Raw genomic sequence first — 72,089 nt, 5'->3', positions numbered from 1 at the left:
ACTACGAGCAGGATTCACTGCTCATCAACCAAATGTTCTAGCATCAATGACATTTGTGATGTCATCTTTGATGTTCTGGGTTTTAGTGTTACGAGTGCCCAGTGGCGCGAGTTATGGTTGCTTATCTTACCATAACTGCCGAATTTCAGGGGTTTTTCGGTTTTATTTTGAACCATAACGTCCCTTTAACAAAGTTTTTTTACTGAATTTTATAGGTTTTTAGTAGCACAACTTAACCATAATATCCCTGACTTTAAATACATGTAACATAGAACATACTGAACCCCTAGCTAGTGATTTCGATGTCCGCGGACTACCGCCATGTCCGCGGACATATCGAAAATCTGAGCGTGGTGAATGTAAATTTAAATAGTGTGCCCCATTTCCCTTTTGAGGTTGGCTCTGAAAAGAGCCGTTTTTTTGGGGTTTTTTGCAGATGCTTGACAGACACCTTATTTTGTCTTGTTTTTTTTTCTTTTTCTTACTTTACTCCTAAAATCTTCACATAACCTTCTCCAAAGCAACCCTTGCATTCCAAAACAGCATGGCATTTCCCATAAAAGATAAGGAAATGCCATCTTCTTTAAAATAAACAGCATTACTGGAATCAATATTCTCATTATTACAGAAGAACATACCAGCTCTAAGCATGAAGGCACACATGCCTCGGTTGATTACACACCTAGCATTGTTTTGCTGAGGACAAAAAACTGAACTATTGTCCCATATTGCACTAGGTAGTAATCCAGAAAAAAGTACTTTGGCATTTGGAAGGATGTTCATTACTGCTTGAACCAAGTGTTCCAAATCTGCCAACAAAGTAGGGGCACTGACATAGCCCAAATGGAAAGCACCATAGTACAAAACTACCACGTGGGGACTGTTCATCCTGTCCATATCTTCAAAAACGTGTACAATTCCCTGTACATTTCAATCAGGCACAGAGCTCCACACCACCTCCACTCCTTTAACATTAAAATTATTTGCAACCTGCCTGCATTGAGCATACTGTTGTAAACCATGCACAAATATATCTCCAAGCACCAACACCGTGACTTTCTCCACTTCTGCCATCTTCACTACACACAGTCTCTTTCAACACAAATCCACAACCTCAACCTCTGATTGGCTGATCCCTACAGTCTTCTTTCCATGGTGGATTTGCTGGAAAATCCCGGATGTAACACGCCCTGTCCATGGATAGCCGCAGTGTCTGCGGACCGCGTAACTCTTGGACAGCCCTTCAACCATTTCCACTTCACTCTCTGTGCCATTCCCTCATTGCATACAGCTAAGCAGTCACACAATACGGAGAACGTCCTCAGAACACCCCCATTTTGTTTATTTTCGAACATTTCAGGACACCGCGAGTGTTCTTATGACACATGCAACTTGCCAGCGAACAATACGGACAACGTCCTCAGAACACCTCCATTTTCTATGTGCGAACATTTCAGGACACCGCAAGTGTTCTTCTGGCTCACTCTTTTTTCTTTTGCTGACATATCTAGGCCACATGTTTTTCTTCAGTAACAGTCAGAAACTAAAAATTGTATTTTATTTGTAGACGTATCCTACAAGTAGGTTCTTATAGTAATTCCCGTAGAGTCCAGTCACATCATATGAAACATATACATAGGGGAAGACACAAGCTTTAAAGACAGCATTATTTTCATGCAAATAAATGATGATTTCTCTGTTTCAAAGCTGCTATTTACCCTATGTATATTGGTATGTGTTCTTGTCTCTTTGTGTTTTCTCTATAGTAATGCAATTATGTAATACATGGGTTTTATTAGCTACTTATTACATATTTCACAGTACACAAAAATCTATTAAGAAAACAATTATCATTTCATTATTCAACATATTAACATTACGAATATTATACCTTCATCTTGTACGCTGCACACAATGCTATGTTTCTGCATTAGTAGCTTAGTATACTAGATAGAACCCCATAATAGAATGCTATTTATATCAATGCATCGTTCAAAGCACTAATTAGGGTATGATATTTATTGCAATGATCCTTGACACTTTTTTCACAACTTTATAATAAGAATCCCTTGTACACATATTTCATGAAAAGTACATACACATGTGATGTCATCAGTGATGTCATCAATGACATTTATGATGTCATCTTTGATGTCGTGGGTGTTAGTCTTAGAAGTGCACGGTGGTGGCGCAAGTTATGGTTGCTTAGCTTACCATAACTGGCGAATTTCAGGGGTTTTTCGGTTTTACTTGGAACCATAACGTCCCTTAACAAAGTTTTTTTCACTGAATTTCATAGGTTTTTAGCAGCATAACTTAACCATAACATCCCATTAACAAAGTTTTTTCATTAGCACGCAAACAATATACAAAGATGGAGTGTAAAAAGCAATTTCTTGGAGATGGCTGTACACAGAATGTTGCAAACCAAGGGTATGCTTTCTCTCCACATATAAAATAAACTGGATCACATACGTATACTGGTTCTATTTCCCATTTTAGTACCACTGTATTCATACAACCAGTATATGTTCCGACTGAAAAAGAGCCTTTCTTTTTTAGACAAAAAGGGACAGTTCTTGGGCTATAATTCACCGTGTAAGATGGGGGAAGTGCATCTTTGTCCCCTTCTGTTCTAACACGAAACGTCATTACAGATGTTTTTTTCTGGCGGGGACAATCTATCTCGTCTATTTTGTTGTGTTATCTTCCGTGTACTTTTCCTCGTGGGCTCTGGGGCTATTACTTGTGCTTTTTGGAAAATTGAACAACCCACAGGCTTCATTATTATCTCCTCAAACTCATTCATGTTGGTTCTGTCTAATTGACCCGTATTACTCTCATTCCATTTCCCATAGATCATTGCACCTAAAGATGCACTACATGCAGAACTTAATGGTAATGGCTGCACATACCACCCTATTCCTTTTCCGGCATGCTGTGGTAAATGGGCACATACCCAGCAGTTTGTTTTCTTCAGGATTGCATGTGTCATGTTCATTATCAGCAGTAAGATGTTATTTCCAAAACCTTCCCTCTGTTTTTCTTCCATTGGGGGTAGGGTATAAGTGATCACCTGAACCGGGCTTTCAGTAGTGGATATATTAATTATTGGTAAAAACATTTCTAATGGGTGCATTGTTTCTACCCACCATAATATCAGGGCTGTCGATATTGGTGCTACCACGCTCATAAAGCACATTATTATTGTTAGTGCCAGCATACAATTTGTTTTACCATGCGTTTTTCTTAAACTTATAGTCTTTATAACTGACTCATTCTCAGCGGTGGTGGTGCAGGAGGAGGCTGGAACCAGTCCCGGCATGTTTCTCATCGTCCTTCTTCTTTTTTATCACAGCTCATTGTGGATATCTTTCTTTGTCGCGCTTGCTCTGATGTTAATAAGTTCAATGGAATTGTCACAGTTCAGTTTTGCCTGTCCTTTTTCGCCTGGATTCGATTATTCGTTTTTAGGCGAGATCGCTTGTCCCTTCTTATACTGCTCAGAGGACCTTTGATCAGTTATCGCCACAGTATCATGTGCGCCCAACTTGTCCGCTCTGGTTCCAGACACATGTACTGTTAATCAGTTATCTCACCTCCCATAGTACCATGTGCACCCAGCTTGTCTGCTCTGGTTCCGGACACATGTACTTTTTATGATCGCACCGAGGAGCCGCGAGTCTTGAATTGTCCGATTTGCACAATTCTCACGCTTCTCTCCTCTACACCCCTGGTTCCTTCTCCGTCCATGAGCTGAACCGGAGGTTGACATAAACACCAAAAAAGACTGCGGAACACTTTGTCTTCCGAGGCTGCAGGTGTTATCGCCTTGCTCCTGGTATCATATGATCCGTGAACAGTGCCGGTGCACTTTCAGATTCAGGCTTGAAGTCAGCCTGTGGCGCTACTCAGCTGCTGGTGTGTGCCGCGCAAATGATGCAGATCCGTTTTTTGGCGTGCTGGCGGGCTCCAAAGGGGTACATGATTTGGTTTTGCTGGTATCTGCAAGGCAGATTTCACATCGGTCAGCAGTGATGTCGATTCTGCTGGGCAACGTTGGGGGACTCTTTGCCCTTCCCCCTTTTTGGCACTCGTCTCAGGCTTTGTTTCGAGTTTCACTTCTTGTTTTGGCAGATTAGGTGGCTGCTCACTGGCAACAGTTTCTTTTGTTTCTGGGACCGCTGTCACTTTCCGGTCATGAGTGTCAGGCAAGACTTTCAGTGCAGTTGGAATCTTTTTGGCATGGGTGGCATGGATCCACGACTTCCTTCCATCCACCCGTATTGCCGTCTGCGTCGCCAAAAGTACTTGATGGGGCCCGCGCCACCTGGGTGCTAATAACTTTCTTTTAAAGTTTTTTAGCAGCACCCAGTCTCCTGGCTCCAGCGCGTGCCCCAGACCGGTGTACCTTACTGGTAATGCCTCCTGCACCTGCTGATGAATCAAACGAAATTTCTGCATTAAAAGGCTACAACAAGTACTAAGCACAGGATGTTCTATCTCACTAAGTCGTTTTGGCTGAGGTGCGCACCAAACATTTGCCGGCCTCCCCATTACGATTTCGTACGGGGAGAGCCCAGTTTTAGCCTGTACAGATGTATGCATGCATAATAGTGCTATTGGTAATGCATCCACCCAACTCAACTTGCTTCCCGCACAAATCTTGCTAATCTTTGATTTAAGAATCCCGTTGTGCCTCTCCACAAGACCGGCAGAACTCGGATGCCTTGAACTATGGAATCTCTTATCAATCTGGAGACCAGCACATATCTGTAATACCACTGCACCCACAAAATGCGGTCCATTATCAGACCATAGGACCCGGGGAAAGCCAAATCTGGAAAAATACTCCTTCAACATTACTTTTTCCATACTCATTGCTGTGCAATCTTTCAAAGGATATGCCTCCACCCACTTACTGAATGCACAGATTACCACCAAGACGTATTTTAAGTTTTGGCACCTCTCCATCTCTATGAAATCAAAATGAACTACCTCAAACGGCATGGAGGGCGGGCCAAAACTGCCTGTTGGAGTCACTGTTCCCTTTCCTACATTGTGTTGTAAACACATGATACAGTTCTGCACCAACCTCTCTGCATTCTTTTTTATGTTTACATTCTGCCATACTGTAGAAAGGTGCTGTATCATTTTCTTGGCACAGATGTGCGTAGGGCTGTGGGCCATTGTTACCATTGCAGTCACATACAAATTTGGCAACATCCAGTTTCTAGTTCCCTTGTCCACCCAACAACCCTCCAAATCCAACTCAGTAGATCCCTCTGCCCATCCCTGTATATCATCGGCTGTATCCTCGGCCTGCATTTCTTTGACAGTAGCAACTCCATCTTCTATCATACAGGGTACTTCCTCTGTCTGAACCGTCATCATCTTGGTATTCAAATCAGTGGCAGTTTGTTTCACAATTTTGTCTGCAAATGCGTTTCCCTCTTCTATTTTGCATGTTACTTTTTTATGTGCCTCGCATTTCACTATTGCTAGGCGCTTTGGAAACGACAGACAGCAAACGTACAATCAAAGGGCCATGTTGAATTCTGGCACCCTGTGATGTCCGAAACCCTCTCTCAGCCCAGAGTCGACTAAAGTTATGAACCACTCCAAAAGCATACTGACTATCAATATATATATTCACATTCAAATTTTCAGAAATCTCGCAGGCTCTGGTCAATGCTATTATTTCCGCGGCTTGCGCTGAATTATAGGGGATTCTTTTACTTTCTACAACACTCTCTAGGGTAGTGATAGCGTATACAGCAGTTGTCGTGCCATCTGGTAATTTAAAACATGAGGCATCACAAAATAACTCTCCATCCGGCTCTTTTTGTGGAATATCACTTAAATCAACTCTTCCCTTGGTTTCTTCCTCAGTGACCATTAAGCAATCGTGGGGGGGTGATTCATTCTTCCCAATTTCTTTTATGGTTAGTGGCATTAATTCTGCAGGATTCAAAGCGCTACACCTCATAATTTGGATATGGGGCGCGAACTAGATAATCTCATATCTTGTCAATCTAGCAGAGGTGAGGTGTTGCGTCTGTGTCCTATTTAATAGAACGTCTATAGCATGTGGCACCATCAGAATTAAAGTGTGCCCCAATACCATCCCTTCCGTTTGTTTCACTGACGCAGCAGACGCTGCCACAGATCACAAACATCGTGGTAGAGCGCGCGCTACAGGTCGAGCGCAGAAGAAAAATAGCCGCACGGCCTATTTCTTCCACCTTGTTCCTGTGTCAAATCGGCCGATGCACATCCTTCACTTTCACACACAAATAGTCTAAAAATGTTCTCATAGTTCGGCGTACCCAAAACTGGAGCCGAGCATAATGCAGTTTTCAATCCATCAAATGCTCTCTGACATTCCTCATCCCACTGCAAAGGCATAACCGCATCTTTTCTAGTTAAATTCACTAATGGTTTCACAATTAATGCAAAATTACCAATCCAATGAAGCCCTGCCTATTATGGCTCTGACTCCTTTTTGTGTCTTTGGAATAGGCATACAAGAAATACTTTCTATGCGTTCTGGCGTTAGTCTTCTCCCTCCTTTCGAAAGTAGGTAGCCCAAATAAGCCACCTCCTTTCGATTATACTGACATTTCTTCAAACTAGCTTTATGGCCATGTGCCGCTAGGTGTGACAGTAGTGATACAGTGCTTTCTTTACAAATCTCCTCTATGTCTGCAGCTAGCAATACATGTCTATGTATTGCAAAAGTACACAACCCATGGGTAATTCCAGCATGTCTAGCTGTTCTTTTAATGCTCGACTATAAATACTTGGACTTTCCGTATAACCTTGCGGAATCCGCGTAAATGTAAATGATTGTCCTCCTAATGTGAACGCGAACAAATATCTACTGTCCTTGTCGACTGGAATACTAAAGAATGCGTTTTTCAAATCTATTATACTAAAATATTCTGCTGAAACAGGTATCATTGTCAATATTGTAGTGACGTCTGGCAAATTGCGGATCTACTACCTTATTCAATGCGCGTAGATCAATTATGAAACTGTATGGTACCTCAATACCTCCTTTTTTATAAACCGGAAGAATCGGGCTGTTGCATGTACTGCCTGTGATTTCCTCTATTACCCCTAATTTCACCAAATCGGTAACAATACTCTTCAATCCTTTCTCACCTTCAACCGAAATTTTGTATTGGGGTATTCGCGGTAGGGTATCACCTTCTTTCAAAATAATCTTTACTGGCTCTATCTTTAAACATCCCACATCGTTGTCATGCATTGCCCATATACAGGTTGGTACTTTACTTAGTTCCCCTGGTATTGCTTCAGACATGAATTTTGACACCGGGGCATCGTGTGGCCATATCATTAGAAACACTCCGTCTGCCGTGCAATGTATAACAGAACCTAGTTTTTTTAACAAATTTAATACCAACAAATTTTCTCCACAATTTTCTGTTAGAAGGAAAGGACAATGTTCGGTAAATGGTCCTATGGTAACTGGGACTGGTTTGGACACTGGGTTTATGACTGGTGTACCTGCGAACCCTACAGAAATATTCTTTTGCCCTGACAGTGGTATATTCGGAACCAAGTGATGGTCTATTGAACACTTCTGTGCTCCTGTATATACAAGAAAGCGGTGCTCCTCATTCCCGACTCTCATTTTTACGTAGGGTCCTCTCTGATTCACGGGAATAGACACTGGTTCCGACCCCTGTCCTGGGCTGTCCTATTGGGGAAATAACACATCGTCCGATGTGTAATCATTACTATTACTGTAATACGTGTTTGGCTGTGTATCGAAAACATTTCCACTCTTCCCTCTATTTCCCCCACTCTGATTTCCATATTGTTGATTTTGCTGTCCCTGATTCGGGTTTGGGGCATTTTGGTTTTGGCCCTGGTTTTGATTACCTCCGTTATTATGATGCTACAGCATACTATTCCTATTTGGTCCATTCGCTCCTGGTTGTCCTCTATGCTGTCTCCTCTGACCAGACCCATTTCTATTCTGTAGATGCGGGCATTGCGCTCGCCAATATCCTTCCTCTTTACAATATACACACTGATTCGGCCCCACTGTTCCCCCATGCATATTCGAACTACTCCTTCCTTGTGCATTCCCTCGCCCTCTATTATGTCCTACTACTTGCTGCATTGATACTCGTGTCTTTAGATTTACCCTATCCCTCTCTTCTTTTTCTTTTCCTGCAGTCTCTCTGCGCTCATAATCTTGGGCCATATGCAGTACTTCGCCCAACGTTTTTGCTTGCCATGCACTCTCTGATGTCATTATTAGATCCTGAATTGGAAGTTTTAACCCCCTCACATATTTGCCAACAAATAACCTCTTTCCTGCTTCTGAACCCACATCCTGCCCGCTGAAGTCTGTGAATACTTCTTCAAATCTATTAAAATAATTTGTAGCCAACTCATCCTTGCCTTGTACACATGCAGTCAATTTGTCCCATTGGATTCTTTTCTCTGGGACAATTGTTTTTAACTTCTGTACTATATGTGCTGGTAACGTTGCCAGGTTCGCTCCTGGTGTCCCTCCAACCGCTTTATTTCTATCTTCTATTATCAAGTCAACCCATGTGGCGCCAAAGGCTGTTGTGTCATCTACCTTCCTTATTTGTTTCCATATGTCTGCTGGCAGGATCACCGGGAATATTAGGTCTATATCACCCATGGTAAGCACGGATGATTGTAGGCAGGACTCTACTTCTTTGTAAAACCCTGCAGGATTCTTTCTTATATCAGGAATCGTCTGCTTTATGTTGTTCACCTCCTGTCTGGAAAAGGGTACATGCACATATTGGGCAGTGTAATGGGCTGGTGTCACCTGCGCCGCTGCACCACCCACTGCGGGAACCTCCACTTTGGGCACAAAGGTAGGTGGGATCTCTCTCATAGGAAATGCCCCACTTATCGTCCCTCCCCCTTCTCTTAGATGTAACAATATTCCCAGATCCAATGATAGGGCTGTTTCTCCTGTTCCTCGCTCTAGTGCTCTTCTATATACTGCCATTATTTCGGGCAGGCTGGCCTTATCGTTTTTTATATCTTTAGGCATGGAATATTCATCAGATATCTCATGAATCTCCATTGTGGGAATACTAGGATCTGGCATCCATCTAAACGCTTCTCGCATACATACTTTTAACTTGTCGCCCCTTTGTACTGACGACATCGAATGTCGTCGTTGTATATATGGCTCTACAGTTTCCTTCCTATTTCTCCCGATATTTCTACTCCTGTACCCAGGTGCAGTAAACATTTTGGCATAGTCATTATCTAATTCATCTTTAAGCTCTAAAAGTCTATACACATGTTCTCTCACTTCTTCATTCCTCTCACTACAGCGTGCTAATGCATTCAAATCTAACAACCGCTGCGGTGGTAATTTCCCAATTAGCTGTTTCCATTTCTCCACCAAATATTCACCCATGCATTCCAACACTACCTGGCTTTCGTTGCTTCTACGAAAGTCATATATCGAAGCCAATGTTGCCGTCCCATCATTCCCATCTATATACATCTCTGCCTGTTGCTGTAATTCCACCTTCCTTTCTTTGCTGATTGTGCTGCGGGTTACCCTCATGCACCCCCTTTGGTCAGTCCCGCCTCTTGCCCCCGCGGTTTCAACTTCAACCCCGGGAGGAACGGATGGTACCGAGTCTGTGTCTAAGGCGGGAGGTGTGGATGGGACAATGGGAACAGGGAGTGTCTGTTGTGGGCCTGGTTGGCTACTAGGAAGTGTTACGTGCACAGTCTGTGGCTGTGGGAGGGCTTGAGTGACCAGAGGGGGAGCTTGGGCCACGGGCGGGGTCTGGGAAATAGCTACTGACGTGTCTGGTCGGTCTTCTGATCTTGGGCCTTGTTTTGTATGGGTCAATATATATTTTCTATCAATTCATCTGCTATGTGTAATTCTCGCTGTGGGTATATCTTTTCTATATTCAACTGGTCACGCCTGCCTGTCCTTCTTAGACTCAGTCCACTCCTCCTCTTCTTTTTCTTCTGCTACCTCACCTTTTGATTTATTCCTGCGCGCATGCTTTGCTCTGCTTTTAAATCGGAGCATTGCTTCCTTTCTCCAGTCTTTAATAGTCTCAAATTTTGCAGGACGCGCTTTCTTTCTTATCAACACCCTTTCCAAGTTATCTATCCTCGCCATCTCAAAACTACCATTAATCGGCCACTGATGGTCCTGTTGCTTTCTGGTTTGCCTATGCCAAGTCTCACAGAATATTATTGCACCCACTCCATACTTCACATACATCTCATACGCCGGCGTTCCCCCAGGTGGTACAATTTGGCCATCTTCCAAAGATTGTCTACCACAGCGGAAAAACCCTGCTAGGGTGGACAATACCCCAGGCATGTTTCAACCTTCCCCCTGGTTAATCAACCTTACTTAGGGTGTTTAATTTTGCAAAGTCAACTCTCAACCAATATCAGGATGCTTTGAATCGGGGAATGACTCACCTGATAAATCAAGTCATCTGTATACTGACGCACCAAAGGACGTCGTGTCTGCGTTTCTTGGCTTCCGCCTCGTTTTGGGACCCTCGCCTCCTTGTTCTCTAGCCAGGCATGTCGATCAGGGATCAGATGTGTGCAGATCTGCAAAGGAGTCTCATCACTTTTACAAGGCGCCCCGAACACCTCTTGATCCCGGCTCGATCGTCCCATCCTCGCCATTCTCTGCCTTTCTCAATTACAACATTATGCGAAGGACCAAGTGGGGGAGGGTCCTTATTCGGACGCCATCTTGAAATGGGCCCCTAGGGGACCCTGACGTCTATGGAAACAGGGCGGTTCACCACACACGATAGAGACGCCAGACACGAGGTTGTATTCTCAAAGCTTGTTTAACACCCCCTTTTATTGGGTTTCTTTGAACGTGGTGTGATGATGGACATCTACGACCACTATGACACCTTCAAACATCTATACTAGTAACAATTTGCCATTTGTGAGTGTGAAGGCATCTTTCGGTTATTGAATAGAACACGGCACTTCTGTTCTTGGAAGCGAACTACATACGGGGGGAGTTGCATTCCGGACCTTGCTATCTATCAGGTGCTATTCGCGTCCTGGGAGCCGACATGCTCTAGCGGGCTCAGCAAAGGGAGGCCGTTAGAACAGCATAATTCAAGCCTTTAGCGGTATTATTCTAACATATTCTACCATATAAAAAGACTGGCTGGCAGCTGTGAAATGATTAAATGCCCTGCAGCTCTGCTTCAAGGCTACATTCGGGAGGGAGCCGGGCATTCTTCCTGGCGCTGCCTACGTTTGTGTTTCAGCAAACTCTTATTATCCTCACGGCCCTGCGGCCTTGTCCTTTTCACATACAGACAACAATGTTCCACAGTCGAGCAGTGTAAGCGGAAAATATACTGCGAAGCAATACGAACAGAAAGCAATGAGCAATGGTTATTAAACAAAATGGCGATTCTTGCTACGTCAAAATGGCTGTTCATTGGCAAACTCGAAAACCTATATTCTGTCGTATCATGCATGAGACGGTTGGTCCACGGCCACCAAAATGCGTTTGCGGTCTCAAAGTAGAGGTATCCGTATTTCTAGACTGACAGTTGGAGCAGCCTTCCAATTATCAGTGTGACCATCTGCTTCTTTTATCATAAACCAACAGCCTGTGTACCCTAATGCCTCGTTGTTGGAGCAGCCTTCTGATTATCAGTGCAACCATTTGCTTCTTTTATCATAAACCAACAGCCTGTGTACCGCAAAGGAACAGCGCGTGGCTCAAGATGAACTTTTGCGGATCGACAACAAAGACAAATGCAAATCGCTGAATATTCTCTAAACATTTGATGTCAAATAAATGTACTTTACGAACTGTACAATCTTGCTGTTTGCTTTTAAATCACAGTTTCATATTCCGAATTGTGGCGCGCTGTGTTGTGAGATGATGTGTGTTGTTTTTCAGGTTCTGCGTAAAGTTGCGTAGGACTGGAGACGACTGAGCGCATTTGGCACCCTGTAACATCACGGAGAGAGGCGGGGAATACGAATGCTTTGATAATGTCAGGCTTAGGGACGGGACATATGATTTAGTGTCGCAAAAGCAGGTTAGCCAGGTCGATTAGACAAGTGATAGGATTATCTCATAATGTCGGCGCACAGCAGCCTGATTTATCGTTTCTTTAGTGGACAAAAAGTCGGGTAAGGCCCATAGGAAATTGTACTATCAGCAGACATTAGGAGGGTTCTTAGAACACTTTCAACCTGACAACAGACAATACAAACAGCGTTCTCAGAACACCCCCATTTTGTTTAATTGCAAACATTTCGGGACACCGCAAGTGTTCTTAGAACACATTCAACTTGCCAGAGTACAATACGGACAGCATCCTCAGGACACCCCCATTTTATTTATGTACGAACATTTAAGGACACCCCGTGTGTTTTTAGCTCAATTTAGCTTGCTTGCAAACAAAACGGACACATACTCTGTCCTCAGAACACCCCACCATTTAGTTTATTTACAAAATTTCAGAACAGCCGTGTTGTCCGCAGACAAATCGAACACAACAAAAGCGTCTAGCACATAAAAAAAAACAGAACAATCTCATACTCCCCCACCCTCCCCAAACACTCTTACACACCAACACACTCCACTAAATACAATTTTTAATCCAAGTTTCAATGCGCTGTCCGCGGTTGTCCGTGAATGCAAGATGGCGGGCGCCACAGAAAATCTGACGCGCTTCACGCACACGCCGTCCAATCAGCGAACACGTTGCATGTCCACGGACATCACGCAAGCCGCTCGGCCAATCAGGGCACTGTCTGCGGAGCGAACCGAGAAGTCCGTCCGCAGAGCGAACGAAGATATCACTAATTTATTGCCTTACCTTTTGGTCATTTAAAAAAAAACTACTGGATGGATTTACACCAAATTTGCAAAAGCACACTTTTGGGACCAAGCCCCCGCTCCTGCAGCAAATTTGGTGTAAATCCGTCAAGCGGTTTGGGCTGTAGGCGTGCGCAAAGTTTTTTCCCATTATGTCTATGGGAAAAAAACAAAGGTTTTGAATCCCCCCTATAACTTTGCCCCCCCTGGACCAAACCTCTCCAATCTTTGCAGAACAATTCAGAGTGGGCCATATACTTGTTTTCCAAAGTTTGATGAGGATTGGTCCAGGGGGAACGAAGTTATAAGCCACCCAAAAAATGTTCTTCCTATGGAAACACCAACTTAACCATAGCTACATGGATGCTTCCACGTCCATGTAATATATATATATATATATATATATATATATATAGTATGTATTTGTGTTACTGTGTTTCTTTTATAATTTAAGATTGTATTACCCACTGTCTGTAACTACGCTGTGATACCTCCGGGTCTGGGTGTATAACAAATGTAATAAATAAAAAAATAATAATAAAGCATAAGTAGTATGCTGTCTATAGCAGAGAAGAGGGTTCTGACCTACAAAGAGATGGACTCAATACACTGAGAGGGCAGATGAAATTATAGGCAGGTTGGATGCAGAATACATGGGCAAAACCCAACATATGCAGAAGCACAAGGTGAATGCAACATGACAAGACATGAATATAGGTCGCCGACATGGAGGCAAGAAGTGCAAGAGTACAGCCATTTTCCCAGCACAGACGCTGCAGCAGGCCGAGAAGTTAGCAAGGTCTCAGATGATATGCTGAATTTACAAAAATACATTTATTTTAGGTGCGTTGAAGCGATCCAGACAGCAGTTGTAGCAGATGCAAAAGTCAGGCACGGAAGGAAGTAGTGGGTGTGCAGAGCGCAGAGACGAGTTCCAGGAGACGAAGCAGTAGCCTTTCGAAGTTAATTGAATTAATAGGAGCACAAACAGCCATTGAGGTCCAGATGCACGAGAATAGTATGCCAAAAGACTCAATAGGGAATAGGTGAATTTTGTCCCAAGCATAACAAGGCATACAACATGCACATTAAAAATAGCTAAAAACTCAATAAATAGGAGGAAAATAATTTTCTAACACAGTCCCCTAACATGTGATCAAGACATGAAGAACACTAGTTATACATTATGAGACAATTAAAGATAAGACACCTGCCAAACTCCCTAGCACATACATATACACAAGATGATATACAAGGCAAACATATAAAGGAAGCAGATAGGGAACATGGCCTGGGAATGATGGGAGTACTTTTAATTGGAATTATTGTGGATACCTTACTTCTCTCCTCCAAACATATGTCTCCATTAAATCTTGATGTTTTGTCAAAATGTCGAAGGTTGGTGAGTAATTGGCCAACCAATAAAAATCCCTCTTGCCACACCACCTATAGGGCCAACAAATCAGTAATAGTTGTAATGTTGTGATAAAAGTAATATCTTTAAGGGGCTGGGCTCAAGAAGATCCATCAGATATGTTTAACCCAATCATAGAATTAACACCTATGTATTATTTATGTAGCTTGAGATATTAGCCAATCTAAGATGCTCATAAGTTTTGTAATCAAAATTGTAATGCAATGTCATTGATGATGTATTTTTGATGTTAAAGCCGCTTACACTCATTGGGCCTCATTACAACCCAGGCGTTAAGGGGTTAAGGGCGCCGTAAAAGGTGTCGGCGCCGTTAAACCCTTAACGCCTGATTATGAGGTCCCTTTGCGGGTTGCACTTTAACACCTGCTTTTAGCAGGCATTAAAAAACCAACCCGCAAAGGGACCTAGGAGCTAATTACGGCACCGTAATTTACGGTGCTGTAATTAGCACCTTCCCCATTCCCATTGAGCCCTATGGGGCAAAAATGGGAATGGGGAAGGGCCATGGTGGCATGGGGAATTACCGCCCCACCAACCTTGGAATAGGGTGGTAATTCCCCATTCCGCCATGGCGGACTCCGGCATGGACCATGGTGCTAATAGCACCATGGTTTAGCGCCAGAGTCCTAATGAGGCCCATTGTCAGAACGAAAGCTACCTTTATTGTATCCTGGCCTTTAGAATATAGTTAGGTTTTACCATGCACTTTGAGTACTCCATTATTGAGTATGGTTTTGTATTACTGTAGTGAACTGGGTCCTCTTCAACAAACGTAGGGCATTTGTTTGTAACAGCTAAAGGAGTACAGATATATATGTGAAATGGAATGTACACCTCTATGTGGGAGGCTGTAGCAGAACACAAGACCATGTCAGTTGACCCCACTGAACATGGCAACATGTTCAGTCCTCCAGCTTCAAATGCCCTCGATAAGGCAATGACCCTGGCATGAGGAAAAAATTATAATGACACAGACCACCTTGGACAATAAATAAAAATACAATATATTCCACCTTGAATGGGGTTAAAAAAAATACAGTCCACCATGGATGGGGGCAACAATCCAAATGGTGAAAACTAAAATAACCCACCTTGGTGAGGGCAGGGGACAAAAATTAAAAAAAAAGAAAAAGAACGCCCACTCCATGGGCTCATGGAGTGGGCCGGGAGGATAGCTCAGGTGCAATGTGCTCACCTTGGAAGAAAGGCGAGTCAGAGCACCATAAGTTTGATCCCCAGGTCCGTGCTTAGAAACCTCTTGGTATGAAGCGTGTTATAAATAACCAATTACAAATGGACACTAGGGCGCATGAATAAGAGTTGGTGGTGGCAAGAGGATGGGGTGTGCATGGTCATGGCCAATGGAAACACCTGCATGGCTCAACTGACACCATCCTGTGGTGGATCCTCGGATAGTGCTCTCTGACCATGCAGTGCCAAAGATGAGGATGAGGGCTATCAACTTCACTGCTTCACAAGTTGGCATCCTGGATGTCCAGCTCTTGGCCCATTACGATGCCCTCTTCAACCCACATCAGCACCTTGGTACATGTTGGATTCAGAAGATCTGGGTGGACATTATGGCTGCCATCAATGCAGGGAGGGTGACCACCTCATGTGCCGACTTAGGTGACAGGCAATTGACCCTGAATTGACAGGGAAGCTCTGCCAAGGTCGCCTTCCTCCTCTGGGCTGGTGGACATTAACCACCGAAAGAGACTCTTCAATTTGAGCCATCTCCCAACATCCTGTGACCATCCTGGCTGCAGAGTCCCAATACCTGGGGTACCTCAACCACCTTGGAGTGCATCATTTTGCCGTTGATGAAACTCGCTGGAACTTCGGTGGTATCTGTGTAGACCTTCAGAAGCAAGAATCCTCTCCTAAGAGTCCCCTCACTAGAGTGCAGGACCAATAAAAGAAGAAGATTCAAACAGGCAGTGATCGCTCACTGCTGGTGCTGAGAAAAAAGGGTCAAAAACCACAAACCGATGCAGGAGTAAGAATAATTCTTTGCTGGCAAGTCCCTCTCTCGACTACTGCTGCAGGAGCCCAACCAGGGTCCCCCCTTTCGTTACTATGACCAAGGATCAGGCGACAGGGATTGCATTTGTGCATCCAGAAGATATCCAGCTACATCATATTATTTTTCACTTTCAAGGTACTGTGGGGCTGTTTGCAATCTTGCCTTAAGCCATTTGTGTCGCATTTTTGCTCTGAAGCACTGTTTCTACTGTTTGTCTGTTCACCCATTGGCAGTCACCCAGGCCTAACAGCTTGTACCCTCCGTGATGGTTTCTCATAAGATTTCTACAAATGCCAACTAACTAGTTACATATCTGCACTAAGAGGATTTACATCAGAACTATTGATCTCCTTTTGTCTTTGGCACTGCTGGTTCCCTTACATTAAATCTTCAGACCCCTCTTGGCTTTGGCATTGCTTGTTTCCTTCCAAAACCTGAATTTAAGACCTCTTTTACTTGTTAGGGAAAAGACTACCTAAACCTTATAAGAGTTGTTAAGGTATTGCATGTCTGTGATTGTTGCTCTTTACATTCTTGAACTTACCTATGTACTTTTACTGGCCTGATCTCTACGTGGATAAGAAAAGTATCTTAACAATGTACTCAACTGCTTCATTCTTCCTGACTATTCTAAATGTACGTTTGATGTTGCTAGTTGATACAATACTTACGTTTCTAACTGCCTTTCACATATATACATTAAATCACTATTTCTGATATTACTACAAGTGTGTAAGAGTTTCTTTGGACCTATGCATGTTCTGGTTTCTTTGTACTGATTTACAGCTCACATTCCTCCTCCTAAGATATGCCTGTCTGCAATGCCACTCTACCAGCCTTGGGCAGAACAGGTTCATATTAGAAGTTGGGGCCATTAAACCAAGGGGTAACTCTTCTAAAGTCAAATACCAAATGGACTTTTGAAAAATGTACCCAACACTGGTGGCAGGTGGTGGGATCTGATTACACTAACTATTGGAAATACTTGTGTCCAGAGAATCCAGCTACAACGTTAACACTACTGAGATAAAGTCACTAACAACTGTTAAAATGGATAATATTGCAGTAGATAAACTTAAAGAGATCTATAAAGAGAAACATCATCTGTAATGATAGAAAGTATGACCTGATTAAAACTGTACTTAATCACCAAATCGATAGGAGTAGCCATGTAACCCTTACTCCTAACATTGAACTGGACGAAATTGATGAGGATGAAAGTTTAGAGTTAAGCCCTAATTTGCCTCAAGGATCAGAATATGAGAGGGGACCAAGAGAGCTTGAAACCCCCCTTCCAATCCTTCACCTGTACCCAAGTTTTCTTGTACCATGACACTGTCACGTCACAATCTAAGCCCTGAATATCTATCTCTGGAGTAAATGAGAATTAAACTGAAATTCAGGAAACTAACAATACATTCTGAAGACAAAGACAAAGAGAGGAGATTAGGGAAAGAGAAATGCAGCATGACTATGACATGAGAAAGTTGTCTCTTGACTCCCCTTCCTTTTCAGGATACTCTCAGTCTGATGTCTTCAAGAAGCGTTGCTTGCCTCAGGAAGTGATGAGTCTGCATGAATCTAAGATTGGTAAATTGGATTGCTTGAGCACTTTTGAGTGTAACTGTGTATGTTATATATAAGTGTAAATGTGTTGATTCCATGGGTTATGGCAAGGCTTCCCCAGAATGTGATGGAGTTGAATGCTATGGACAGAAATCACTATGGCCATATTTGGGAAGACCCCTTCCTAGTATCTTAAAAGGTTCAGAGACCATCAAAAGAAAGCTGGTGTGCTGTGGACTACTTGGATATGTGAGTGCTTGAAAAACCTACATGGCAGGATCAAGGGCCATAAGGTGAGCTCCTTTGAGGGTATGAGAAGTATGTTCATGCTTGAAAGTATTTTTGTTGCACGGCTGCTAGGCTGGGTGTAGGCAAGCTTAGAGGAGACAAAAGGATAGGCGATATTGATATGTAGAACACAAGGATTGCAGGACAATGAAGCAATATTAATAGAAGGGTTGGGCTGACTCAGCCGAAAACGGCTTACCAGCCAAGTTAAGGACCCAAGGAAAGCAAGGATCCCTTAACACAAGCAGTGCATCGTTAATGGTGGCGCTTAATCGCCCCCGGGGGTTGCATCACCATTGGTACCTGTGCAGATTCTATGTGGGTGCTATGAGTGTTTGATTTAAACAAAAGAGAAGCTTACCGGCCAGTGCTGCGCAGCGACAAATCTTAGTTTCCGAAGTACTTTTTCTATGTTTGGAGACTGCGGAGCAGTGCCGCCAGGGCTTTAAGTGGGCCCCGGCAGTCTCCAAAAAGTGGGACTGAGCCGGGGCCCTGCCGGGGCCCCCGTCCCACCACACACAACATTGGCGGGATGCATTATCCCGTCGCGGCAGCAGCCGCAACGGGATATGCGCCTGCCATGAAGTCAGGCGATCTGACAGAAGTGGCAGCCAGCCACAGCAATGCTGTGCCTGGCTGCCACTTCTGTAAATCATAGTAACTGCCTCTGGTGACCCCTCGCGCGAGAGGTCACCAGAGGCAGTTACTGTCCCTTTGTTTCCCCAGGTCGCCGAGGCGTCTTTAACCCTCGGCGAACCTGGGGATTCCTTGATATTTTTCGAGGTTTATGAAAGATGGCTTGAAAAGTACACAATTCAAGCCATCTTTTATAAAGCTTTGCCGACGGACAATTTTGTCCGTAGTCAAAGCTTTATAAAAGATGGCTTGAATTGTGTACTTTCAAAGCCATCTTTTATAAAAACCGAAATGCTTTTTTTTAAAAATGGCCTGAAAAGTAGGCAAACCGTAAGGTATGCACACACACATATATATGCATGTTATATATCTGTGTGCGTACCTTACTATAGTTTGTGTTCTTTGCAAGCCATCTTTTCTAAACATAGAAATACATATTTCTATGTTTAGAAAAGATGGCTTGCAAAGTACACAAACCATAGTAAGGTACGCACACAGATATATAACATGCATATATATGTGTGTGCATACCTTACGATTTGCGTACGTTTTAGGCCACGCCCCCACAAGCCACGCCCCCAAATGAGGGCCCCCCCTCGATTTCTTACCCCACTTAAAGCCCTGAGTGCCGCACTGCACAACAAGCTTTTGTTTCTTTGTTTAAATTAAACACTGTTACCACCCCATAGGACCTACACTGGAGCTAAGAGGTGAGAGGGAGGCAGTGAAGGGAAGGAGGAGCATAGAAGGGGGAGGAAGACCAGCAGCACTCAGACTGCATGCAACACAGACTTATACCAGAGACTACAGCCAGCAGCCTGGGCCTCCTGATTGGCCAGTTCTTCTGTTAGGGAGAATACTCATTTCTGTGTTAATGCCCTTCGACCTTAGAGACCTCCAGCTCTTTTGCTGGACTTTAGGACATTTAATTTTTATCCTGGAGAGAATGGGACCTTTTCCCACTCTCTCATGTATTTTTATTTGATTTAAACCCTGTGTTTCTTTTGGTTTTGGAGTTTGACAAACTCCATAGTCATCATCCTTTTACATTGTGACATGAAGCACCCCCAGTGCAGTGTCGCATCCTTTGGATTTCTGCTAAGGTTTAAATACCTTCTCTTGGATAAACTACTGTTTCCAAAAGTAGTAAAGTTAAATTGACTTTACTTACCTTTTTCTCTTTGTAGACCCCACCTTACATAGAGTGCTGGAGGGGTTACTTAGTATCCCCTTTGTCTACCTTTTCTACCTTCTCATGTAACCTTTTTATGTTACCCTTTCTACAATTAATGGCTTGTGGCAGTGGTTTTCTTTTTCCTACCATTGTGCATTTTTACGGCAGGCTGAATCCTCAGCTATAATATTACACCCACGGGTGCCCATTTTGTCAAAATGGCCCTGGTCATCTTTTTTCACCATTTCTTGTTGGAAAGGTCCTTCTTGAGATTTACTCTGTGCACCAAACTAGGTTTGGTCCCTTTGTTCATTTTGTCTTTGACGGGATTCACGGGTGAAGCCCGTCTCTGGAAGCGTGAGAGGTCTCTGAAATTCCCTGTTCTAGTCTCCTTGGTTACAGAATGCATCCAAAGGTGCTTGGCTGGTGGGCAGTCCTTGGAGAACAGCCACCCTGCTGTGAGAGGGGCCGCTAGGCTGCAAATGAATGGGAGAAACTTGCATAAAAGGCAAGGTCTTTTGCAAGGAAGGCAGAGTCGATGACTGGACAAGGGAACAAAAAATGTACTTGGAAGAAAAGCTTGCTATACCCTCCTGGACCGTTGGTTTGCCTGGAGAAGCCCTGCTGCAGTGCTGAAGCTCCAAATTTCTAATCGACTAGAGAAGCCCGGAAAGGACGAGTTCTCCCATTGGGTTGGTGGAACCAATCAGCCCCAAGACGAACTTGACTGGAACCACTCTCTCTGTTGGCTGTACTTCTTTGCAGCTGCAGGAACCGAATGCCAGCGGACAGGAACACCAGAATCGAGTGCATCGCCTTTAAGGCGGATCCGAGTTCCAGGACGATCCTCTTGAGTCACTCAAAGCAGGACTAACTAAGCCTGAGCCATCTCAACAGAGCGCTGGACTCCAGAAGCAAGGAAGGTCCACAAGTTGTCCAAGAACCGCAATGGCGCTAGCTGAATCCGCGAAGTGCCACTGATCTGAATTGTGCCCATTGCTGCCGCCGACCTTCAAACCGTAGTGCAGGAGTCCTCAGACATCCTGCCTCTTGTCCCCACAACCGAGGGCCAGGAACAATAGGATCTGCAGGACTACAACAGGAACAGAAGTCAGCTGGAACCTTTTTTTCAGACTCAAGGTACTGTGAAATCAAGGGTACTTACCTCTTGTGTGTAGTTTGCTTGCGCTCACTGGAGACTTGCATTGGCTGCCCTTCGCAGAGTTGCTTGCAGCTTTGACCTTCACAAGCCTCCCAGCATGTGGCCCAACATTGATTTATTTTTACAACAAAACTCTCTTTAACATTGTGAAAGACTTTTGTGCTATTTTCAAGAAGTGTGTCAGCTCCCCTAGACTGTGCTCAAGTAACATTGGCTGTCCTGTCTCTCTGAAGACTCTTCTTACCCTTCGGCTTTGTGTTGATCTGTCCCTCCAAAAAGTCTTACATACCTTACTTGTATTGCTGGGAAAGGGTTAACCTATATTTTATTGGGGGATTGAAAAGTGCTTACCTGTGTTGAGAAACATTTTAACCTTTGTTTCCTTGCCTAACCTTTTGCTTTTTGCCATAACTTCAGTATTACAATTTAAGTGTGAACAGTGATAAATTAATGTCCACAGTGTCCTAACTATTGAAGTCACCTCAGGGTGTAGGAATGTCTGTGTGCTATCCCAAATGGGTATCTACTTACTTTTTTGAAATGAAGGAGTGTATTTTGAATTGTATTTGAAGTGTATTTAAGTGCTGCATATTGCTCCCTTATATAAGGCTTATTTTAAAACTGACTGTTACATTAATAAATAATTATTTTAATCAAGAAACCTTGAGTATACGTGTTATTTGAATACCTGTCACTGTGAATCTCTATGTTACAACCCTACAGCTCACATCGACCCCTCTTGAGATAAGCCTGGCTGCTCAGTCGCTCTACCAACTTGTGTAGTACAGGCCTATACCAAAGGTTGGGTTAACTATTGCCAAGAGGACAAGGCTGGTGTAGTCTCCCACAGGGTAAAATACTCTTTACGGCACTTTTTCATCACCCTGGAGAGTTTGTAGCACTCGGGGCATGAGGATAGAAGAGAGCGACAACGTATAAAAGTGACTGTGAGCTGTTGTGTCAACGGTGCTTGAACATACACTATTCCCCCACCCCCTGCTATTCTACTATATAAGGAGGGACTTCCCTCATTCTGATGCATACTATTTGGAACTTTTAATCATTTGAAATTATCTTTTCGTACAGTTATAGAGAAGAAAATATGCAGGCCTTTTTTTTTAAACAGCTGGCTAGGAACAGAGAGGTTACCTGCTAGAAGAACCCAAATCCTCGTGCTACTTAGAGGATGGTATCCAGGAAGTCCACTTCGCCAGCTGTGGCAAGCCTTTTGCAAATGACTGGGAGCACTTTCCCTTTTTTTCTAAGTGCATTATAGAGCCCCAGTTGTTCAAGGGAACCGGTTTTGGATCCTGCATGGTTTTCTAAGTTCAATGGCATTACCCGTGGCTTGTTGCTGTTGCTCAGCAGAACCGCTTTTCATCCTAGAAGTGTGTCTTGAGTATGGGAGCTGCAGTCACAGCCCTGATTCAACTGCCTGACGATCCACCCACATGAGCCCACGCTGCCTGCTACATCACGAATCTCAAGCTGAATCCGCTGTTTCTGCTCCAAGGGGAAGCACCGTGAATTCTGCTTAATGCTGTGGAGCCTGCTTAAGAGACGTTGGTAGGGAACATGTTAACTGGGTGCTCCACAAGGCATTAAAGGTGCCTTGAACCCATGGCATTTTATTTTGGCTCTTGAAGACTAATTAGGTCTCACTTGCCTACATCAAATAAAGGCACTTAAAGAAATCAATGTGTTATGTGTGTCCATTGATTATTTCATGTTAGACTGCATGCTGCATCCTCCTGTATTAGTCGGTATGTCACTCACCTGCATTATCTGTTTTTCTGTTTTACAGTGGTGAATTATTGCTGTTTGTATAAGTTTCCTGTGTTTAAGCAAACTACATATTTGTATACAACCTTGCAGTGGCATTTATTTTATTTGGTACTTCTAGGACTAATGTTTGGATCGGTCCACTGCTGACTCATATCTATGAAGAGAATAGGTTTCCCTTGCTCCATCTTGCCAAAATAAATTTGAAGGAGACATAAAACTGATTTTTATCTGTTTAGCCCTTGACTAAAAGAAACACTGAGCTAAACTATGGTACAAGTTCTGACAGCACACAGATGCATTTGCTCACCCTGGTTCTTCACGGTGCTTACATTTTTACGGTGATTGTTGTAGCGCTATAAATAACATATGCTCCTTCATCCCGTTGTTCTTGCCTTGTCAATCTCAGGAGGTAATGAGCATTGTTGCCATCCTTGGCAGTATCACTGGAGTACATGTATGATTCCTGTTCCCGATTAGACATCAGTTGTCTTATTGCAAACACCGTTCATCAGTCCAAGCGCATTTTGTATACAGTATTAACAATAATATAATAAAACAGATTATTTCAATGTGTATTTGACCTAGTGCTAAATGTGTTCCATATTAGCACTAGTGCAAACATTGCCTTGGTGCAAGAAATCATTAAAACCCTAGGGCCAGATTCACGCCGCGTTTTTCAATAGGATGCACCCATTGAAAAACACTTCATAAATAAGGCCCTATGTTTTATGGACAAGACCTGTTTTATGGACAAGACCTTCCCTTGTTTTAGTGCTATTGCCAGATCAAATTCCATTAGCGCGTTACAAAGTTTTGTGGCCTCTGGCTAAAGCAGTAAGATATATTCTGTAGTGGGTAAGAGGCAATCTCTGAAGTGTGTACATACATCCAGCACAGTAGATATATAGCTACTCGGGAGCAGTCAGGATTAATCTATAACTGCTGCTAGGGCAATGAAACCTTTATATTTAATGGCACTTTGGCTAGACGTTTTGGTATTGGAGATACCTTCGTGGGCGAGCATGTAAGTTCACACCTTGACCTCATTGGAGACGAATTGCTTCTTAGGAGTAATAGAGATTGAAGTGTTCGTGCCAATTAAATCCTTGACATTTTGTGGAGTAATCTCCTCTAGTGGAAGACAGGAGATTTAAGTCACTTTCTGTAGGAAGCACATGCTGGTAACAAGGCAGTTCCGCCTCATTCTCAGTCCTGGGCCTCTCAGGAATTATCACAAGCAGGTGAATGTATTCATGTCCATTTTTCCTCTGCTTTTTGCAAGCTTTTGCAAGGAAGTGCAACTATTGTGCCGATTTTTAAAAAGCGGGACTGTCAAAAGCCAGGGAACAATAGATCAATTTCATTATTGGATGCCCCCAGGAACATGTTCACAAAATGCTAAATACACGCTTGCAAGAATGGGCCACAGAGAATCGTGTTTTAAACCATTTACAGGCAGGGTTCCGTGCTGGCACTAGCACTGTGGACCAATGCCTTAGATTATATGCAATTTTGGCTAAATATGTTACAATACAGCACTCAAGGATATATGCGGTCTTTGTTGACCTACGCACGGTCTTTGACAGTGTTTCTTATGATAAACTTCCTACAGAATCTACACATGCAGCCGAAGGGAGCCCCGAAGGCAAGGTTGAGAATGGAAACTGGCCTCCAACCGTTAAATTAATTAATGTGAGAAACCAGGTTTGAAGGACCACTAGGTAAACTCAGAAGGCACAACCCTCAGTGCTAAAGCCAATACTAAAACTATTTGTCAAGAGGTAATCTTGGGTAGAAAATGCAAATGGCCTGTATTGAGTTTAAAACAGAATTGTGAATTGTATTGTTTTGGAACATTAAGACACTTGAACGCTTGGGGAAGATAACCCCTCTTTTTGACAAAGTGAACTATGATGGATCTTGGGGAAGGGAAACCCTCTTTTTCAACCAAGAGGTGGCAGAAGCTCTGAACCTCCTTTGTTTGAACACCTCTCGTTTTGATCCTGGCACCCCTCCACATTATATCCAAGTAGATGTGAGGGCAAGTATAGGTTGTGTACACAGACAGACAATTGCTTTGGACTTCCTGACACAGACTATCATTAGTTTCAGTTTGGTAGGGAAATCCTTGGCATAAGGCAAGAAAGCCTTTTTTCCAGCCTTCTTTTTTTTTTAATAAAAAGTTTGTAACCAAAGCTTTACTCAGTTCTGTGTGTCTACATACTGCTGCCTTCACAGTACCCTATATCCAACTGAGTAACACTGGATCAAGACATCATACAAAGTCCACTACACACATGTATGTGTGACATCTGGGGATCCACAAATCAGCTAGTGCGCCCGTATGCCAGTGTGCCATTAAAGACCGTGTTGCCCCAAGTTAAGAAAAAAATCATCACAAAAACTCAGAACTATGAACTGTCATCAAATTCTATTCTCTTTAACATGAGTGCAGTAAGGCTTGACACATTTGCAAGCAGGTTGCACCTGCTAGGCAATTGGTCCTACATTGTCCAGTTCAACACTACATGCTGTGGTGTGCCTGTGCGAAATGCCAGCCTGATCACTGTCACCCATGTGGTCCTTTTCTGTGGAATCATTCTCCAACCACCGGTACATGCAGAACTAGTGTAACTGCAATGCTCTGAAGCCAAATTGAGGCATCTCTCGTTTTTGCTACTGTAGGTGAGGTGACACACCTTACGAACTTCAAAAGAACAATTGCCAGCACTGGGGAAACATTTCTTAAAGTGGCTGAGAAAGGAGGTTACCAGACGAATTCCATTCTCGTAGGTCCTCAAACCTCGTCAGATGGTATGAGCACAATCAGGGAAAGGTCTGCCTTGTCTGTAGTGGCTTTGGTATTAGGAACAGGCAAACATTGGGTTGCACTCTCTGTCTTCAATACAGGATCAGGCATTATAGACTTCCTGTCAAGAATAGGCACTGGCATTTCAGCTTTATTTTACATGTTTGCAGCTTGAGTAATCCTGGTTCTCCCCATCTTTCCCTTCACAATTGGAAAGAAACAGAAAACCTGAAGGCTGAAATCTCCATTGGTGAACACAACTGCAATGTACTTCTGCTACATCCTAGCGTGTTCACATCTGCAAGCCAGAGAGGGAGCAATCGGATGGTTCCTCATTGCCAACTTGGTTCAACAAAAGTCAGCCATTGGTAATCTTAGTAAGTAGATGCTAGAAGCAGCTGTGCACCTCAACCATTGCACCTACATGTTATTACCAGTTCCTCCAGTAAGCACCCTGCAAAACACAAATGTTAGAATGTGTGTTGCTGAATGCAGAACATGTGGTTGAATAGCTGCAGAGAAAACTCATTTGCACAAGTCGGTGCACATTCTGAGGAAGACGACATCTATGTGGAAATGACACCAGTCCTTCACCATGCACAAATGAAGCATTACTGGGTAATGAACAATCACAGTTGTCTTCGTTCATTGGTTCCAGAGGCATGAATTTCTCTTACTAACCACCTTTCCACAGAGCAGAATGTGCCTGAAAACATACATAAAGTTTAACCAGGATCAATATCATCGTTGATAATTAGCTCTCTTGGCTGTTATGACTGTCCTAAGTGTCTGGAACTGGACCATCATCACAAGTATCAAAACAAGAGACTGACATGGTGATCACAACATGAGTTTAACTCAATGCCATCTTAAAACCAGTTACTGTTTGCAAATAATGAAGCCTGACACTCCTGCTCAGTTTCTACAGATGGAGCACAAAGAGAGATAAGGCTGCTAGACAGATAAGGTACCACATAGCAGTTTTTGTTTATATAATTAACTCTCTTTTCCCTCTGTGCTCTCATTTTTTAGATGTTTGCTTTATTTTACTCGTCCTTAGAGTGTTTCAGTGTTCATGGTGGGTAAACTGCATCATATGCCTGTAATGTGAACAGTTTTAAACCCCAAGCCAGGCCACATCATCCTATAGTCACATACAAAGAGGTACATTTCACAATTGTGCATGCCAATTATTGACTTTGTTAGCATTATCTTCTCAAGTACAATTGGGAATATACACAATACACATACTGACCACTTTCAGAAAGCATTAGAGGGTTAATTTGTTCACTGGAAATCTAAAAGCTTAAATCATTTAGAAAATGAATGTATTTTTTTTCTATGGGACATGCATGAGAAAGGCAATAGCCTACACAACAAGTATATCTGGGAATCTAGTCCAATCTGCTGTGTTGTTTTTCAAACCAATAACCCTGTGGCATTTTAATAAGTGGAGAAACTTGTGTGCACTATTATTAAAACATAGCAGCAGAGAGCACAAATAATTCAAAAACATATCCGCATTCAAATATGTCTATAGGAAGAAAAAGTCTTTGCCAACATTGATAACATATTGAGCAGGGTTGAATGCTTAATAAGGAGCTGCATAAAACAGAACATTTTTTGAATGAGAAACTGACATCTTGTTATCATTTGCAAATCATCTTGTTCCAGCACACACATTAATACATAAGCGACGGATAACAACACGATTGGCTTCAATTCAAATATGAAAAAGCAAGATGAGTTGTTTCAATGTTCCTACTTATTACATAAATCACATCATTATCTATTAGAATGTGATTGGCTAACAGGGGCATAGATGGTGACTTAGCCTTTAAAAGGAAGCTGATTTAGTAACCAAGGGGAGGTACTAATATTTCACCATAGGCAATGCTACACTAAACGATGAAGGAGCAGGGCCTGGAAGACACTACAGGTCCACAATATCTTGCCCTGTCTTGGTAAGAAAAGCAAGCAGACTTACTGAATAGGTCAAGACTGTAATTGTAGTATGTGCACATAGACCTGGAACATTACAATTTTTTTTATTCAAATTATTAGGCTGATTCAATATTGTGTGAGCTGAAATAAGGCATTTATCCAATGTTTACATCATACATTTTTCTTGTCTACTAGAGGACTATTAGAAGACAACATGATATATATTCTTGGTAGGTTAGCCTTTCAATCTTTCCTGTGCTGATGACACACTGAGTTTAGGTTGATACTGAGTTTCAACAAAGTCTCCATATATAACCTGTGTTACTCCTCCCTCTTCAGCCAGAGAAGGGCAATACGAATCCTTTGAAGGGGGATTTGAAATGTTTTACCCGTAATATTTCTTTATCCATGGCTCTAGATTACTTGTAGGCTGTTTTTAGTTAACTACCCAAAGAAGCCATGGACTGACGTGTTGACATAGTATTTAACCCACACCACTTAATTGGTTATCCAGAGGTTGATCTGCATAATCTCACCTGTCCCCTGGCTACCCAATCCACAGCATCACAATTGGGAGTACGAGCTTATGTCTTACTTGGCCACAGTAGCTACGTACACACTTGTGATTGGTAGTAGGTCGCTTTAGCATTTGAGAAGAGTGGGATGCAGGGTATCTCCTCACCTACTTTCTTGCTAATATTAGGAAATATATATTGCTTGACTATTCTATTTGTAATGCTTATATGTTATCTCTACAAGAGAATAAATATACATAATTGCTAAACAAGAGTGAGCAGATTATTCATGTATTTCTATTTGAGTAAAAATGACACTATTTTTCAATTGCAAACACTAGTTGTTTTAGTGATATTGATAAAACTGTATATTGAAGATTCCATCTAAGGTTTATCATAAAAGTTTAATAAGCGTGAATAAATAGAGTCAACCTGAAGGTGGACCCATTACAATATTGCTGTCGAATAATAAGGCTCCCAGATTTCTCCTGCACTAAAGAACACAGAGTCAACTTTCTCTAGATCCATGCTTCGCGTACAGCTCTATTCTCTGCCAAAAAACCTTTCACAGTGATCCAAATGGTAGTGTAGACTTAGGACAGGCTATTCTCTCTAGTAGGGCTGTGAGTTGACAGCAGTAGCAACCCAAACAATGTAAGACCAGCCGTTCAAAATATAAATGTTACTATAATAATCTTACAACCAATCAGAAAACACTAGGAAAAACCAAACCCTGTAAAATAAAACACATGCATTGTAGACTTTTAGGAAAGGTCTCTCTGGGAGGATGTACATGGGTTTTCTTGCACATAATTTGAACCATATAACTGTTAAATGTTAAGCCCTTGCGGAGCACAGCATCTAGCCAGGCTCCAATGAGCATTCTGAGGTAGTGGCAGGGTTGGGAATCTGAGCAGCTGGGATCAACCACATGCTTCAGTTCACAAGGAGCATTTGCAACTCACAAAAAGAGTTTAGGACAGGCAAGCAATGTCCAAGCTGGTGTAGCTCACAAGCAGTTTGCTGTGGGAATCAGTTCCAAAACTGTTCCATCACATCTGGGTTGCTGGTGAGGCCCAATCCCGGCTCTCTAGGACCAAGGTACAAGGTACTAGGTGAGTCCTTCAATGCTTCACTCCCGCTGCAACAAGCTAGTCTGGCACCTCTAGGGTATCCTTCACCTAAAGGGAACATAAGCCTTGTTCCAGTGCAGCAAGCAGCAGTCGGATGGTTAGGGAAAAAGGGCTCCTCTGTCTTAGATGCCTACTGTCTTCTCCTCACTGGTGGAGGACATTGGAATGAAGTGCACTCCTTACAGCGGGCCGCTGCATCCTTCTTCTCTTGATGGTCTAAAGATGCATCAAAGAATGAGGGTTGCCCCTATCCTTTTAAAGGCAAGATGTCACAGTGGTTTCTTACAAAAACAAGCCTATCATAAGGGGTTGCATCCAGGTTGGTGCCCTTTTCCTTAAGACATTATATCTAGAGCACCTTGTAGAGGTTTGTATCACGTGGGCGAAGATGATACTCTTCCTGAGGGAGAATAAAATAGACAGCACCCTCAGCATTGTTCCAAATGGCTGCTGTGGAGTCAATCAGAGCAAATCCTAATGCTCATCCATCCTGTCATAGCTGCAGTATTGCCCACAGAGCTGACACTAGTGTGATATAAAATGTCAGCGGCTGTACAATAGTAGCAGTCAGAAATGCATATGGGACCTGTGTCACTGCATAGCTAGTGCTGCAGATGTCAGGAGGCTGCTTACAGCAAATGCACACATGTGAACTATAATTTTGGTTTGTAACATTTATGAGAGGGAGTCTGGTTAACAGAGCTCACTTTCAGACACATAATTACCTGCCTCATTTTAGTATTAAAAATAAATGATGCCCTTAGCAGATGGTATTCGGTCACATCAATGTATGCAGATTGTTAAGAGTAGAGGATATAGGTTAGGGCTGGAAAGGAGGATCCATTCTTTGACAGAGAGATTCCTTGATTATTGGTCTATGAGATTTTTTTCTTTAAAGACATGCTTCTTCAGCCCTTTGCTCAAATGCAGGAGGGACAAAGTGATTTCAGGTGCAATGCTGTCCCATGTTGTGGGATGTTTCAACCCACTAGTCCAGGCCCTGCAACATTACTGTGCATTGCTTGCAACAGAAGCATCATAATGGCTGCCGGAAAGCATGCTGCTCGCTATAAATCACCAGAAAGTGTGCACTAAAAATCTGAAAAATAGGCCACCATCCACTTTTGCCTATGTCAGTGGTAACACAGAAGACCACTGCCAAAACCCATCATTTGGCTGCCCACAGAGCAAAATCATTGCAAGAGATTAACACAGAGCTGTTTTAAAAATGTGTTTTTCCCTGCCTGTGAAATTTGCAAAAATCATGGCTCACAAACCAGCCAAAGGACCCCAACCTCCTTGTGGGGTGTTAAACATCATTATACTTCAAGAATCCACATAAATATAATGTCCACAGAAGTATATGTTATCTGAACAAAGTCCACTTTTGAGGATTGCTTGCTCGAAGAAACCTGTCAAAAATGGGTGTAATACCGTTACTTTGTGTAAAGTTGAACATTGAACTCAAACTATGCCAAAGAAAGACTTGCTGTCAGAAGCCTAAGAGGTGGATACAATTCAAAACTATATTCTAAAAAGGCTTGAAGTAAGAAATTGGTTGATGTATTTGTCAAAAATGTGAGATATATTTTAAGACAAGACAATTTCAGATATTGGGTTTAAGAGTTAAAGTTTCCCACACTCTGCTTCAAACACATTCCACACCTTCTCCTTGAACAAAGGAAACTTCCCCCTGTTCTTGGCTAAGAGAATGGCAGGCTGGTGTGAAAAGGAACTGGGAGGGGCACCCTGGCCTGTTGCTCTGAGTGCAGACAATGGAGTCCTTGAGCTGAATAGGAATGCTAATTCGGGTGTGACTGACAACAAACTGCTCTGGCAGGAAGGCAAGCCATGTGACCCTCTGACTCAGCCCAGCTCTGGAGGCGGGCCAGACTGAAAATGTGGATTTGACATTGGATTAAATATGTTTAAGGAAAATACTTCTAATATATTGTACCGAACTGACAAAAATATGAAACTTAGAGATTGTTAAAATGAAAAATTTGCTCACAGTTTAAGACTAATTTGGAATCTGTGCAATGTTCTGAGGCTGAACCCCAGAATTTATTCATATTGTAGCCATTGTGTTTATGTTAGGAACATGAGAAATTACAGAAATGTGCCCAGATGGGATATGCATGCATGTATAAACATTGGTGCAGAACTTACATTGAGAAACCCACCAAAAGTGCGAAAAAGTTGTCATTTACAAACCAAAGCCCGTAGGAACATGGGACTTGAACAGAGACGTGCCTTAATTAATCTGGGATGTGTATATGTAATATTAACAAGTTGTGCATTTTGTAAATATGTTTTTATGAAAAATAAGATATACTGTACAGACACAAAGGGGAGGGTTTTTCCCTAAGCCATAAACATGACACAGGATGACACACTGCTCCTTTCTCAAATCAGGGGACAGGAAATTCTCTGACCTATCAGATCCTTAGAGGGTTGGGCATAGATAATCAGCCTCCCCACCCACTTTGGAAATGAATAAATAGGGACTGCTGAGGACAGGCAAGACACACACTTTCCACTCCTCAACTAATTTTGTGGCGAAGCACCCCGCAGGAATATCCAGGCTCCAGACATAGATCCAGAAACCAACTCTAGAACCAGACTCTAGAACTTTGAAGCAGAAAGGCCCAACCCAAAAGCTAAACTCTCTCAGCTGGCCCTCAGAACCTTTTGCAACCTGATTCTAACCACTAAACTTCCAAGAGGCACCCCACAAAATCCAACAGCCTGGCTCAGCTGTTTTGCTTCTGGCTAAGAACCCCGTGCTAGAATCAAGATTCAGATCCTTCCAGCAGAGCTGTCCAGAACCCATCAGATCCAGTCCAAGAGGCCGCGCAGACCAGCTTGCTGGGGGAACTGGGATTGAACTGCATTATCGGTTGTTATTCCTAAAACCTGTGTGCACTCTTCCACCTCTTCATATTACATACTGGGAGGAGCGAGTAACAGGGGGAAAGAGTGATCATATTATATATTGATTGAAGTCATATCAAGTCTTACTTCTGTGTTGCATTCTTTCCTATCCTTGCATTTCCATGAACCATACATAGTATTCTCTGCTACGTTATTCTTCCTATTTCTACTCCTAATTGATTAAAGAGATTGCTGATATTGTAATATTACCCATTGCTGATCATTGCATAAATATTTCTTAAGTGTGGTATTCAGATATTATTCATATTCTAAAAGTATAATCTATATACTGTTCAATTCTTCAAATAAATCTTTCAATTTGCAAAACAAACCTATTTATTGGTTCAGTGAGACTGGGGGAATTCAAAGAGAGGGGCGTTATATAGGGGTACATCATCCAGAATGAAAAGAACTTTGACATAAAAATATATAAATAAGGGTTTCCATTAGGCATCCCATACTAGGCATTGACTTAGTTGGAGTGCTGGATTGAAATCACTTACAATGTATTTGGAGAAAAGATGCTTTGCAGATATTTGATACCCAAGCTTTTGCTGTTGTGTTGGTCTCCAGACATAGTAAGTGTGTCGGCTAAGTTACTGAATTCATTGGTGGTTGTAAGCCTAATAAGTGATGGAGACAAGCATGCCACACATCTTTCATGGGATGGGCTGCTGCAGGCAGAGTGCTCTTCCGAATGGCCAGGTGGATGTTGTGGCCACCGGGGGGAGTAAATGATATGGTGTGGGTGGTGAAATGTGAGGAAAGCATTGAGTTTCATGTCATCAAGCAAGGTCTGGATTTGTGCTAGTGCCGCCTTTTGTTGAAGTGGGTGAATTCTGTCTTTGTTGGCTAAAATGTCAAGTCTATTGTCAAAAATAGAATCTTGGTTGAGGGTGAGGAGGTGTTTGAGTCAGTATGCTGGTGGTTGATGTGAACTTCAGATACTGGTGGGTGCTTTCAGATTATTGATGAATCCTGATATCCTGGTTAGCTAGGATCTCCCACTGCTCAGTGTTAAGATGTAAGATGATTAGCAAGATGATTTATCCACATCTCACTGATTGCTTGGTAATATTCTGGTGTCCACCTGGATGACCTGGCAGTGTTGGTCAGTTATGTAGCAAATTGTTTCAGTGGGATATGGTCAAATCTTATATGTGAATGTAGAATGTTGTTCCCCTTGCTATATAGTCCAGGGTGTCAAATCCTATTGTGTTGATCAGGACTGCAATCCATGACTATTTAATAAAACCATCAGAACATGGTTGTAGGTACGTGGTCATGACTGGTGGATGAGTCAAGGTCTTTCCCTTCAGCTTTGCCATTTGCTGCAATCCTAGCTATTAGCCCCCTTGGGTCAATTTGAAAATTGAAACTATGACAGGGGGAGATGAAGGCATCCGAATTATCACAGTGTTACTGTGACAAAATGGCTTCTGCTCGAGTAGTTGCTAAACTGGCCTTCACGCTACAAACCAACATTGCTCCCAATCATAAAGGTAATACAGGCACAGTGAAAAGATACTCATCCTTTGCCTTTTTTCAGTAATGTAAGGGTATACTCTTAGAAATTGTGTTAATGTGAAACAGTAGCAACCTATACAGCAATGATACAACAGAACCAAAATAAAATAATGGCCAATCAAGTTTCGATAAAAATATATATACTTTAAACAGACAAATTCATTGTACAACCACTTAAAACATAATAAAAACCTACCTCTGTTAAGGAAGAGAGACAATTCAGAAGAAACATGTGTAGGCACTGTGGATTCTTTAGCAGGGATGGTAAAGGTATGAACTGAGGTAATGGCATTCAAAATGACATGTGCTTTAGGTAAACAGTGCAACTACAACTTCAATCAATCCCCTAGGGCTGGGAACGGGTGACAGGGCCTCACAATAGTGCCACTTTATAGTTCTTAGGTGGTTCAATGGGGCCAAACCAAACTTCTAGGTGCAATGCTTGCTGGTTGAACTGGGTTCAAAGTGCAAAGGGTGTCAAATCAGGCTCAAGTGGTGCTTCATGAGGTTTGAAGGCAGTGTTGAGTGATGCAGGTCAATTTATCACTATGAGTGGTTCGACAATCAAGTGTGAATTACATGAGGGGTACTGCTGGTTGGGATGCTGAGTGACACCATGATCCAGTGGTTCGAGTCAAGCTGTGTGTAGAAGTCCTGTCGGATGATGCTTCTTTTGTTGATGCAGCAGTTTAAAGTCAGCCACACGCCTGGACTGGACAGGTTGTGAGGCTCTGCTGGGGCTATGTTGTGTTGAGCCAATTTGAAGATGCAGCAACAGCAGTTCAAAGTATGAAGGTGAAGACCAAAGGCAGCACAGCGGGTTGTGGTGGTTTGAAAATGAACATGGTTCAAATGTAATAAATGAAAGTACTAACTAAGGTTCCTAAAGTGGCACTACTTACGCTGTCAATTACTCATAGTGTACTAATGGTACTCAAAAACCAAAATGTACGCTTCCTAAATATGGCAGCATGGGGTCATTCTGGCACCAACCTGTAAGAGAACTTGTTAAAATATACCATAACACAATAAGCCCCTGATACGCCACACTTAATTAACACACCTTAATAACAAATCTCTGTTAATCTTATGATGTTTAATCAATTGTATTTGTACCCGGCAAGGGTCAATGAGCTTGTTCCAAGCAAGCTCATTGGCCCTCGCCCAGGCCTTATCTCGCTGACAAGGCTCTGAAGCTTTTGCTTCTCCACTGCGATATCCCGGAGTGGCTGCCATGTAAACGGAGAAGGGACTAAGTGTAGTCCCTTCCCCCCTTCAATGGTGGCCATAATTATTTTTCATTGGTTTTAATGGCCACCATGGAAAAGTAGAAGGGTCTACACGTAGTCCCTTCTCCCCGATCCCTGACACTTTATTTTGCTTATCTTTTGTTCAGTCAAGAAATGGTTGCAGCGCCGTTTCTCAACTAGAGGAAAATTGCTATTAATACCTCAGAACATCGTGACATGGTACTAATGGCAATATGAACGCTCACGCTTCTAACTATGGCCCGAGTACATTACCCAACCGGTAATACCCCCTCCTCGGGTCATATTGCCTAATTACTGTTTTTGGTATCAAGATTATGATTAATGAATGTAGTAGTCAAAAGGTTTGATATAGCCTGGAAAAAGCTCACTAGAGGCCACAGAAATGTATTGTGACTACTAAGCGAAACAGGTTCCAGCTTCATAGTTGTATATTGTATAGATATATCAAATGTGCACAATTTGGCATTTGTTTTGTATATTGTGTGGATGCATCAAAATTGCAGTTTGTATTGAAGAACTTTCAAAATAGAAGGTTTAAGATATATGGAAATGATTGGTTTCCAAGGTGTAATTTTCAGGATGAATTATACAATTGATTAAACATTGTAACAATAACAGAGATATGTTATTAGGTGTGTTAATGAAGTGTGGTGCATTATGGATTTATTTTGTTATGGTATGGTTCAAATGTAGTTTGAAGTGGCTTCAGTGAAGAAAACAGGAGACATGTCTGCTTTGGCTGGTCTGGATGCTGCAAGTCCCAATTCATGGGCTCAGAGACAAGATACGGCCATGTTCTCGTCACTCCGAATAAGGAGGATGCTAACTAGCACCTATAGAAGACCTTCACCGCCAGTAAGAGTCATGGATACAAGTGCAGCTGGCAGAGTGAGACTGGTCTCTTTCATTACAACACCCCCCCCCCATGTGCCCTAGGGCTGGTTAGGTAGCTGAGCTTTCCCGTGCATTTGAACACCTGTCTTCACCTCTAGCAGATGGCTTTGGAAAGGATTTCTCTCCCAAAAGGGTACATATGAATTCCTTGTGATGTCCTTGAAGATAAAAAGTAAATTCAAAAAGGAGTGGGAGACCCCCAACTTTTATAGGTAAAAGGCCACAGGGGATTGGATGAAAGCAAACCTCTTTTAAGGGGTATATCCCTGTCCTTGAGAAATTGACCCTTGCCTCCTGATGTCATACCCAGAGTGTCTTGTTCCGCAGGAAGTTGAGACAGGAAGGAAAGAGCAGCCCACAGTAAAACAAGTTAGAGGAACACTTCCTCAAGCCCACTTGTGCTCTTTGACCTATGTCTGCCCCTCTTTCAGCCTGGAAATGCCTTGGTGAAGCCAGGTTCCCAGGTGAATTGCTAGTCATGGCAGGGTGAAGATACCCATCCACAATGGGAGCCAACAGAACCAGGTATCCTGTCCTTTTCCTCATTCACTGGAATGCAGACAGGCAGACTGCCTAGAATCAATTTAGCCTCTCATAGCTGATCTGAGCTTGCAGGGCTGGCACTGGAATGCTACAACACAGAGATGGCTTTAATAATTATGTGACTATCAGCCACCATACTAAAACGTAGGTATTGCTTATATGCCCAGAATATCCTGTCACCAGGTGAAAGTTTAACATAATTGTTATGGTTTTTGATTAGAGGTTCAGACTGAAATACAGCCACTGCAGTGACTGTGTTGTCACAAATTCTGTCAAACAAGGCACCTGTGACCTCTGAACTTGTTCTGTGCCAATAGAGAGCAGGAGCTGCACATCAGTATACATACGAAGAATGGCACAGTTGTCCACTATGCTTTTGGCATGGAGCTCTCTGAGGGAAAGGTCTGTTCAGCAGACCACGCTTTCAGAGATGGAATTACCTGCATCAGTGTATTACTTAATGGACATCAGAAAAGTAAATGCTTTTCAACCATTAACAGATGCCAATTACTCAGTTACATAACCACTGATTGAAAAGGGGAAAGCAATCACCCCATCCTCTTACCTTGGTCCTGAGCTGCTGGAGAGAAGGGGGGAGGGGCGCCAAAGGGCTGTGGCTTCTGATGAATGTGATCTGAATGCATGAGGTGATTAGCCCAAGTGAAGACATGTGGGTGCCATTCTGAAAGGAAAGAAGGCAGCGGGTGAGCACTGCTAGACAAAGAGAGCCAGAGGTGTGAGTTTGAGGAGTGGCATTGGCGAGGTGATACTCAGACCAAGAGTTCTGAGCTGAACTAGAGGTCTTGGGTGAGGTTCCCAAGAGCTGAAACAAAAGGAGACTAGCCTCCAAGGGTTTGGAAAATACATTTACCGTTGTTTGATATGCACTTAGAGTGACACTAAAAAGTGTCAAGGAAGGCAGTGATTGCTAGCTGGGGGATAGTAGGTGGGCCAAGGGACAAATATGATAGGGGATATGGAAGGCTTTCTCCTTCCCTTGTTGGCGACCATTCAGTTTTAGATCCCAGAGGCCTCGTTAAGTGGCTGGTGAGCCTTTCCTGTAAATAAACAGTGCCAGTTCCAAGGTCAGCATCGTTGTCAAGAACATCCCAAAAGGAGAAGCAATCCCCAGTTAAAAGAGCACCCTGTCTGAAAAAAGAATAACATTAAGGCCATACCATGGAGACAATGCGAATGCCCTGGTAGTTACTTATTTTAGAGAAATAACTTGCAAATCCATGGTGTGAGGGTTTACAAACAGGTGAACAAAGAGTACTCACACTTGAAGACAACCCACGAGATAACACTATTAATATGGAAAAGGCAATGGAGTTTTTTACCCCGCACATGATGTTAAAATGTTAAAAAAACAAAATACTTGAAAGTCAGCAGAGAAATATGCATATCTATATATAGAAAGGGCAGCATGGCAGGGTTGTAAAAGGTACCCCCATCACACAGGAATCCATACATTAGGTAACCAGAACATGGATGTTAGTAATACATCAGAGTAGGATATGGAAAAGATGCTTTGTCAGCTCATGATGGACCTTCATAACAATGTAAAGCTGGGAATACAAAACCTATACAAGAAATTTGAAGCAATCAAATAATTATATAAGAAAGGAAGATTTAAAAGACTTAGAAAATTAAAAGGGCGAGGAAAGGAACCAGTATGTTGACAATCAAGATAAGCATGGTTAAAGGAGAGACAGGATATGGGCAAAGTGTAGGCAAAAGGGACAACCCTATTAACTTTCATTCAAAGGTGCAAATGCAGGTTTTCAAAATATCAACTAACCATATGAGGTGCTTTGCTCATCACCATATTAGACTGTGTTAGTTTACCCAACTGCATAGTAATTTGCATCCGGGGAAGTGCGCTCATCCATTCAAGTGGCTTGAACGTGGCGAGAACTACCAGTGTCCCATCAGCATTCTACGAGCCACCAAAGGACCCTCCCTGGGTGCCATCATGATTGCACCTTGGTCTTCCGCTCCTCACCAGACCCACTTCCCTTTCCCTCCCACCACAAGTCATATTCCAACTGTCCCTCACCCAAATTACCTGCTGGCACTCCTTCCCGTTTCCAGCTGCCACAGAAACAAGAATCAGACTTAGTCCCTTTTCTATTTTCTATGGCAGTGGCCATCTTATTTTTCCCCAGAGAATATTGGGCTCGGGCAACATACACCGAGCCCTTAAAGAAACAATTTGCTGCACAGACAGAGCCCCGGATGCAAATAGCTATCAACCCATTGTTGGGGAGTATACCTGGCCTGAACCCTCAGAAGACCCTCACTTTGCTCTGGCCTGCCTATGCTGGGGTTGTTGGGCTGCTACCAGCCTGGTACACGACCACCTCCCCCCACACCCGTTCAGGGGTGATTGCTATACTATACCTTACTATTTGATTCTTACTCAGCCTTCCTTCTCAGGATGTGGTAGTGCAAATAAGTGCATTTCACATAGTCTACTGTACTATTACACATTAGCACCCTGTGAGGGGGCGCTGGCTAATCAGGAGGCTCGGAAAATGGGCAGTACTGTATGGTACAAGCCCTCGTTCCGAGCTGCCTGTGCCGCCAGTGTCCCCTACCCTTCCCAGCTCCCCCTTCACCAATAAGCACCCGTGTAATTTTCTACATGGGTGCTAACAGTGACTTTTATTTTTTTTTATTTTAAGCGAAAAAAAAGAAACATACCTTTGCTGCGTGGCCCAGTGCTGTGAAGTGCTGCTTACAGCAAAGTTCCTTTTCCCGTGTTGATGACGTCACAGTTATCAACTTGGAAAATTGACTACACTGACAGCAACACTGCACGGCCCTGAGATGCAAAATAAAGGTATGTTTCCTTCTTTCTTAAAAAAAAAAACACCATTAGTAATCGTGTAGGAGACTACAGGGATATTTATTGTGATATTAACTGAGGCAACGGGCGGACCCTTTCGATAGAAGCAGCCATTACCGACAGGGTCGGCCCACGGCCTCGGTTAATATCGCCTCAATATGACCCACGGAATATATTCTATTTCCAAGAGGAAATACAATAAACAACATTTTGCTGTTACCCCTGCTCTGGCTTCTTAGTTCCTGAGCACACTTTTCCTGTGAGAGGCTTAAGTTTAGTTCTCCCCTCAACATAATTCAGCCCTCACTCTTTGTGGAAAGTGGATACAGAGAATGGCTTGGTTCGGAGACCAACTGGAGGATACCGTGCACAAAGTATTTAAGGAAGACAAACATGCTGGTCTACTCCGTAGGAAATACTGGTCACAGCACGCTTGATCCAGGCCCACTTTGTTGAAACCCAAAGCACTTTTCCTCTAATCCGGACAGGTTCTGGTACAGGGGAAAGCCCAACGATCCCTCTACGACACATAGGAGTCGACGGTCATGAGTCAACAACATTCATGGCTGGGCCGAGTCTTCGCCGAGAGAAATAATGAACTTCTATGACCAGTGATGTTTGTGTATTTCAAACCCCTGTGTGCTAGCAATAATCACGAATTGATACCAGATCTAGTTCTCATCCCTCCCGCCAGTCACCGATACTAGGTCAATCACATGGCCAAAGGGCCAGGGCAGAGGATTGCCACTCTGGGAAGGCATCACGAGACTGCAAAGGAAGGTTGACATTGAAAGAGGGCCCTGACTGCATCGAGGCTGTCATTGTTTTGCCATCATTTTCCTGACACCCCAATTAGCAGGGTGGCCTCCGGTTGGTGCTAAATCTAAAATAGCACACACATGTTCATCACCCAAACCATGTTCAATGTCGACACCCCTAAGATCATATCCCTCATCTCCAAGGGGAATTTGTATGTCCATGCTTAACCATGTGTTAGCCCATGGTTTTTAAAAGGCATGCTATTAGTTCCCATATAGAGTTTTCAAAGTGGGTGTATTTATTTTAGCAATATATCTCCAGCCTAGAATGTGTCTCTACAATGCACCATTATTTCAGAATGTTGCAGTATCGGCGGTCTCCTATATATGCCAAGATATTTAAATAGTAATGTTCCCTAGATGGGGGCCCATTAGAATCTTTGCCTCGAACATCCTTGATCGTGCTATGTCCATAAGACTTCTGTTTGTGCTTGTGTGAGGCGCCTCAAATTTAAAATTTCATCTAAGTTAACTACTTTAGGGTTTTTCTATAGCCTATACATAAAGAAACTTCGATGTCATCCTATTCTTTTAAAGTAAAACGTCGTGATCATGATGGTCTCAAAAAGATTTATATCTCATTTCCCGAGCTGAGGATTACAGAGAACTCATTTCTTTGCGAGGCACAAAGTGGATGACCTCCCCATATTTCCTGTTTCTTCTGCGCCTTCAGCCCCTAGTTACCGCCGCGGCGCCGGTAACTAGTGATGGAGGCCTCACTTCGCATCCCCTCCACGTCCGCGCGCTGCCTGGAAGATTTGAAAATTGTTTCATTTCATAAAGCTTCCTTGAATCATTGGCCTTTACGTGAGTGCACGGATTCGTTGGCGCTATGTGTACAGCAAGGAGAGCGAATAGTTACAATAAACAAAGTGAGAAAAGCAAACACAGCCAACACGCAGACAGCCAGCACGCTTGATGACTGCCACTTGGGGAATGGAGGCGGTAATAGCTGATTCTCTTGAACCGTGACAAATCGCGGGAAAACAGTGCGTCATTGGATTCCTCGTATTGTGTTTTTTATTTTTATTATTATACCCACATACCGAAATTTCTATGATGTCCCCTGTACCAGGCGTTGCAAGATTTAAGTGATGTTCCTTAAGCCACCACTGGATGTTTCAGGCTATGTATGGGAGAGGGTACAATGGCTTAAAAAGAAAACAAGATTTTAAGCTGAGTACCATAGACTGACTCTTAAATATGTTTAAGTCTGTTTAGGCTTAAGTCGAGTGGCAGGAGGAGACACAGACCAACGTCGGGGTACATTATCTGTCAAATTGTCCTAACTTACTACAGCATGTCCATAAAGAGGCATGTGAGAGAGGCAGTGAATAAAGAACTTTTATTAGAGGAAATGATTATGTATTGTTGACGCACTGTGCGCCGGGTGGTTCCAGTTGTCTGCAATGCGGGCCCCCGTTCAATCGCGTCCTCCCTCATGTGTGCTTGAGATGAATGGAACCTGGAGTCAGCGACACCTCCATGCGACGCTGTCGTCTTCCTGTCAGCGTTCTGTCACTGTATCCTATCTTTGTCAGTTAAGTCCGTCACATCTGCTCCCCAGGGTGATGTATGTCCTCTTTCTCAGCCTTTAACTGTTTACTTTTACTCCCTGTGACCTGCCATCTCCAACTGCCTGATGTACTCACTGACAACCAATAAGGTCACTTACCTACAAACGGCTGCCTCAGAGCCCAACTGTCCAATACTGCATTAGGTAGGTTTGTGAATCATTTTGCTGAGGAAGTGTGCTCATCCGGCATTGTCCGAGTGCTGGCTCTCTGTGTATGGGCACCGAACAATAACGGTACAAATGGCGGCTTCACCTAGAATGTGTGATGGTGCCATGATTTCTACTATTGGAGTGGTTGTGTTTCCAACGACCTTTTACCCAAGAATAAAGCAGTGTTTACGCCCCCTACTGACGCCTAAATTATGCCGGATCAACCCTGTTCCACTGGAGATCTAAAACGTCTGATGGATAGCTGACAGTGAAGTCTCACATACTATTAATTTCGTGTAATTCTACGAGTAATGGTGGGCAGAAAAGGGGAAATTTAAATAGGCTAACACATTCAAATGTGTGCAGCTGAGGTGCCCGTTTCTTCTCTTCAGGCCGAAACGGATCACCAGGCTGGCTTTCTGTAAAACGATGGACAGGATTTAAACTGCAATGCCTGGTCTATACATGTGTGCAGGGTGCAATTCCCAGGTGCCTTGAAGATATGATCACACCAGCTAAAAATGATTGCTTCTGAACGTTTTAGTTGTGGCAGGAATTCTGCCTGCACTGCCATCCTGCAAATGTATCGTAGAGAGCATGGATGTCCATATCCTTCACTAGTATGTGCTTAAGGCCACTATTTCCAGATACCCTGGCAGCGAAAGAAGCTTCTCAGTCGCTGTCCTGGCATATGGAACGATATTCCCAATCACTTTCAACAAGAAGCTGCCCGGCTCCAGATCAAGGAACTTCTAAAGACTTACTTATTTAATCCTGCATGTTAACATTTTCATATCCAGTATGTAACTTTTAATTAACCATCCTTTTTCTAATTCTTATCCATCCCACCCATTTGCTCCCTTTTCTCCCTCCATGTTCCTAACACTATGTTTTCATCATTCCCTGCCTTCCTAATGTTTCACCTGGATCCCCTTGATCACCTAACAGCCATCTATTTTGGTTGGTACTTAATGAGTAAATCAGCATTGACATACTGTAGACATAGCGTAGGCATTCCGCCTTACCACAGTGTAATGGAGAACGTATATGCACGTGAGGGCATTGCTCCTTCCCTCATCAGTGTTCTCATACAACAGGTAATTAGTGATGTCATCAGTGATGTGATCTATGATGATAACATTGCGGTCATAGGTTGTGCAACAGAGGGTGCAAAGTTAAGGTGGCTTTAGCTGAATTCAGGTGTTTTGTTGCATTAAGTTCTCACCTTAATATCCCTGCAAATAAAGTTGTTTCCTTGAATTTTAATATCACTGGGTTCTTCCAGCTTCCTAGTTCTAAGAACAAATCTTTTTTTCACACTATCTTGTCCTTTTTTCATATAATTGAAAATGTATTTTTTGTATTCTTGCTTCGGGGACATGGATTTTATTTTTGGCCCTTCTCGGGTTTCACCATTGATCTGCTACAATAAGCAGATGGTTGTGGCTTCTAATGGTCTGAGTGTTGTGTTAGCGTTTCTGAATGATGCTCTTCATTAAAATATGTTGTATTATGTTACAGCATCCCTTAGTTTCTGTGCTACTTTTTTATTTACTCAGCTCATTTTGAATATTGTGCTTTGCCATTTTGGTAAGGAGTAATAAAGGGCACAATGAAAAGGAAACGAGATAAATACACGATTACATATGGTAATCATCTGTGCTTCAAGTCCTTGTTTGCTTCATGATAATCTCAAAATGCCTCTACAGATGATGGTGCAGTAATCCATATATCACAGACCTTGTTGGACATGGAGGAACCCTATTTTATATGAAAAAAAGGGAAATGTATTAGGGAGTCACTCGGTTTTCAGCCTAGGTGCACACATAATTATACACCTCCATGAACACCTCAACAATCTTTAGAACACAGAAATCCCCCACGAAAAAAAATCGGCCGAGATGTACACATAATCTCATATAAAAGCACAAACTCTGCCAGAATGCAGCAACCCACCAGTCAAATCCACCTTGCTGCACACATTCTACTGATCTCTCACAACTTCCACAGCACTTCTAGCATTATAATGTAGCTATCCACAACACAAGCTTGCCCTGGCTGCACACATACAGAGTGCACCCAAGTACTATTTACTACCATACTCTCTCCACTGACCTGAACTATGGTCCGCCAGGGCGTTCAACCCACAGCGCTTTGAGATCATACTAATGGTAACAAGCATTGGCAAAGCCAACAGTTTTGGCTTGTAATCAAGGATTGGGCATTTACCAGGCGCTGTTATTAGATGCCCAGCTATTCACACAATTTTGCATTGGCCACCATGAATGGGCAGTTGATACTACTACAGTTGTGCCTGGCAAGTGCCATTGCCATGCCTACAGAAAAGCCCAAACTGTTGGCATTGCCTTTGTTTGTTTTTATATGACATGTACCTCTCTGAATCTCCAGCTGTTATATCTGCGGTAAGAATTTTATCACCAAACTGGACTACATCAAAATACTCACTCATTTAACTAGCAATGATCTTCAGTACTCTATGAATGTTCTGCAATCTTAAAGTGAGATTAAATAACTGGTTAGTTAATCAAGATAAAACTAAAATCATCATGATGTGTAATGTCTGTGAAGTTGAAGTGAAGCCTCCTGTGCTTTATGGCACTGAAATCGGGAGATTGAGGAAGAACACTTTTATTTTCTAACAGTCAGAAAAGTGCAGCCTCAAAGAGGCTGCCGGGGCTCCTGAAATAACCTGTTTAGAATTAGGTTTGGCTTCAATTAGGGCTAAACTATGGGGCCCAGCTGATGCAGTAGAAGCCCCTATCCATGGAAACCTTCAGAACACTGTATTAATTAATTAATTAATTAATGTGCAAAGCACCTTATTCCTAGGGCATCAGGGCGCTATAAAGGAACCAGTTATACATGAAATCTTGTAGATTATGGGTTAGTCTTTCGTACGTCTTGCAGCATCAATTAGGCAAAGAGCAATGTTTTAGGGCCTTCTGGAAAGGCCAGTAGGATTCCATTGCTCTCAGTGTAGGCGGAAACTCATTCCAATGATGTCCCCCAAGTGCAGGAAAGCTGGACCCTCCTCCGTTGGCTAGTTTGACCAAGGGAGGGACAATACGGTGGGCATGGATCGATCTTACTTGTCTAGTAGAGGTGGATTTCATGATTCTTTGGGACATGTATTGTGGGCGGTGTTTGCAAGGCATTGTTGGGTGATTGAGAGAGTTTTGAAGATTATTCTTTCCCGAATGGGTAGCCAGTGCGCTTCCTTCCTTGCAGCTGAGATGTGAGCATTTCTTGAAATGTTGAAGGCTGCTCGTAGGGCATTGTTTTGAATCACCTGTAGTCTCTTGATGTTTTATTTAGAGGTTCCAGCGATTAGGGCGCTGCACTAGTCAAGTGTACCAGTGATTGCTATGGCCATGGTGAGGAGGCTCTGCGGTGTGAGTAAATGTCTGGATGTGTTAATGAGCTTGTCTGTGTAAGCCACAGAGGAGGTGATAGCATCCAAGTAGACACCAAGAGTTTTAACTGAGGCCAGAACTGCAATGAGGATGCCATCAATGGTGAAGACTGAGTATGGGTGCTCTAATTCCACTGTTGTTAAAAAACTGTGGATCCATCAGTATATTCAAAAAACAACTGAACACGTGGTTTTTTGATGGCGGCACTGAGTAATTCATGCCACCTGCTTCTGGTTTGCGCCCTGATTCCTGCTATCTGTTCTAGGTCATGTTTCGTCTATGTGAGCACTCTGAGGTCTTCGGGTGATTTTGCGCAATATAAAAACCAATATAGATAGATAGATAGATAATTGTTTCAGCATGATTGGAGATCCTGCAAAGTTTGTTTCGTTGTCATTGAGGCAACGATGATTCATGGCCATCCAGGCTTGAATAGGAGCATAAGTATTGTCGATTGAGCGGGAATCTGTGTCCTATGTGCCAGTGAGGGGGAGGAGGATTCGGGTGTCATCGTCATAGTTGGTATAGGCTATGCCGATGGAATTTAATAGATCAAAGAGGGGTTTGCTGAAAAAGTTATAGAGGGAGGGGGAGATGCATGATCATTGTGGGATACCACATGGGATTGGTGTGGGAGGGGCGCTGGCAATGAAAAAGAAGACTCTCATGGTTCTTCCTTTCAGGAAGGAGGCTATCCAGCTTGTGGCCTCTTGGGAGAAGTGAGCAGCTGACTTGAGGTGGTGGCAAAGTGGTTTTGTGGTCCACCAGGTCAAATGTGGCAGGCAAATCCAGGTGGAGTAGCAGGGCTGGCTTGCTTTCATCTCTGAAGCCATCTAGCTGTTTTTTTCAGGTCCAGTAGTATAGTTAGCTGAACCCCATAGCACAAAAACACTCCCAGGAAGGTGGTTTGTAATCCAGTGATTGGAATAGTTGTTCCTCTATATAATGGACTCAACATTGTATGCCCTTTCCTGAATGCTTTGATTATCATATTCATGTATTGTGAAATATTCTTTGTAAATTCATGAACTTGTATATTTGCATTGTATTTTGTCTTATTCTTGCTTTTATGGCTCCAATGCCGAAATGAAGCTTATATTGATTGATTGTTTTTTTATGCATCTACGTCTGGAAGCAGATAGTTAATTAGTCCAGAAACTCCTTAGGACACTCCTTTTCTCCTCTTCCTTCTCTCTCCCTCTACCCTGCTAACCTCTCTCTCTGCTCTATCCCTCTCCCTCTCCTTTTCCACACAGACTGCTGACTGGTCGCATGGTGTACCTCAGAGTCTGACAGGTCCCCGGCACCCCCGCCAGTCCTCTCACACTTGCCTCCGGGCCTGCACTTTCCTCATAACTGCTGCACCTGGTCAATTACCCATGAGAGTGGCATCTCTCACCACTTACCCCAGTTTCCAACTGACTGGGCGCACTTACTCCCCCTATGCACTCGTTCTCCCCCTGGCCCCCTCCCTCCCCTGTACCGTCAGTGCACTTGCATGACCTGAACGTACCATGCCTTTGAAGATTGTCTATCCTCCATGTCTTTCCTCCTTGCATGGTGGCGCGTAAATGCACTTGGAAAAACTGCAGAATCGTCGACAGACCAATTTTTTGTTATGAACACTGTTAACTGTTAGCACTGTTAGCACTGTTAATGCACATATGCTGCGTGTGCAGACTTGTATCGTTCTTAAATTCAAGGGCTCTGAATGACTGTTACCATACCATACCATACGAAATCACGATAAATAAATAAATATGTCTGTAGTTATGAGAACGAGGTGGCTCTTATGTTATCCCACCACTCTCAAAACTCATGACTGTGAGGCGGGTAAAGAATGATATACATCTGGCCATGAGTCATTGGGGTTTGTTTTATGATTAGGGGTGACAAAAAAGCTAAGTCCCAATCAATGTTAGTTTTTGGTGGGAGAAGGGCTTACTCTGTTTCCCATCTCCATTCACCCCACAATCTAGTGATGTCCTCCTCTACGGTTTTTTTTTACTCATTGAATCATGGGGATTGAGGTCTAGGAAGGAGGTCCATCGTACAATCTATTTGTGAACGTATCCATAGGTGATTTTTAATTTATATAATACTCTTTACACACTACTTCTCTCTGTGCATTGCTTTACTGATATGTGTTTTCCTATCTTGTCCACATTGACACATAGTTTTCTTTACTGCTTCACAATGTGTGTGAAAACATGTGACCACCTATATCTACAAGTACATAACGTTTTGGTGTTCTTGCAAATTGCCTCATACGTATCTACCTCGCCTCAACTAGTTCTTGGGACGGTGATGAGGCGCGCAGTCCTGCGGAGGCATATGTCACGGGTGTTGGGTTTACCGTCATCGTTTGCATGCCGTTAAATATCCAGAGACCAGGATTCAGTCTTTTTCATTTCCTGGATTCCCAGCACCCTCTGCGGTCAACTTGGTTCCACTCGTAGCCGTAGTGTTTGGCGGTGGTGTGGGATCTCTAACTCACAGAACTGCTCGATTGTAAATGAATGCTTGAAAATAAGGAATGCATAACAGCTCAAGTTGCACTCAATTCCATTTGTCAGCAACAATGGAGGCATTTAACTTTGTATACAAAAGCCAAGACAATAGAATGTGTCTGGCAATCATTAAGATTATGCCCGCTGTCTCAAGGAAAGTTGCGGAATTGATGTTAGCTTGCATGATGATGACCTGTATGCTATGAAGTGTGACTCTGAAAGTGTCTGCATGGGCTGGAATGTTCCTGATGACATGTGTCCATTTGATGTGACATTCACTCTATGCCAGCAGAGACGTCATTTCACCAAAATGGCTGGGGTAGTGTCAGTGAAGTCACATGACCCTTGACCCCTGATGACATTACAGAAAGTGATGTCATTTGACCCCACCCCAAAGTGGCATCAAGGGAAGCGATGGAGCACAACCTTTTACCCCTTTACAAAACAGGAAGTGGCATGACATAGCACTGTCCCTAAGTACACTATAAAAAATATGGTTACAATATCACTGCAACTTGATAAACATATCGTACAAGAATGGATCACCATATGTATTGGCAGAAAAAAGTTGCTATAACTGCAACTTGAGAAAAGCAAAATGATAGTCCAAAATGGATGCTTATTCTACTCTAAATGCTTTTTGGAGTATTTTGTCTGCATTGTGAATTTGAGGTGTTTTAGAAAAGACTAAATGAGTGACTCACCCCCTGAAGTGTACCTGAAATAAACCTTTAATGAGTCTAGCAATTATTGTATAGAATTCCAGAAAGACACATTATTTGTTAATCCTATTCTTTCTTATTTAGGGTCACTGCTCAAAGTGATACACTGGTGGAACACCCTGTTTTTTAAGAAGCCTGAACAAGAAATCCAGCCTCTCTAGAAACAAAGAGCCACATGGCATTGGCCACAGCAAGGAGCTTCAATTTGTGTAAAAACAAAAGTTTTCTTTTAGCATTAGCAAGGGAGACCAAAGGAATAACAAGGGATACCTCAGGGGTCGTGTCTGAGACCCCTGGTGGCCCCAAAATGGTCCCCCTGTATGCAGGTGAGTACACTGGAAGAAATATTTACATGCTGCCTGTTTTGAAAGTGCAGTCTGTTCAACCATCTTGCAATATATAAGACAGAATTGAACACTGTGTTACTGGTGTATTCAGATTTTCTATTTCAAGTGTTTATAGTTTAAGCTATAAAGTGGCAGACCACCTGTAAGCCAAAACTATTACATTAGAGCACAGCTAAGGAGAGATGGCATATGAGGAGTGACACAATGCTTGCTGGGGTTTGGTTAGTTACCCATCCATTGACTGCCCATGTCCATGCAAACCCCTTTGGCCATTCCCATTCACTTCCTGCCTTTCCCTGCCCAAAACACAGCCTCGTGGAATCTCTTTAAGCTAGCTTTATCAAGCATTAACATTAAACATTGTGCTCAAAAGGCTTGCCAGTGTTTCTTCAAAGCAGTCTTGTGGGAGTTAATGGTTTCATTGGCGCTATAAACGCTCTACTGGTGTAACACACATGTATTCACCAGGTCTGCTTTTAACCACTTGATTAATAAGCAGCATGGGTGCCCTTCACAGATCATGCCCAAATCTCACAGCCTGTCCTCCATAAGGGTGGAGAGACTGGGCAGGGGGTGTAAGTGATCAGCGGTCAGAATGGGTTGCAGAATACTCCCAGATCTATGATGATATAGATGATACATGGTTTGCCTAACACTGTATCCTTTTTTGTGTAACTTTACCAGGGCATTTAAAAACATGCATTGGCATGGGATAGGCATTTTCAAAGCACTGCCATAATAGCACTACCGGGTCACAACACTGAAACAGCTGGTCATAGTACATGACTAGATTATGACAGTCCCTGGCAATTCTTGCCCAATGCCTATAGAAGAGCCACAACTCAAATTCAGTACAAGGAACAGATACATGGACACACATATTGCTTATTATACAAGCGACCTTTGGCACACTTGGTTACTAGATTGTTAGTACACCGAGAGCTGGTTTCAGCTGCATTTAAGCCAGCACCTTTCAGAAGACTGCTTGGAAATACTGCCCGAGTGAATACCGTAAAAATTGGAATGGCTGTACCGCTTGTGTTATGATCATAAGGACAAGGAACAACACTTTAAGAAGCAAAGTTTAGCCTTGCCCAAAAGGGTACATCACGACAATATCAATTTCCTTGATTGATTGTTAAATTGAATTAACCTTTTAGTGTTTTTTGTATGCACAGGGAAAGGCACAAAGTGCCACTTAGCGTGCAATAAGTAAGTACTTTGTCTGGCACTGGAATTGGCCACTGTAATGCTTATTATTGATGTTTCCAACGTGTCCCCTTATTCCCGAATCTTCTTAAAGACTACCAAGAAAGGCACTGCACTGGTGTTTCACATAACTCCTTTGTTGTAAACCCTTTATATAACGATATAAGATTATGCCTGTTGTATTAGGACAGATCTTAACTCCTGGCCATAGTTATGTTAACAGATTCTTGTCATTTAGCTAGCCACTGCAAAATTGAGCAATGGCCGTTTAGATCGCTGTATTACCACAGTAAAACAAATGATCTCAACCCCGCAGTCTGGCGACGGTACATGAAGCAAAGACAATGGGGCGTTAGCGCTGAAGACCCCCTTTGACCCCCAACTAAAATCTATGTATTCCGCTCCCCGAGTCCGGGTCAGCACTGGCAACACCCGAAGCCTGATTTCCCGGGCTATGCCAGAGCTATAGCTGTTCATTCATCCCTGGTGCGCTGCGCAACATTATACGGCGTTTCCCAGCCGTATTAAGGAACTTCCCTCCAAAAGACCTACGTTTAGAAAACGCAGCTTATTCAAGAAACTAAGTGCATGTGGTGGAGAGGCATGCCTTTATCTAATGTAGCGCCTCGAGGCCCAGCCCAGTCTCCAGCTTTACCCCGACTCTGCCGAATCAACTGGCATCCCACTGCAGTGAAAATAGGGAGTGCAACCCACATGGTGCCCTGCCAGACTTATGCATGTAGCGCACATCACTCCCACTGCGGTTTCTCAGCACTTTACATTCTTTCTATCCTTCTGCAACCCAACAGCTCCTCATGTGATCACCATCGGAATAATCATGTCACTTTTGGTTACATTACAGATCGGAAGTTGCTCAATGCAGGTGTGAGGTCTCCCCTGGTCTGATTTATATGTTAGCAGCTTGATATCCAAAATGTTGCCTTTCCCGATATCAGTGCAGCCTCAGCACCAGAACGCAAAGAGATCCATGGAGTGAAGTAGAAGTCACAGCTGATGTGGGAAACGTTGACATGTGTGCTGCCGAGGGTGCGTTGACCATTTTCTCTACGCTACCTTAGTGTAATGCCCCCGGGTCTTTTACTGTGTGCTCGGCAGCGCCAGTGTCATGTTAGTCACCCGTCCCATTGTTGTCTGTGAAGTACTTGTGTGATCACGACAGTCCAGTGATGTCCCATCTCATGCTTGAGTAGCTCAACCAGCCCAGCTTCCTTCAGTGCATTATGGGACCTGTAGTCCTTTGGTACCCGGTGTATCTTCAAGGGTGGCAGGGAACGAGGGCAGAGGCAGGGAGAGAAGGAGATGGAGAGGGGGAGACGCAGAGAAGAAAGATAATTTCTTCAGAATTCCTTCCTTAATCACAGCATGGCAAGAGTGATTGAATGCTGAAATAAAATGTCTGCCCTCCATACAGGAACACACAGTGCAGAACCAATAGCATCCTCCTGCCCTCATTATCTGCACAGCCAATCAGATCATATTTATATTGGGGGACACTGGAGCACCACCCACAAATCAGGATATAGAGAATTTGACAGTCATTTTACAAAAAAGTATTTATTTTGATAACCAACTAAATCATAATATATAACATAACTTAAAAGATGTTTTAACTATTTTTAAATCCATCAATCAAGTCAAATAACTTGTGTATAACATTACCAGATGGCAGCCGCCATCTTAGAAGTAAAATGGCTGACAAATTCACCACACAATACAAAAGCAGCCAAAGAGTGCAAAAAGAGGTGTTTTGTGGGAGGAGATGAGAGGGAATGGGAGGAAAACCCGATAGATTTCACTTGGCGATGGGCGTTAAATGGGTGAGACACATGGACTAACTACATAATATCCATCCTCATATATCAACCTGCATTGAAAAGCATCATTTCTAATAGCCTAAACCATGTGTTAGGTCACCCTCTAGCCTGGCTAAACACAACCAACTGCGAGAATATTAATTGTTTCTCTTTATGGTTGTAATATGTATTTTAGCTATCACTTGTCACTTTAGGTGGTGGTTATGCACCAACATTTAAAGCAAAAAAACTGCTATAGGTGTGTACAAATTAAAGTGTGTTACCATTTCAGTTACTACAAAGGATTTGTATATGTTAAGAAACAAACTACATTTGGCAAACTGAACTTTGATTTAAAAAACCTTTTAAAAAAAGTTTAAATGCATGACTATGAAATCCATAAACAGCTTAATAAATAAAAGCTGTCTTTACTTTTTACTTTCTACTTCCTTTTTTTGTCTGTAATGTCAATTGCTCGGTTGATTACTACTACATACAAAAAGAAATTTGAATGTATGTTACATGACAAAACAACCCTGGGTTTACAAGAATAAGAAAGCAGACCATTTAAACACAGTTGTCGGGACAACCCCCCTTGTACCATAAACTAAAAATGGCACTTTATAAATGCCCCATAACATATAAGCGCTGCAGTTACCATTCACAGAGTAAATATTAAGGAGAAGAAGAGTAGGACTTTGAGTAATAACCATTACCATAAGTAATCAGGCAGCATTTACTATTGGGTTCAACCATCCCTCAGAAAGCTGCAATTCTGATTTGATCATTTTCACTATCCATCTCAACCAAACACTGAAACAGATCTTCAGGGTTTAAGATGAATGCATGTGATAAGTAGCTGGTGGGCTGTAGGAGTGTTATGTGTGTATGCATGTGTGTGTGTTTGTGTGTAGCACTATACTGTATCGTGTGTGTGTGTGTGTGTGTGTGTGTGTGTGTGTAATTTCACAGCTGCTGTCCGTACAAAACCCGTTCTATACATGAGGGAAGCCAACAGTGCTGCTTCCCTTGCTGCAACTTTTATAGACATTTGTGGGAAGTGTTTGCTGTACTAGTTCTGTGAAGGAACCCTGCATTGCCACCCCTCATGCTGCACATGTTCTCTCTAGAATGCTCACCACGATGAATGAGTCAGTGGTGAAAACAACACAAATATATTCAAAGTAAGTGGCATGTTCTAATAAATTACCAGAAAGCCATTGATTGGCTGGCCTTTCAGTGGCCATTTTTCTCTAATAATGACTTGTGTTTCATATATGAAAGCTCCCAAAGTGTTTCAAGTTTATATCACAGTAGGTGTTATTATTATTCACTGGTTCACACTTTCTTGACCTTGGAAGGTCTATTTAGTTTTTAAAAAACGATTTTAGAATTCATGTTCACGTTAGATCACCTCGTTTCTCCAAGAAAGGTTTATGAAAGTCTTCTCTGACTCAGCCTGTGCCCACCCAAGTATCATTAAATGCAGAATCCCAAAGGGGTCATGCATTTCTAACCTGTTAACCAAGCCATTGTTCCACACGCTGGACGCCTTGGGCATCACATACACCAACTATGCTGATGACACACAGGTCCTCATCCCCCTTACGGGCAACTATGAAGCCGACATGGCAACACTTGGGTCCATTTATTCCACCATCCAAACCTGGATATCAGAAAACTGGTTATGCCTTAAACTTCTGCTAATTGAATCTCCTGCCACCCTCAGGAAACTGGACAAACAATACAGCTTGTTCACAATTGACAACATGCCAATCCCGGTATCACAAGTTGTAAAGACCCTTGGGCTCTACCTGGACTCTGACCTTTCCATGAGCAGGCAGGTCAATGCCATTGCCTCGACCTCAGCCTACCACTCTAAATTGATTTACGCAGCCAGACCCTTTCTGTCAGAACATAACTGTATTACTATTGCAAGAGCAATAATAGGATTGCGGCTGGACTACTGCAATGCCCTCTTTCTCGGGACCTCTGTTTAAAACCTCACCAAACTCCAGGCGGTCCAGAACAATGCCCTGAGAGCTGCCACTGGCATCTCCAAAAGGGAACATATCTCTGAAACCAGGAAGCATGTTCACTGGCTCCCCATCAAAGAGAGGATAGTCTTTAAAGCTCTCGCCTTAACCCATAAATGTGTCAACAATCTGCCACCACTATACTTGGCTCAAATAGTTCTCAAGCCTGTCTCAACCAGACCCACTAGAATTGCCTATACTAAAATAACATCCATTCCTAAGACCTTGAGAATGCATGCAGGAGGAACTAGATTCCCAGTCTTGGCAGCAACACATTGGAACTCCTTACCCCATTATGTTAGAAGTGTTGAGTCGCATTAGGCATTCAGGAAAGCAGTTAAAACCATACTGTTTGTATAATGAAGTATCGTTGGCACCACTGCCCTATGTAAACTGACTACCCCAGTCATACTGTTCCTATAAGCCTTCATTGTAACTGTAATGCTAACCAAATGTAATCATCTGTATGATCATGATCCAGTACTACTGGGAGGACTACATGCTCACTGTAACCAAGAGCCAAGTATCCCTATGTAACTAAGAAAACCTCATGTAACTAAGACAATTTCATGCAACAGTGCCTTGATGCCTTTGGGCTGCTAGTGCGCTTTACAAATCGAAATAAATGAATGAATAATGTTTCCAGTAAGATTAAGTCATGTGGCTTTTTGGGTGACGAGCTGTGTTTTGATTTTTGAAGCATTGTACACGTTTCTTTATCCGCCTACCTGATGTGGGGCTAAAAAGAAAAAGAAACACAGCTGCATAATGCATTTCTTTATTTTTAGCTCAAAAACGCCCAGGTAAATAAACACATTACGTAAATGGTTTCGCTTTCAGAGGATACCCGCATGACTATGGAGAATGAAGAAACCCATTCCTGAAATGTAAATCTCTTGAATAGAGATTGACAAAATTCAACTCGTACATTGAAACATTTATAGGAAAATGGAATGACAATCTCTTTAGATTATAAAACAATGGAAAACATGTGGGGCTATGTGATAATACACGTTGAATGACTCCTTGAAGACCAAATTAATGATCAACAGCACAAGTCATAACTATAGAAATAATACCTGATCAGTAGGCCAGATCAGGGATTATTGCTATTAGCACCCTGGGGTATGAATCGGGAAACCAGGGGGGCGACAGTAATGTATCATGGTGTCCCATTCATTCAAACAAAATACTTAACTAAGATGGCCGCCATGGATCTGGAAGGTGGTGCCCCTCTTCCATTTCCATGGCAGCCAGCAGACACACAGTGGCAGCAGTGGCGGGAGCGTGCTGCTGAATGAATCAAGTAAGTGATAAGAGGGTCGGAAGTGATCAGAGACCCAAGGGGAATGGACGAGGAGTGTGTAGGGAAGATGGAAAATGGGGGTAACAGCCATCAGGCAGCTTCGATCGTGGGATTCAGCCTGTGATGCGCAATCTGATTAGTTGCCTCTCCCACTCCAGGTGCTAAATGAAGACATTGGATCTGCGTCACACCAGGTCACTCTCAATAATGTGCTGCTTCCCTTTCTTACACAATAAACATTTCAAGAGGTTTTCTGATCTCCACTGGCTACTTTTTCAGGCTATATATAAGTGTGGGTCTAACCTAAAAATACTTGTCCAGTTCTGTCACACATTATTTAATTTATCTTGTGGATCTTTACTATACCTACGATCTGATGGCTGATGGTTCTTCCTTCTTAATAGTACCAAGGTTAAGCCTGAAACTCATCTGTATCTCCTTTTCCTTAATACCGAACTTGCTGTCATCTTTTGAATAAATTGCCCTGCCATTTAGACTTGATCCTTAAGCAGTCTAATGCCTATGGGCTTGTAGCACAGCAAAAGTGCAATTAACATAACATAACAAACATAGTATAACATAACGCTTTTGTGGCTGAAATATCCATATGTTTTTCTAGGCCCATTCTGTGCAACCCATTTCAGTGTAAAGCATATGCTCCAAGCCTGGTAGAATTTGCTAAAGCCCCAGCAACCTGATGTCACATTTTGCTACTTTTCTCCTTTTATCATTACCTTATTTGGTATATAGTAGTTGTGTGTTGTTTTCCAGATAAGTGCATGCGTAAGCTGTGCGAGCTGAACCCAGTAATAAAGGATATACACTGCAAGGCTAACTCCTGCTTGGAAGCTATAGGTTATAAGAAACCGTTGCATTTATGCAAACTCTCTTGTAGTGCCCATCTGAATTCACGCCAATGTCATTTTGTATTATTGATCGCTCTATATGAGCTGATCCTTCTGTGCAAGTCAATTCGGTGAGACTTGCTGTGGTGCTCTCTCCAAATCTCGGCTGTCATGTGTGCCTACTAATACACTTGTTCATCACTCAGCCTGGTTCAGCGGGTGTCTCTTTATTTCTTATTTTTCATTATTACTCATGCAAGACATTTCGCTTCCGCATATGGTGACCGTAAACATTGACCTCACACCTATTGCAGTCGTCAGGATGGACGCCTGCCGCCTCCATCACTGCATCACAGTGGGACCCCAGAAGTTAAAGCTTCTTGTTCGAAAGGTGAGTGCTTCTACTACAAGACGGAAAGCTTTCTTAAAATAGTGCCTCTCTCTCTATGACTGTGATGGGGCGGAGGAGTATTTGCCTGAAGATTTGCAGAAGTGCTGATGGAGCAAAATTCTGAACGGCTGACTGGCAAACTATCTTAATAATATTTAAATATTTGCTATAAAATGTTAATACTTTATAGCTTAGCTCTCTATAATACACGCTAAAATACCAAGAATCACTTTGGGCTCTGCCCACGGTTTCCTTCTGTTCAGTTTCAACGGAGGAGTACGCGGCTGCAGCCTGCAAATTGACTTCCCCATTTTTTTGTGACACAGTTGAAAGATACAGCTGAACTGTGTTATTAAGTGTATGATCATTTAAATGCATTTCCATGTGCAGTCATGTCAGAATTCTTAACCTAGGCCATAGCACGTGGCATTCCACTGCCCCTTTTCAAAGGTCATTCATTGTGTGTGCCATCATGCAAGCCTGCAAATATGCGTTTCCAAGCGCACCCTTCTCAACTGTGCCTGCCATCGCACAGCTCAATGTATTTGTTTTCTTTATGCTGTATACTTGCATATAACAGCCATAACCATTCTCCCACACATTTGTGTTTTCTCCTTTCTTCTGATCTGTGTTCGTTAAGTGACCTCGGCCTCGGAAGAGTTAGTTGTGGGTTCCCACTTGTGTGTCACAAGAAAATGCATCTGTGGGTACTAGCCTCTGTTACTGATTTGTTCAACTCAGCACCATAGGTTCGTGCTTCGCTCTGTCACCCTCACTGACTCTCTCCAGTGCCGTCCTTTTTCACGCTGTACTCTTTTGGGGATACCAAATCCAAATGTATGGTTTGTTTTAAAGATCTTTGACTGTGCATTTCAGTCACCCAACCCTTTTGTACCTCCCAGCTCTTTCTTTCTCATTGGAACATGGGCTCTGGTTCCTCCAAGCACAGTCCCCCAGACGCAAACACAAACGCATATTATATGTGCCATAATTATGCTGCAAATGCATGCATATATCTCTCGAATGGCAGTATTATACTAGGTTCAGTGCTGTTAAAATATTCCCTCGAAAACTGTATATATAGAGAAGTGTAGCATCCTGACTGCACATGTCATATATCAAAAGATGCATTGGCCTGGGATTCAGGATGTTACACACCTGCCGTATTGCCACAGAAATGCCATAGGTATAGATACATGTTCAATGTGATAGATTAATATCTTGGCAGACACATTATTTGCTATAGGTATAGATACATGTTCAGTGTGATAGGTTAATATCTTGGCAGACACATTATTTGCTATAGGTATAGATACATGTTCAGTGTGATAGGTTAATATCTTGGCAGACACATTATTTGCTATAGGTATAGATACATGTTCAATGTGATAGATTAATATCTTGGCAGACACATTATTTGCTATAGGTATAGATACATGTTCAGTGTGATAGGTTAATATCTTGGCAGACACATTATTTGCTATAGGTATAGATACATGTTCAGTGTGATAGGTTAATATCTTGGCAGACACATTATTTGCTATAGGTATAGATACATGTTCAGTGTGATAGGTTAATATCTTGGCAGACACATTATTTGCTATAGGTATAGATACATGTTCAGTGTAATAGCTTAATATCTTGGCAGACACATTATTTGCTATAGGTATAGATACATGTTCAGTGTGATAGCAAATAGGTTAATATCTTGGCAGACACATTATTTGCTATCTCCTTCTTGTTTATCGTCCACCTGCCTCCTATACTGGGTTTCTCGACCCATGTGTTGACCTAGTTGCTGAACTTCTGTTAAAACATGTAAACCTGATTGTCTTGGGAAACTTTAATCTTAAATATAATTGCCCAAGACCTTTGGCGCTTGAGCATTTTTTCACCAGTCTAAATGACCTCAAGATTCAACAACTGGTGATGGAACCTACACATAAAATCGGTAATACTCTTGATCTAGTGCTGACTAATGCCAATTTGGCTGCCGTTTCTTCTGTTGAGCATATACTTTGGTCTGATCATTTTCTAGTTACTTGAACACTAAAAAACAATCATGCCTTGCCTAAAATCCGTCCTCTACAAGTCTGGCAACGCAGTTGGGGCTCTGCTGATTTGCAGTGTTCCTGTAACCAGGTCAAAAATAAACATCAGTCATGCCCTCATCCGTCTTTCTTGACTCTACTGCCCTCTTTGAATGCAGCTGATGACATATTTGCTCCTAGTCACTACATTCAATCTCGTAGACTTCCTTCCCAACTTTGGTTTACTCCTATACTTAAAGCTGCACGTCTTAAGCTTAAGCAGACTGAACGTAAATGGCATATCACTTACGATCGTAACGCAAAAACTCATTATAGAGCTTGTTCAGCTGCTTATTTTTCCGACATTCGAGAAGCAAAAAGGCTGTATTTCACCCAGAAGGTGGAGTCAGCTCTTTGCCAATCAAAAACTCTATTTTTGGTGGTCCGTTCTTTATCGTCCACTGAGAAAATCACACCTGTTTTCCCCTCTTCACAGGAACGCTGTGATTCCTTTGCTCAATTCTTTATATCCAAGATTGAAACTATTCACTCCGCTATTCAAGCATCTTTGCCTAATTCTGCTGCTAATGACTGTCCTACTTTAGTAGGAATTCCTACTGAGACTAAAGAATGGTCTACCTTCCCTCTGTTTACTGAACACATAGTCATGGGGGCCATACAACGTATTAAATCTGGCTTCCCTCCCGATGTGGTTCGTTAGTCGTCATGAAATAAATTGCTGGCCACATCCTTACGGAACTCACAGTATCTGCCAACATCTCCTGCCAGACAGGAGTCATTCCTTCTGAACTAAAAACTGCTACTGCTATCCCTCTTCTTAAGAAGCCCTCACTAGACCCCTCTCTTCTTGCTAATTTCCAACCTATCTCTTTACTTCTGTTCTCTGTGAAACTGCTAGATTCTCTGGTTACTCCTCTTCTCTCCTCCTACTTAGATTCCTCTACATTACTTGACCCTGCCCAATCTGGCTTTAGGCCTGGTCGGGGCACGGAAAATGTATTGGTGTTGGTACTGGATGACATGGGCAGGCTGGTTGATGCAGGATGGGTGGGGGCTCTGATTTTGTTAGCTCTTTCAGCAGCCTTTGATACGGTTGACCACCCCATCCTGCTGACCCGCCTGTCCCAGATTCAGTCACCGGCCAGGTTGTATCCTAGTTTTCTTCCTTCTTGGCCGATCGCACGCAGTTGCTTTCTCTTCCTCCGTTTCTTTCCCGTTCTTTCCATCTTAACTGTGGGGTCCCTCAAGGCTCTGCCCTGTCGCCCATCCTCTTCAATATATACATCTGGCCTCTTATCTGCCTCAAAGGCTCCCTCGGCATCAGGTGCTATTCCTATGCCGACGACACCCAGTTCCTAATTCGTCTTGATTCGGATCCGAATGAGGTGGCATCGTGCTATCATATGTGCCTGGCTGCTGTAGGTGAGTGGATGGGCCGGAATTGGCTGAAGCTGAATGGGGACAAGAAAGAGGTGATGGTGGTGGGTGCCCCCCCCTGATCCTTCTCTTTGGGTGTCTTCCTTCTGGCCCTCTTCTCTTGGTTCTCTGCCGATCCCTGTGACAAAGGTTGGGAATCTTGGTGTAATCCTTTCTGCCTCTTGGTCAATGCATGACCAAGTTTCTGCTGTGTGCAAAACGGGCCACTTTCATCTTAAACTACTCAAAAAGGTTCTTCCGCTACTTCCTGTTGCCCTTCATCCTCCTGTTGTTGCAGCCATGGTGCTTAGTTGTCTGGATTACTGCAACTCGCTGTATCTTGCGCAACAAAAGGTCTAATCCAGCAGCTTCACTGCCTTCAAAATGTATCTGCTCGTGTTGCTACAGGCTCTCCTTATGGTGCCCACATTAACCCAGTGCTGCATGCTTTGCACTGGTCCCGGTTGGCCGAAGAATCGAGTTTAAGTCAATGTGTATCGTTCATCTAGCACTTCATGGACTGGGAGCTAAGTATCTCCAGTCTAAATTTACCCATTATCACCCCTCTCGTACGCTTTGCTCTACTTCAGCTGATTTGCTGGTAGTCCCCTCTATCTTCGCAAACATATTGGAGGCCAGGCCTTTTCAATTGTGGCGGCCCAAATGTGGAACAGTCTTCCGCCTATGATCAAGGCTATACCGAACCATCTAGCCTTTAGAAAATCCTGGAAGACTCTGCTTTTCTAATTTCCCTGGGGCCAAGTGTATGTCTCACCACCTCTCTTCTTTCAGCGCCAAGATGCCTTTGGTGACCGTGCGCTCTAAAAGTTCAAATAACATAACATCTTGAGAATGTTCAGGCAGCTGGTGCTTGATCACCATTTTTTCTGGGAAAATGTTAAACACTAAAGTGGTGGCTGGCTATCATCATTTTTAGTAGTTGAGTTTGTGTATGTCATAAGGCTCATGTTTCTTTATATGACATACAATGTGAGACTAGAGTGCATGACCATTGTGTGTGTGTAAAGGGTTCATCAACGAACCTGTTGAGCCACACATCACATGCTCTATGGTTAGGAATGATATAATGTGGTAAACATAATCAGAGTTAGAGTGTTTGGTACAGCATTTACACGTTTGTTAAGGAAACCAACAAAGTGACAAGGGAAGTGCGTGTGTGAAATGACAAAGGTAAAATGTATTTAATGAAAGAAAGGTTGAGAACACTGAAACGAAAAATATGAGTTAGGAACATTTGAAAGTGACAAGCGCTGTACATTTTGAAAGGTGACGAGGGTCACAAGTATAATTGGCATTTAAACAAAAGTTGTTAAGGGGTATGATGACATTGTTTAAGTAAGCACATTGTGGACATTTCGTGCATGACATCGAGCAGTAGTGTGGCACCAGTGGTGCTGATGTTTGCACTTAGGAATGACAGTTGAATGTATAATATGCACCAGTTTAAAATGGAGCAGTGAGTAATTCCGTTCCTGGCACTGAGGGTGCAGGATTTGGGCCATTGGTTGTAAGCACAAATATGGGAAGTTTTAATGAACAAATCTGAGAAGAATTGTAGATTACTGGATAGTGGTTGATATATATATTTAGAAAAGGCGGTTTATCGTATAGTGTACGTAATAGACGTTTTTTTTTCCATTTTGCATGCGCATGAGGTTGATTTCACAAATTGCTCTCTGTTTTGTGTGTACCTTTATGCGAATGAGGGGGATTTACAATAATTACTCCTTGTTTGTGTGATGGCCAATGGGCTGTTCCCTTACAGCCATTTTTTGTTTTGTGCGCTCTCTTTGTTTTGTTCCTTGCTTTCCTATCTATGCTTTTAATGTCTTTTAAATGTTCTTTTTGGGAGATGTCATGGTGAGCATTAAACAGAAACTTTTGTGTAAGTTACTTTGCAATTGTTGGTGCTGTAAACCCGTGGTCAGGCAGTTGCACCTGACTACAGGTTAGTGCTCAAAAGGTGGGAGCTTGGATACTGGGTGTGGCAGACCCTGTAAAAGGAGTTGTTGTTTCTTTGTGTTTATTGAGAAGGTTGTGCGGTTGTCCATAGAGGGACTGATAGTGCTTGAGCACGGCAGGCTCGAGATCCGACGGTGGCAGTGGTGGATTAAAAGCTGCTCAGTATATTCCTGTTGGTTGAGACTGTAGTGTTGTGTCTGGGTTTGTACTGGCATAAGTTATGTGAGTTGTAATTTGTGGTATGGGAGGGTTCTGTTTGTACTTTCTTTTGGAATGAAGGGAGGTGTGTAGCATCCTAACTGCACATGCCATATATCAGAAGGTGCATTGGAATGTAGAATCTGGGAAGCCCCAGATTCCAGTGACGTCTGTTGCACAGGACTTCAGGGTAGGAGCTTGAATTAAACTGATGTATTACCTATACACTCCTGCCTAACTCCTTATCTTACCTCTGTAACATAAGAAAGAAGTTTCCTTTTCTATCTCCTTGCATCCTGAGAGTTCCTGCTCTGTGTGCCACTTGCCTTAGGGCCCAAGATGCAGCTTTTGAATATTTCCACAAGCTTGTCATTTTAAGGGGCGCCCTTGAAAAATTGCAGGCAAAGATTTTTCAAAACCAGTGGAAACATCATTTTCTTGGTTTGAGGAGGCACAAAAGTCCCTCAGAAAGGGTCAAATTAGATCTTTCAAAAACACACATGCAATGTTAGAAAAAGAATTAGCACATTACAAATTTGCATCCCATGCGAATGACTGGTCTCAAGACAATACGGCAGCACAATTATACCCAAGCGTAGAGGTCACTCCAAGTGTCCCATCTGATTATCCCATTGATACCCTGCCTCCTTACTCGCTACTGGACCACCCACAACCTGGTCCTCCACTACCTCCTCCTCCAATTACACTTGAACCTCTCCAACCCCAGCCGCCACAGCCACCACCTTTTCTCCACAGTCCCCACCCAGTTACCGTTTCAAACAAGGGGCTCTGAAAAGGCCTCCCCAGATGCTTCTCTTATTTTGAAATCACCCACATCTCACCTTTCTCGCTGCAACAGCTCAGGCAATCTGTTGTCAGACAAATATTTACAATAGTATCTAAAAGCCAGAAAGCAAGGGTCTCTCTCCAAATATGGCACACGACCTGGCCTATCAACTCAGGACCTACAACTCCGCCACACCTTGTTTTCAGAACCTCCGAAACTGGACACCTGTACTCCGAGGCAATCAGGGTCCCCCCAGTGCCAGATGCTCCCATCATGTCTATGGGCACATACCTTGCTCTTAATGCTGCCAGCCACAACCAAGCAATACACATTCCATGGAGTTCCACATACCACATGGCACAGAAATTCCCCACACTGCCAGAAAACTCTTCATCATTTTTGGAACATATAGTAACTGTCAACACATGCTATAATCCCATTCTAGGTTATCTCAAATAGTTCCTGAGAGCAGCCCTCAAAGCGACTTTTTACAAACGATTCATGGACAAATTGTGGTGGACAGATGTCTTAGGAGAAACATTTGCACTGAGAATGACTGAATGTACTAATCTAATTAAAATGAAATACCCTAACTTGGACAAAAATATAAGCCTGCAAGCAGCAACCATCAGAATCTCCATCAGATGACCTCTCTAGGATGTATAACTGTTTCACCAAGTACTCTGACATAGAGAATGCAGCTGAGCAGGCCAAAACTGCTCTTGTCTCTCATTTTATTACTTGCCTTCCCCCTGAAATATCAAATAACATTCAAAATGTCCAGATAAGTTGGCAAACAGAAAGCATTGACAATGCGCTTCAAGCTGCTCAACACTTTTATGATAAACAAAAGCGACAATAAAAAGATGGTGTTGCTAAACTTAAGGCATTACAGATCCAACATCAACCATGGGGATGCGGTTAAGGCCAAGGGACAACTTGAACCTCATTGTCAACCTTCACTCCAGACTCCTTGTCTGCCCAACCACCTACATTGCCTTCAACAGTCATTTCCCATCCCTTCTCAGATGCAACAAACCTTTCCACAATAATGTTTACCTCCACAGCAGATGCAACCTGGATAGCCTTTTTGTAGATATTGCAAACAGACTGGACATCTTATTCAGCAATGCCAGCTTAGACCTTCAAGTATGCAATGCCAGAACTATGCTGCAATCTCAGCAACAACATTTTTCCCAACCAACTAACTCTGCTTTTCTTCCCCCACTTTCTCCTCCTCCACTGCCCCCACCCACTTGTGATTACTCAGACATGCACATTCTTTATGGTGCACAATAGGAATACCAGAGGGTCACTTGAAGGCAGAACTGTCATATGTTTGGTTGATACTGGGTCTACTCGCGCCACACTGAGTGCTTCTGAATATTTGCATGTTTCTACTTCCAATGATGTTATCAATACAGTGGGGATTTCTGTTGCTACTATTCTCCACCTTGTTCCCAATTGACTGTCTGTTTCCATTGGTCCTATTACAGACCAGCATGCTTTCTTGTTAAGCCCCTGTTCTCCTACAAACAAACTTACTGGGTATTGATCTCTTTGCAAAATGAACTGTACCATATATTGTTCTCCTGATGGCATATACTTAGATGTGCTACAGCTCATTTTCTGTTTCTCTTGCAGCAAACTCCTACTGCACCAGTGGCTTCTGACAACCGACTCACGCCTATGCAGGCCTCACAAGTCACAGCTCTTTCGTGGTCGATCCATGCTACATTCTGGGCATCACATGCTAATGATGTTTGGCATATCCTTTCTGCTGAACCTGTACGCATTACCCTTAACCCTGGTGTACGCATGCCCAGAATACCCCAGTATAAACATTCACCACAAGAAGAAGGTATCATACCTTCCATTGCCACCCTCCCACAAGGCATTTTTTACTACACCACAAACCCTTGTAACACCCCAATTTTGCTTATCTGCAAAAAGAGTACTAACAAATACAGTTTTGCGTATGCAGTCTTAACAAATCTGTATTACCCTCCTATCCTGCGGTCCCTGACCCCAATACCATCCTTTCATGCATTCCACATAATGCACCAATTTTCCTGTGCATTGACTTGACCTACGCTTTCTTCTGTGTCCATTCACCCTGATTCTCAATACCTCTTTGCATTTTTCTATAAAGGCAGGCAACTGACATGCAAATCGCTTTCCCATGGATTCATTGACTCCCCCTCCCTATTCTCCAAAATTCTCAAAGAGGACCTTCAGAGTGTTACATTCCCTAGAGCTTCAATATGTTGATGCCCTCCTACTTGCATTACCATCCTTTGAGGTTTCCCTCTTTGAGTCTCACACTGTCCTCTCATCTTGATCAGTCAAGGGACACATGATAAACAGAAGCAAACTTCAACTATGCCTTTCCAATGTCCGCTACCTAGGGCACAATATTTCCCAAGGTGCCTTGCACCCTCACACATCTCATGTACAATGCCCAATCCCTGTCACTAAAAAAACAACTTCGCTCCTTTCTAGGAATTAGCTATTTCTTCTGCCCCTGGATCCTAGATTCAGCCTCCATTGTTGCTCCTCTGTATGCCATGCTCCTTGACTCCCAGCCAGACACTTTTCAATGGTCACAAGGAGCATCTACACCTTTCACTAAAATAAATTCTGCCTTTTCTATTGCCCCTGCCGTCGCGCTTCCTTATTATGGGAAACCATACCTCATTCTGTGACAAGAAAGATAGTTTGTCCTAGGGGTACTCACACAGAGGCACAGTGATATGCAACATCCTGTGGCCTGTTACAGCACACAACTAGATCCCATAGCTTCAGCTTTCCTATGATGTATTCAGGATGTTGCTGCTGCAGCACTATTGCTCTCTAAAACAGACAACATTGGCCTAGTCCATCACATAAATGTTGCTGTGCTTTATGCTATCTTATCACTTCTCCTCAAAGATAAAACACAACACCTTACTGCTGTACATCTCACAAGGTATGACAAATTGCTTGCTACTACTAACATTACACTCATTAGGTGTGAGACTGCAAAGTGAGTGAGCGCACTAGAATTGGTAGATCACTGCGCTTGATCTTTGAGCTAGACGCAATACCCTGCTGCGTGTGATGGGGTTCCAGTGAGATGGTGCCCTTCCATCTCCACGTGTTATGTTCCAAAGCAGAGTTTGACCCCTGTTCACCTGAGCGCTAGGTTACTGATTTATTCAATATGTAGATATTGACGAAATTAAGGATTCAAACCAACATATTGGTGCTGCATGTATTAATAAATAATAGCCAACACCTGTTTCGACCCTCCTAGGTCTTTCTCAAGACACATTGTGAAACAGTACCATGCATATGAGCATAGATTTGACACCCAAATTAGTGATTGACAGATTGTTGTGAAAATTAGAGGTGCATTATATGAAGTGACAAGTGAGCACAGTATACAATTGATGTAAAGGTGTTCATTAGTGGTAGACAGTTTTGGATATATATAAGTAATGTACATGCATAGGTGTTCAAACATCAGAACACATTTGTCCAACTTATTTAAATTCATACACGGACAATGTTGGTTATGAGAAAGAATGCACCAGTGAAGGAAAGAGGAGACAGAAGGTAATGGTTAGCTTGTTGCATGGGGTTTGATGTATTTGTAGTGATGTTAGTGTAAGCTGGGAAGATCATTGTCTTACTGTGTGGTGTGCTGAGGCAGTCATTGCTGTGGGGCGATGAGCTAAGGTCCAGGGTGATTTCTCATATTCTTGCTCTGGTGTGGTCTGGGTGCCAATTGTATTTGTCCTGTTTGGGCTAGTTGGACTGTTGTCCAATTACTAGTCCAGGGTAGTGCGCCAGTTGATTGATTTGCATGTTTACAGTAGCTGTTGAGAACAAGATTTTATAGTCAGGGCTCGTTAAATAATTGGAGCCTAGACTGAGCTTAAGCTTAGCATTCGTTCCAGCTATTAAAAGCAAGGTGTTATCCCAGGCTTATGACCAGCAGAGTTTGGTGGTGTACAGTGCTGGGTGGTAATCATAGTGATTAAACTTCTGTCCCGCTGGGGTGCTGAGGTCTTCTACATGGAGAGGAATTCTAAGTCAAGGGTTGGCAGCAGTGTACTTGGCAGGGCTTCATTGTCAGTGGGGGACAATTAGGTTCTGTGCGGGAGAGATTGTGAATTTGGCATGCAGCGATTACGAGGCAATGAATTTTGAGCTTCCTCCTAATTAGTTAACCTTGCAGACCTTAGGTGGACTTGGATGGATTGTGGAATTTAGCAAGTCCTGCCCACCTGGTGCCTTCCTGTTTGCCGCTCTTTTTCCTTACTCGCAGATGGGGAGCAGGTGCAAGTGGATCTAGGTCACCTGGCATAAGCCCCGCCCACCTGGTGTCTTCCTGCCTGCCACTCTTTTTCACTACTTAGCAAGTCCTGCCCACCTGGGGCCTTCCTGTTTGCCGCTCTTTTTCCTTACTTAAGGAGCCCTCCAGCCTCTTTTCCTTTGCAGATGGGAAGCAGCTGCTTGTGGATCTAGGTCACCTGTCCTAAGCCCCACCCACCTTGTGCCTTCCTGTTTGCTGCTCTTTTTCACCACTTAGCAAGCCCCGCCCAACTGGTGCCTTCCTGTTTGACGCTCTTTTTCACCACTTAGCAAGCACCACCCACCTTCTTAGCCCTGCCTCTTCCTTCCTGCTCCTAACTATTAGATCGAGGGCGTCTCTCGCCCGGGCGTCCTAAGCGAAGGGTAGACGAAGAAAAGGGGAATTCCTGTTTGGACCTGTTTGGACCAGGAGGGCCCAGAGCCCGACCCCTTGCTCAGAATCTTGATTCTTCTTCCCTGCTCCCCCCTCACCCCACTCAAGCCTTCTTCTGCAGGAGTCTGTCCTGATACATTCTGGTTTCATCATCACCGTCTTGTGGACAATGCTGGATTTGACTTTTATGGACTTCATTCATTCATGGTGCGTCACCCTTTCTCAACTCTCATGCTGAACTTCTTTTGCATCTTGTACTCATGGTGGCCCTGAATCATGCTGTTCCCATCTTCATCTTGTATCCTGGCTTGCAACATTATGTGTTACTACTGACTTCTGCAATTGTATTCACTCTCCCCTCTTGCTTCTCCACTCTTTTGACTGCTAACTCTCTGTTCTCTCCTCCTTTCCCTTCTCCCTTTTCCTATCTCCTCCCCTTATGTTCTTCTATGCACTTACTCTATCAGAATTGTCCCTGGACCTACTATGATAGCAACCTCGTCTGTCTCCTCCTCCCTCCCCTTACTGATTTTTTCCTCCCCAACCCGTCTCCAGCACTATCTGGCCTAATCAGGCCTAATATGATAGTCGCTTGTGTTGTTGCTCCCCTACCTTTCTGTACCCCTCCCCCTCACCTCTTGTTTTTTTTTTTCGGCTCTACCAGAAATGTCCTCAGGCCTAGTATGGTAGTCACCTGTCTGTTTCCATTTCCTTCCCACTCTCCCCCTCCATTCCTTATCTATGCTTTAGCTCTTGCACTATCTGAAATGTCATCAGGCCGAGTACGATAGTTAATTTCACATCCTTACTGTTCATGGCCTGTAAGAATGTCATTGTTTTTTCCCTTGTTCCCTCACTTGCCTTGAAGCGCTTTGAAACACATTGTGTATAGGCGCTATATAAATAAACTATCATATATCATATATCATATCAAGGTGGTCATGTGAGTGCTGTGTTATCCGCGCGTGTGGGATGAACAGATTGCTAGTGCAGTTAATGTAAATAGAGTTAGTCAGTGTGAATGTGGTTGGTTGTACTAGAGGAGGAACGGGTTCAGTGATAGCTAAGCTTGTGTGTTAGAGTTTGGCGGTTGACACCAGAACGCTGTGATGAATGGCCCAGATTCAGTTCATGGGAATTTACAAAGTGTTTGATAATATGTAAACTATAAAGTATATGAATTCAAGGGGCCTTTAATTTGCCAGTTTTGCTCTTAATAGATTTTTAATTGCTCCTGTAGAGAGCAATTTGTTGGAGGAGCGCTTACCTGGTAGCCCTTTTGGGCTTGTAGAGCAGCTGCTGTGGTCACAGAGATCTTTCAATACCGGCCACCATGATTATTCTTGTTTTTTATGATGCCACATTAGCGTGATGAGGTGGTTCTAACTGCGAGGTGGTGCTGGTTGAGGTGCCGACTGCTTCATTAAATCTGCCTGCAGGTGTTCAATTGGCCTTAGATGCACATAGTCAGGATTGATTGATTAATACGATCCCACGGTTGCCTGGTTGCCCATTTTTAAAGCAGAAGGAATTTACTCTGATTTCAGTCAGCATGGTGCTATTTTAGGGGCTGGTTGCTTCATTACATCAGCCTTCATCTGTTCCGTACCTATTCGGGTATTCCACTAAATAGTGTTATCTTTGAGTGGTCATTGCTTGGTTAGTTACTCTGATGTATTCCCTCAGTGTATTTGAAGGCATGCTTGTCTTTAAACCTCCATGTTCATTGGTGGTTCCTTTCCTAGCTAAATATTTCACTGACTGGCTGGTAGTGTTGGCCCTCACTATCTATTAGTTGAGGTGTTGGGTCAATGTCTTAATGATGGTTGGCCCATTGTGGCTAATTTTGTTATCTAATGGGTATGTGTGCCCTAGCTAGTTGATGAGGGAGTGTTAATAGTTTGTTAGGGGTGTGCATGTGGGTACGCCTCTGGGCCTGGTGGGTGTACCAGATAGTGGATTGATGGGCAATAGGGGGAGGGAATGGGGTTTGAGTATAAAGAGACTATGTTTAATTCATTCAGTTCATGTTGTCACATTAATACAGAGTGAATCATCCAACCTTTATCTCATTGATGTAGTAATATTTATTTTACAGAAATACATTGAATCTGTGTTCCGTGTTGAGACCTGTTGCCATGCATCTGTTTTTGCAGATGAGCCATGCTTCTGCAGTAGTGTTAATTCTCAGTCTCCTCCTCTTGCGTCATAGGTTACTGTTTCTAGTCCCGCAAACCTGATATCCTTCTTGTTTTCTTGTTGATGTTTCTCCTGCCAGTGTTCTACCAGGGGATATGTTGTGTTCTGTGAACCAAGCATGTTTAGGTGTTCCTTAATCTTAATCCTCAATTTTCTGATTTTACCTCCAATATACATTAATTTACAGACAGACATGATGGCATATACAACATGTTTTGTTCTGCAATTGATCATTTGCTCTATCTTGTGGCATTTGGTGTCATTGAAATGTATCTGCTTTGTATTTGTATTATTTGTATTTGTTTATTTATAACGCGCAGACCATCAGGCCCGGGGGCATCAGGGCGCAATTTGTACAGGGTTGCAAGAAAAGAACATACAGGGAGATAAATTACAATAAAAGTATACCAATACAGCATAATAACAATCTTAATAATTACAAATATTACACATGGTACAGTGTCCCTAGGCTCTGCAGAGGAAGTATCCCTGAGGTAGTTGGGAAGGTAGCAAACCAGAAATCGTGCAGGGGAGCAGGTGGGCTGGGTAAGTAGGACAGATGTCTAACACAACTATTGCTGGTCAAAGAGCCAAGATTTGGTTTTATTCTTGAAGGTGTTGAAGGAGTCTTCAGTTCTGATGGCAGCGGGGAGGGTGTTCCAAAGTTTGGAGGCTAGGACAGGGAAGCTAGTGCCTCCCGCTTTTTGGAGCTTAAACCTAGGGATAGTAAGGTAGTGAGTCTGAGCAATTCTTAGTGGTCGGGCAGTGGAGTGGCGCGAAAGCCGACTGCAGAGATAGATCGTAGCCTTGTTGGCTAGGTATTTGTGCATGAGGGCAAGAGTTTTTAGGGAAATTCTCTGCTTCACGGGTAACCACTTAAGGCTAGTTCTGGCTTCTGAGATGTGGTGGTTACGAGGGATGTTCAGGGCCACTCGAATTGCATTGTTCTGGGTGGTTTGGAGTTTGGACAGGTTTTCTTGGCTGGTGCCTAAATATAGAGCACTGCAGTAATCTATGTTTGCCATGATAAGTGTTCTCGCTAGTGTGACGCTATTGTGGGTGGTGAGGAATGGTCTGCAGGCTGAAATGAGTTTGCACATGTAGGCGGAGGTGGACCTGACTGCATTAGTTTGTCTTGACAAGAATAAGGTGGAATCCAGGTAAAAGCCTAGTGTTTTAGTGTCTTTCGAGACTTGTATGGAGTTGCCGTCTATGATGAATGACTGATAGGATGGCTCAAGTTTGCTCAGGCGTTGTGATGTGCCCAGGATAAGTAGCTCCGTCTTATCGTTGTTCAGACATAGCTGGTGCTGGGCCATCCAGGCTTGGATGACCAAGTAGACGTCATTGAGGGCCTTGGTGTCAGCAAGATAATCACCAGAGATGGGAATGAGTATCTGGGTGTCGTCCGCATAGTTGGTGTAGGAGACACCCAGATAATCAAGCACATCAAAGAGTGGTTTCGTAAAGATATTGTAAAGAGTAGGTGACACGCAAGAACCCTGAGGAACACCGCAATGAATATTGGAGGGAACTGCGGCAGCGGAATGTGCAAAGACCCTCATAGATCTGTTGCTCAGGAAGGATTTGATCCAGGCCGCTGCGGAGGGAGAGAAGTTGGCAGCAGAGTGGAAGTGCCTGCAAAGGATCTGGTGGTTAACCAAATCAAATGCGGCGGAAAGGTCGAGGAGTAATAGCATTGCTAATTTGCCGTTGTCCTTCAGGACTTCGATCTGGGTTTTTAGGTCTAATAGAGCCGTTTCGGTCCCATGTCTGGGCCGAAATCCGGATTGTCGTAGACCTAACAGATTGTTTGATTCAAGGTAGTTTTGGATCTGCAGGTAAGCTGCATGGTCCAGTATCTTCAGCAGAAATGGTACTGTAGTAATAGGTCGGAGGTCCGTAGGTATGCTTGGGTCAAGGGAAGGTTTTTTTAGTAGCGGGATCACCCAGGCGTCTTTAAGGTTGTCCGGGACAATACCTGTTTCAAAGGATGAGTTGATGAAGGCTGTAATGAATGGGGCTAGGTCATGGGCGGAGTCCTTAATGATGGGAGCTGGGCACGGGCCACCTTGGCAGTTGGATGGTTTCATCCTGAGGATGATGTTTTCTACTTCGGTGACAGTGAGCGGTGCGAAGGTGAAAGGTTTGATGTTGGCAGAGTTGGAGAGGGTGGACCTAGTAGG

The sequence above is a fragment of the Ambystoma mexicanum genome, chromosome 3q (assembly GCF_040938575.1).
Source record: "Ambystoma mexicanum isolate Mex_15411 chromosome 3q, UKY_AmexF1_1, whole genome shotgun sequence".
Lineage (NCBI taxonomy): Eukaryota > Metazoa > Chordata > Amphibia > Caudata > Ambystomatidae > Ambystoma > Ambystoma mexicanum.
Note: the sequence above shows the minus strand (reverse complement) of the source record.